Source organism: Pongo pygmaeus, chromosome 22 (genome assembly GCF_028885625.2).
Source record: "Pongo pygmaeus isolate AG05252 chromosome 22, NHGRI_mPonPyg2-v2.0_pri, whole genome shotgun sequence".
Classification (NCBI taxonomy): Eukaryota; Metazoa; Chordata; class Mammalia; order Primates; family Hominidae; genus Pongo; species Pongo pygmaeus.
The window spans coordinates 1,464,881-1,536,969 of NC_072395.2; the positions used below are offsets into that span (position 1 = coordinate 1,464,881).

At 39.0% G+C, this 72,089-nt stretch overlaps 2 protein-coding genes across 22 annotated transcripts; both read left to right on the forward strand.

Annotated features, from left to right (window-relative positions):
• The first annotated feature begins 9,987 nt into the window (after positions 1-9,987).
• Positions 9,988-46,248, forward strand: LOC129026130 (zinc finger protein 227-like). Of its 21 annotated transcripts, none has more exons than XR_010125320.1 (8): positions 9,992-10,044; positions 14,344-14,401; positions 17,946-18,072; positions 35,389-35,510; positions 35,831-36,862; positions 39,331-39,490; positions 40,055-42,493; positions 42,697-42,955. XR_010125320.1 is itself a non-coding variant. In XM_063659907.1 (5 exons), the coding sequence occupies exons 1-5, from the start codon at positions 10,037-10,039 to the stop codon at positions 35,954-35,956; spliced, it is 441 nt and encodes a 146-aa protein (XP_063515977.1). In that variant the 5' UTR covers positions 9,993-10,036; the 3' UTR covers positions 35,957-36,728. The 21 variants fall into 21 exon arrangements, 2 of the variants coding, with proteins under 2 accessions (XP_063515977.1, XP_063515978.1); XR_010125318.1 differs by having other exon boundaries at positions 9,993-10,044; positions 35,389-36,862; positions 37,138-39,490; positions 39,938-42,051; positions 42,335-42,493; XR_010125312.1 differs by having other exon boundaries at positions 9,993-10,044; positions 39,938-42,493.
• A 5,274-nt stretch (positions 46,249-51,522) lies between these two features.
• On the forward strand, positions 51,523-60,754 carry LOC134738987 (uncharacterized). The gene is made up of 4 exons (XM_063659930.1): positions 51,523-51,602; positions 56,448-56,525; positions 56,608-56,976; positions 60,505-60,754. Exons 1-4 carry the CDS (start codon positions 51,523-51,525, stop codon positions 60,743-60,745), a joined length of 768 nt encoding a protein of 255 aa, XP_063516000.1. The 3' UTR covers positions 60,746-60,754.
• Positions 60,755-72,089: the final 11,335 nt, after the last annotated feature.

Here is a 72,089-nt window from a genome sequence, read left to right on the forward strand (position 1 = left end):
TGTTTGAAAACTATATTAGTTTCCTCAGGCTGCTGTAAGAAAGTACCAGAAACTGGGTGGCTTCAAACAACAGAGATTAATTCTCTCACAGTTCTGGAGAATAGAAATCTGAAATCAAGGTGTCAGCAGGGCCATACTCTCCCTAAAAGCTCTAGAAAAGAATTCTTCCCTGCCTCTTCCTAGCCTCAGTTTCCAGCAATCTTTGGCATCCCCTGGCTTGTATCACTCCAGTTTTTGCCTCCATCTTAACATGGCAGTTTTCCCTCTGGGTGTGTCTGTGTCCAAAGTTTCCTCTGTTTTTTAGGACAGAAATCATTTCATTAATGTCCACCCTAAGCTAATGTGATCTCATCTTAACTTGATTATATCTGCAAAGATCCTGTTGGTCAATAAAGTCATGTTCATAGGTACTGGGTGTCAGGACTTGAACATATTTTTGGGATGGGAGGGCACACGATTTAACCCACAACAAAAGCCATGCATTTTTTTCTGGTCTTTGTGTTATAAAAATTACATATACATGAATATTTACAGCATTTTGTATTTCAAAACCTTTGTATCTTTTCATTTTATGTCAAAGTCTCTTTCACTTTTGGAAAGCAAATGATGTTCTTCTTCCTATCACATTCATCCTCCTCCAAGGCCATTCACTAGTCCTTATTTAAAAAAAAAATCAAAACCTCAGTTTCCATGATCAAGCTGCAACCCCGTTCCTGAAGTTTATGCATCCTTCCCTCTAGTATCCCAAATCCAGCAATACCTTGTCCTGAGGGAAACTTCAATTCATAAACCCATGAATTTCTATGACTTTATCACACACCTCATGTTCACGTTTTTTTCTCCATACCCAATCCATAGTGCATTATAACCACAACCTTTTATATATCCTGAGTTCTCATTCCATTATCTCTCTTGCTCTTGTGGCAAAACTCTTATCCTTATGAAATGCAAATTTTTATCACAAACTTGTTGGACATGGTGGCTCATGCCTTAATCCCAGCACTTCTGGAGGCTGAGGTGGGTGGATCTCCTGAGATCAGGAGTTCGAGAATAGCCTGGCCAACATGGTGAAATCCCATCTTTACCAAAAATACAAAAATTAGCGGGGCATGGTGGTGGGAACCTGTAACCCCAGCTCCTCAGGAGGCTGAGACAGGAGAATCGCTTGAACTCAGGAGGCAGAGCTTGCAGTGAGCCGAGATCGCATCATTGCACTCCAGCGTGGGCAACAAGAGCAAAACTCTGTCTCAAAAAATCAAAATAAACAACAACAGCAAGAAAATGTATCACAAACTTACCTGAGCAGTGGCCGGAGAAAAAAACACACAATTGTGCTACCTGGTCTTCCTCTAAATTTCAGGTCACAGACAATGAGCCAGTGCTCACTGCTTCCAGGCAATCTCCCTTCTAGCTCATGACCTTGCTTCTCCTTTCACTGAGAAAATAAAATCAATCAGGAAAAATATTCCACCTTCTACCATGAAATCTAGCAAATTTCTTGCACTGAATCCCCATATGCCTTCATGTCACCATGGCTGGGCTGTGCCTCCTTCTAACTGTAATCCCCTCAGCTTGTGCCCAAGATCCTATCTCTTCTTGCCTAGTCAGGTACTCTGTTTCTGCTGCTGCCCCTTCAATTCTCCAGCATCAAGAGCATCACTCTCTTTCAGTGCATTTCCATCAACTCAGGAACTTGGTTAACATCTCCAGTCTTGGTAGGCATGGAATGGTATTTGATTCCATTAGCCTTCCTAGCTACCCTCCCTCCTTTCACTGCTGTTCTTTACCACAAGTTGTCAAGAGACACTGCCTCAGTTTCTCTCCTCCAATTCTTTTAAAACTCACTCCATTCATGCTTCCCACAACCTCCACATCATCTTGTCTCACACACACATTTCCCCATAGCTGCTCTAGTTAAGATTACATCACCAAATCCAGCTGTCAGTTTTCAGCGTCTCTCATCTTACTTGACCTACCAATAGCATATGACACCACTTGTATCATTAGTGTGGATGATTGTCTTCATTAGTATAATGCAGCATTGTCTCAATTAGTATAATTATATTAATATGCATTAATATAAATTCTATTAATATTATTCACTATAAAGCCATGTGGGAGGTTATGATTCTACTACCACTCATACAGTTTTTGTTTTCCTGGTGTTTCTAAATGCTTTTTGTTAGATTATATTTAGTTATTATTTCTCCAAGTTTTCAGTGTTCCAAATATGCTCTATAATGTATGGAGTCTACTTTTTCCAGACTCACCCTTCCTGGATCCCCCCATCTTTATACTTCCTTGAGGGCTGATTACCATCTTGGCCTGATTACTGTCTGGTTCAGTCTCCTGGGACTTCCTTTCGCTGTGATCCAGCAAAAAATCCAGGGTTGAATTTCCTACTCCCTAGATGCTAAGTCTTCCTCTTTCTTAAATTATTACCTCATTTGCTCCAGCACATAATCAAGTAACAGCATGAGGGTTACTTCTTCTGCACTTAAGAGTACATAAAGAGGAGTACATGGGAAGTACATTTTCTGAATCCCAGTATTTTTCCATTTAGGCAATTTACAGTTTGTATAACTACTACTGGGTCTAAGTTGACAATGATTTTATTTCAGAGTTTCAAACAAAAATATGAATTGATGGGCACAATAATGGATGCATATTGCTGAAGGTGCAAATTAGTGAGCTGGAAGATTAGGCAAGGGATTATTCCAGAGAGTAATGCAAGAAGATGGCACATTAGGATATATGATGGGCATAAGATGGATATTAAGAGACATGAAAGAAGGAGCCAACATAAAGATAATAAGAGTATCAAAAAGGGAGGGAATATACAATAATGGGGAGGAAAACCTCAAAATAAAAAAATAAAATAAAATATCCCAGAGCTGGAGGAGAAATTTGAGATTCTTATTGAAAGGTCCTGCTGAGTGCTTAAAAGTAAGAAGCAAAAACCTCATCAAATTAATTTATGGTAAAATATCAGCTGATAAAGAAAAAAATCCTAAATGCCTGAAGAAAAAAAGTAAAACCCAAATATTACCTATTAGAGATTGAAGAATTAACTTGGTATCATAGTATTCATCAGTAATAAAAACTAAAAGAGAGAGAGATAATGTTTCAAAGTTATGAAGAACTGTAAATTGTGTCTAAGTTTTATATGCCCAGGGAAGCCAACATTTGCTGTGAGGGAAGAATGAAGACATAAGACAAAAGGACGCAAGGAACTTACCAATTTCAGACTCTCTGAAAAAACTTCTTTAGAATACAGTCCAGCAAGATAAATAAATTCAAGATAGAGGAAGATGTACAGTATGTACAACAAGCAAGAATATACAGTAAATCTTAAGGTTAAATCTAAATAATTGTTAATATATGAGGAAAAAAGAAAATTTAGTGTTAAGATTCTAGAAGACATAAATACGGGAGACGAGAGGGGAAGAAAGGAAGAAAACTTATTAAAAACATTTTTGTCGGCCGGGCCTGGTGGTTCACGCCTGTAATCGCAGGACTTTCGGAGGCCAAGGCAGGCGAATCACGAGGTCAGGAGATCGAAACCATCCTGGCTAACACGGTGAAACCCTGTCTCTACTAAAAATACAAAAAAATTAGCCAGGCATGGTGGCAGGCACCTGTAGTCCCAGCTACTCGGGAGGCTGAGACAGGAGAATGGCGTGATCCTGGGAGTCAGAGCTTGCAGTGAGCCAAGATCGTGCCATTGCACTCCAGCCTGGGCAAAAGGGCAAGAGACTCCTTCTCAAAAAAAAAAATAAATAATAAATAAAAATAAAAAAATAAGAAAAAAACATTTCTGGCCAGACATGATGGCTTGTGCCTGTAATCTCAACATATTTTCAGTCCAAGGTGGGAGGATTGTTTGAACACAGATGTTTCAGACCAGCCTAGGCAACACAGTGAGACTCTATAAGAAAATTTTTAAAAATCAATTAGGCATGGTGGTGCACACCTGTAGTTCCAGTTACCTGGGTCACTGAGGTGAGAGGATTACTCATGCCCAGGAAGCTGAGGCTGAAGTAAGCAAAAGAGCAAGACCATGCATCAAAACAAACAAACAAAAACCTAAACAACGAACAGAAAACATTTTTTTAATTTGGAACGATGATATCAACACTGATGAATTCTAATAAACTTTTAATAGAGGAATTTTATCACTTATATTTATAAAACATCATATTATGTTGCTATAAACATGTGTGTGCAACTATCTTTTTCATATAATGACTTCTTTTCCTCTGGGTAGATACCCAGTAGTGGGATTGTTAAATCAGATTGTAGTTCTACTTTTAGTTATTTAAGGAATTACCACACTGTTTTCCATAGAGGTTGAAGTAGTTTACATTCCCAGCAGAAATGTAAAAGTGTTCCCTTTTCAGCACATACCCACCAACATCTATTATTTTTTAAATTTTTTATTATGGCCATTCTTGCAGCTGTAAGGTGGTATTGCATTGTGTTTCTGTTTTGCATTTCCCTGATCATTCGTGATGTTGAGCATTTTTTCATGTTTGTTGGCTATTTGTATATCTTCTTTGTAGAATTATCTGTTTATGTCCTTAGCCCATTTTTTGATGGGATTCTTCATATTTTTCTTGCTAATTTGTGTGAGTTACTTCTAGATTCTGGATATTCATCCTTTTTCAGAAGTATGAATTGTGAAGATTTTCTCCCCCTTTGTGGGTTGTCAGTTTAATCTGCTCAGTGTTTCTTTTGCTGTGCAGAAACTTTTTACTTAAATTAAGTCTCACTTATTTATCATTTTTTCTATTGAATTTGCTTTTAGGTTCTTGGTCATCAAGCCTTTGCCTAAGCTAATGTTTTGAAGGGTTTTTCTGATGTTATTTTCTGGAATTTTTATGGTTTCAAGTTTTAAGTTTTTGATCCATCTTGAGTTGATTTTTCTATAATGTGAGAGATGAGGATCCATTCACATTCTTCTACATGTGGCTTGCCAATTACACCAGCAACATTTGTTTGAATAGGGGGTCTTTTTTTTTTTTTTTTTTTTTTTTGAGACGGAGTCTCGCTCTGTCACCCAGGCTGGAGTGCAGTGGCGGGATCTCGGCTCACTGCAGGCTCTGCCTCCTTGGTTCAATCCATTCTCCTGCCTCAGCCTCCCGAGTAGCTGGGACTACAGTCCCCCGCCACCACGCCAGTCTAATTTTTTGCATTTTTAGTAGAGACGGGGTTTCACCGTGTTAGCCAGGATGGTCTCCATATCCTGACCTTGTGATCCACCCACCTCGGCCTTCCAAAGTGCTGAGATTACAGGCCTGAGCTACTGCACACGGCCTGAATAGGGGGTCTTTTCCTTACTTTATGTTTTTGTTTGTTTTGTCAAATATCAGTTGGCGGTAAGTATTTGAATTTATTTCTTGGTTCCGTATTCTGTTCCATTGGTCTTTGGTCTATTTTTATGCCAGTACCATGCTGTTCATGTGACTATAGCCTTATGGTATAGTTTGAAGTCAGGTAATGGGATGCCTCCAGATTTGTTCTTTTTGCTTATTCTTGCTTTGGCTCCGTGGGCTTTTCTTTGGTTCCATACGAATTTTAGAATTGTCTTTTCTAGTTCTGGGAACAATGATGGTGTTATTTTGATGGAACTTGCATTGAATTTGTAAACAGCTTTTGGCAGTATGGTCATTTTTACAACGTTGATTTACCCATTCATGAACATGGGATGTGTTTCCATTTGTTTGTGTCATCTATGATTTCTTTCAACAGAGTTTTATGGTTTTCCTTGTAGAGGCCTTTCACCTCCTCGGTTAGAAATATTCCTAAGTATTTTTTTTTTTTTGCAGCTATTGTAAAAGGCATTGAGTTCTTGATTTCATTCTTAGCTTGGTTGCTGTTGGTGTACAGCAGAGGTATGATTTGTGTACATTAATTTTGTATCCTGAAACTTTGCTGAATTCATTTATGAGTTCTAGAAGCTTTTTGAAGGAGTCTTTAGGGTTTTCTAGGTATATGATCATATCATCAGCAAACAGCAGCAGTTTGACTTTCTCTTTACTGATTCGATCGTTTCTTTCCCTCCTTTTATTTGACTGAGGTTGTTGTTTTTCATTTTCTTTCCTTTAGAGCAATGATTTTCAAGGGGTTACTGTTGGGTGTTCTGAATGGATGACTTCTTTGTTGAGAGAATTAATTTACAGATGCAATATGTTTAGCATTCCTTACCTCTGCATACTAAACTCATATCCCAGTCACTGGAGCTAGCAAAGATCACTCACACAATTCAAAGGAGTCTTAGGGAGGCTATTTCCTTCCTCTTTGATAGTCACTGTCCTACTTTTTCATTTTCTTTTTCTTTTTTTAGACATAAAATCTCATGCTCTCACCCAAGCTGGAGTACAGTGGCACCATCATAGCCCACTGCACCCTGAACCTTCCAGGCTCAAGCCATCTGCCCACCTCAGCTGCTTGATCAACTAGGATTACAGGCCAGAGCGACTGTTCCATAGTTGGGAAATAGGAGAAGCTCCTAGATCAATTACACAAGCACTTTCTCCTTTGTTCCTAACACACCCATTTAAGTGTGTATTTTCAGACTAAAGACAAGCTCTTAGATTAGGTAAAAGTAACATTTAAAAATAACTATAATAATAAAGAGTATATAAATAACAAGGTAAAAAATGCTAATTTTCGGACAAAGTGAAAAATAAATACTAGATGAAATCTAATTAAAAGAAAGCACGTACAGTCGGCAATGAAAAGTAAACTCAAGGTGAAAATAAAAAGTACTTAAAATGTTAATGAAATTTTTGGTCCATCAAGAACATATGACAATTATGAAACTTACACAGGGTCAGCATCACTAAATTTAAAAACCCAAAATATTCCACAATCTGAAACTTTTGAAATGTGAACATGACACCAAAAGAGGAAATTTCCACACCTGAAATATTTGCTTTCTTCCTCTTCTTTTCATTAATTGATTTTTCTTTGATCATACGATGAAGGCAATCTTTGCTTCTGATGGTTCAATGCACACATAGATTGTATACAAACCTTGTGAACAAAATTAATCAAATAATTCTATAAAATTAATTTCAGGGAAAGTGTATAAGGTGTATAGGAAACACAAATGAATTTTGCTTTAGACTTGGGTCTCATCCTCAAGATATCTCATTGTGCATATGCAAATATTGCAAAATCTGAAATAAATAAAAAATCTGAAACTCTTCTGGTCCCAAGTGTTGCAGATAAGGAACAGGCCACTTCCATACCTAATAACACGACTTTTGAAAACTAAAGCCGCTCGTATACCTAATAACACGACTTTTGAAAAATGAAGTAGGCTGAGTGCGGTGGCTCACGCCTATAATCCCAGCACTTTGGGAGGCAGAGGCGGGCAGACCACAAGGAGATGGAGACCATCCTGACTAACACGGTGAAACCCTGCCTCTACTAAAAATACAAAAAAATTAGCCAGGCATGGTGGCGGGCGCCTGTAGTCCCAGCTACTCGGGAGGCTGAGGCAGGAGAATGGCGTGAACCTGGGAGGTGGAGCTTGCAGTGAGTTCAGATGGCGCCACTGCACTCCAACCTGGGTAACAGAGCGAGACTCAGTCTCAAAAAATAAATTAAATAAATAAATAAAGCAAATTCTATAGAGAGGAAAATGACAAATTTACCATTATAGACTTTTTTTCTTTTTCTTTTTCTTTATTCCTTTTTTTTTTTTTTTTTTGAGACAGAGTCTCGCTCTGTCGCCGAGGCTGGAGTGCAGTGGCATGATCTCGGCTCACTGAAACCTCCGCCTCCTGGGTTCACGCGATTCTCTTGTCTCAGCCTCCCAAGTAGCTGAGGCTACATGTGCTTGCCACCATGTCTGGCTAATTTTTGTACTTTGAGTAGAGACGGGGTTTCACCGTCCTGGCCAGGGTAGTCTTGAACTCCTCACCGCATGGTCTACCCACTTCGGCCTCCCAAAGTACTGGGATTACAGGCTTGAGCCACCACGCCCAGCCTGGGTGACTTTTTGACATGAACTTCTCAATCATTGACAGATGCATAATGAAAAAATCTAAGTAAGCACAAATAAGCACGTACGAAATTTAAATAGAAACAATTAACAAGTCTGGTGAAAATATAAATGTATGCATATCCCTCTGATAGAGAACACACATTGTTTTCCAATAGACACAGATGTCACAAAAATTAACCTTGTATTAGGTCAAAAATAAAAATGTTCCTGAACTCGTTTTTTAAAATTCAAGTATGTCAAATTAAATCAAGTAATCCTTCAACTTAGAGCAATATATAAGAACATCAAACATGTAAACATCAAAAGACAGAGATAAGACAAAAAATGGCACTGTCCCTTTATGTGCCCTAAGTTGCAATGTCAAGCTATAGTTGGATATTATTCAACCATTTCCTGCCCATTGCCTAGAGGTGGGGGTCTTCACTTCCCTGTCTATTCTAGGACTGGAACTGCCTCACGACCCCTACAGCTTAAGGATGAGTGGAAAACGGAATGCCATCCAGATATTTCAAGCAGAGCCTCTGCCAGCAGGACCAGGCGACCATTCCTAGGACAGAGATTGTTCTCACCCATTATCAAGGCTTTCCTCCAGGCTAAAACTGTGGGTCTCTAATGGAATTCTTATTCAATTTTCTTACCCCATTAGGGTACCCAAAATTTTCTTTAATAGAAATCTTAAATTTTTAAAATTTTATTACTATTATACTTTAAGTTGTAGGGTACATGTGCGCAACGTGCAGGTTTGTTACATATGTATACATGTGCCATGTTGGTGTGTTGCACGCATTTAGCATTAAGTATATCTCCTAATGCTATCCCTCCCCCTTCTCCCCACCCCACAATAGACCCCGCTGTGTTATGTTCTCCTTCCTGTGTCCATGTGTTCTCATTGTTCAATTCCCACCTATGAGTGAGAACATGTGGTGTTTGGTTTTTTGTCCTTGCTATAGTTTGCTGAGAATGATGGTTTACAGCTTCATCCGTGCCCCTAAAAAGGGACATGAACTCATCATTTATTATGGCTGCATAGTATTCCATGGTGCATATGTGCCACATTTTCTTAATCCAGTCTATCTTTATTGGACATTTGGGTTGGTTCCAAGTCTTTGCCATTGTGAATACTGCCGCAATGAACATACGTGTGCATGTGTCTTTATAGCAGCATGATTTATAATCCTTTGGGTATATACCCAGTAATGGAATAGCTGGGTCAAATGGTATTTCTACTTCTAGATCCCTGAGGAATCGCCACACTGACTTCCACAATGGTTGAACTAGTTTACAGTCCCACCAACAGTGTAAAAGTGTTCCTATTTCTCCATATCCTCTCCAGCACCTGTTGTTTCCTGACTTTTTAATGATCTTAAATCTTAAATGCAATAACATAAAGTAAAATAAAGCCTAAGTCCCAACAAGGGGAAATTTTCAGAAAGAATCTGAAAACTTCCCGCGTTTTCTTGTTATGTTGTAACGAGTGCTCCTGTAATTCTCCTATTAAGGATTCAGACAATGGTGGTTAATTCATTCTGCTTCTTCTGAGACTAGGAAACAAATTACAGGGTATGTTATATTGCAAGTGTAGATTATGCAGTCTTCATCAACAGAAACAAAACATGATGGGGGGCGGGGATGGAAATATTTAAGTGAATTTTAATTGAAAAGTTTCGTGGTTTTAACATTAAAAGACATGCCTATAAAATAAGAACCCATAAAAGTCTTCACTAAAATGGTAAAGTGCTCATTTCCAAGTGGTAAAATACTGAAACTTTTTCTTTTCATCGTTGATAGTGATTTATTTAACATTTCAATATTTTATCGTTATTACGATTGTCATTATTTTAGACGAATGCACGGAAGTCAAAGGACTTCCAAACGCACGGAAGTCAAAGGCTACCTTCACCCTGGTAGCCTTGCGAATGTCCACTGCTGCGCGTGGGGCTTTCTGGGGATTGTAGTCCATAGGCCTCCTTGCGCATGCGCCATGGTACCAGACGCTAGCTGCGGGCGACATTGTTCGGGATGCTGGGGTGAGTCCAGCGTGGACCGCGCCACTCTCGGAAGCGTAGCCAGGAGTAGGGCTGCAGGATGTGCAGCTGTGACCTGTCCCTGTGGACTGAAGTAGGAGGAGTGGAATAGGGGACTGGTGACCAATGATAAGGCCTCGTGGGTGGGGTAGGCTGGGGAAGTTCAGCGGCCCCTGCCTACCCGGGGTGGGATGGGAAGCGCGTGGGCTCGGTTTGGGGAGCAGCCCTGGGTTTGACAAAACGTGCATCTTCACGTTTCGTGACAGCGACTTGCGCTGTGACACCTTGGGTCGAGGCTTAGGGTCCAGTCTTGGAATGTGCATCTCTGGATGAGGGCAGAGGGGCGCTGGCTCAGAGTTTGGGAGTAATGGCTGGGGCTGTGCCTCCCTGAATGGGATGAGGGATTTGCTTAAGCAGCTTTTCTCTGGAGATAGAGGATGGCTTGGGCTATTCTCGCTCAGTTTGGCGCGGGCGATTCTGACTCAGCACCCCTAGGTTCTTGGATGGGGATTTGTCTTGGGTCTGAACTCTGGATTTTAGCAGCTCTGACTCCATTGGGGCATTTCTGACTTCAGGGCAGAAGTTCCGGCTTCTGGCAATAAAGAAACAACTCAGACTGTAATAACTCAGGAGTTTAATATCACCGCATACATTTTGAAAAGAACGGTCCCAGGCCTGGCGCGGTGCCTCCCTCCTGTAATCCCAGCACTTTGGGTGGATCACGAGGTCAGGAGATCGAGACCATCCTGGCTAATACGGTGAAACCCCGTATCTACTGAAAAAAAAAAAAAATTACAAAAAATTTGCCAGGCATGGTGGCGGGCGCCTGCAGTCCCAGCTACTCCGGAGGCTGAGGTTGGAGAATGGTGTGAACCCGGGAGGCGGAGCTTGCAGTGAGCTGAGATCGCGCCACTGCACTCCAGCCTGGGCAACAGAGCGAGACTCTGTCTCAAAAAAAAAAAAAAGAAAAGAAAAGAAAAGAAAAGAACTTCCCCAAATTATTAACTCCATTCTCACCTCACATGCTGTGAGCCAGGGAGTACGGAATTTGAGTATTATAAAGCACATGAGCAAATGTAAGTGTTAAATTACACTCAACAAATTTGAAATTTGAATGCTCTCTGTATATTTGATAAAGTTAGAGATTTAGTGTTAATTATTTTAGGTGTAATGGCAGCTTTTATTACATTTCTGATCGTGTTTCTGAACAATTGCAGTTCCAGATTCAGCTGCACTTTTCCTCTAGGTCTTCATTCGCTGAAGAGGTTGATATGGGCATCTGGTCTCATTCGTGATGTATTCCTCAGATCAGAGTAGTTATCAGGTTGAGGGATGAGAAAGGCATTTGTGTGAGAGAGCTGTGTGGACTTTGGCAGTTAGGGAAAAAACAAGAGTCCTGAGGTGCCACGTGTCCCTTGTCTTTGCCTCCCCACATTTTCCACCCTGCTGTCTGCCTTGAAAGGCCGCCATTGCCTTCTGGCATTGCTTGTCTTTGGCCAATGGGAAGTCTCAACAGGAAGGTTTGGAGAGAGGAAGAAGTGTGAGTTGGAGGATCTTGTCCCCGAGTTCTCTCTCTGCAGGATTGTCACAGATTAGCTGCCCTTCTAAACAACAGGTAATGGTTTTGGTGGTCCTGGCCACACAGTCCTGTCAGTTCCAGGCTCCAGGGACTGCTCCCTTCCCTTACCTCTTAAAGCCCAGGTAGTATAATGGCACCTCCCTGTCACTTCCCAGGATAGAGAATTATCCACTCTGATTTCCTTACCCCCAGCCAACACCATTGTAAGCCGTCTGTTTATTAAACTCACCTCAAATTTGAATGTGCCATCTGGTTACTGCCATGGCCCATAGTTGAAACAGGCAGGGAGTGTCTGAAGCCAGAAATTCAGGAAACCAAACCCTCAACCATATATGTGTGACTGCATGTGTGGAGATGTGTGCTTGAAAATAAACCTGTCCCATTATTGGCTCTTAAGAGAGAACAGGTACTGGAAGTACAGGGTGAGTTTATGTCTTTGCACGTGCATCTAATGTATAATATCCAAGACAAGTCTATTTGTGCATTTGTTAATATTAAGAAACACTGATTGAGTGCTTGTTAAATGATAAGATCCTTAGCAAGTACAGTGGATAAAAGACTACGGCTTGGTTTTTTTTTTTTGTTTGTTTGTTTGTTTGTTTTAGGATTTGTAGTTTTTTGACAGGGGAAAGGAGGAGTGTTTCCTTGGTAGGTTTTAACTATTTTAAAATGATGTAATTCATGCTGTATTAATGACTTGAACCTTCCTTATTTTGGCCTTTGTTGGAGCCCAAAATAAGAAGTGATTAATGATGTCTCTTAAAGGTAGTAAAAGAGAGAAAAAGAGTCCAAGGATTTACCCTAAAGACATTTCATATTCTATTAACCTGTTTCTATAACCCTGTGAGCTGCAATTCAAAGGGTAGCCAACAGACCAGTGCCAATAAATCATATTGGTCTGTGACCAGATAATTTGAGAACTTGAGTGAAGATGTTTAAAATTTTGTCTTATTGATTAACATAATAATAACAATTGGGCTTTAATTTGCATACCTTCTTAATTTCCTTTTTCCAGTAATTTCTTTTTACTGTATCTTACCAAAATATCAGTCTGTGACAGGCTGAAAGTAACAGTAATAATAATAAAAAAACTAGTCTTTTATCACAGATAGTGTGAGAAGCACTATCTTAGAAGGCAGAAACCTGGTTTTTGGCTTTTATTTTTTAATCTTTGGAGTTTCCACAGTGCTTAAAGTGGCAATTTTATTCAGTAAGTTTCTCCACAAAGGCGAGAGGCAATTGTGTTTACAGGGTTTATCTGATGGAATCCCAATAAAAAATAGACAGAACACTCAAATGGGGTAATTTGAGAAGAGCTTAATAAAGGGACAATCTATAAAGTTGTAGGCAGGCTGTGGTAATCAACAAAGGGTATGGCAATATTTAAGAGCTAGTGATAGCAGGGTAACTTACTGACTTTAGGACTGAAGGGCTAAGGGAGGAGGCAGTCGCTAAAACCTGAAGAAAGATTCATTGGATGACAGCTGCCTGATGGTGGCCATGAACTTTGGTCAATGGATATGGAACATAGCCATTCCACAGCAACCTTTAGGGAAAAACCTGGGGGAATAAATATTCTGACTTCACTCTTGTCCCTTCCCTGGATCTCTTGCTGACTTTCCCCATTGGCTGAACCCAACTGGAATCTAATCGGCAAGGGAATCCACTGATATAAGCAGTACAGGAAGGTGCTTTAGTTTATATGAAGTAGCAAGCTTAGAAGGTCTGTCTATCTACTTTGCTACTTGCTGTCTGAGAGCATGTATAGTTCAGTATACCATGAGCATTTCCAGAGCAGAGGATGTGTCTTATATGTCATAGGTGTGTCATCAATATTTGCAAAAGCAGTGGATAGAATGGCTGCTGGAGAGATAGTTTAGGAAGCCAAGAGTCAAGGTGTAGACGTTTAAAAATTTGCATTATTGATTAACATAATAATAAAAATTGGGATTTAATTTGTATATCTTGGCTAATTGCAAGTTCTTTAGACCACAGGCCTGGCCATAGAAGGTCAAGTCTTGCATGTAAAAGTGGAAATAGCAGAAGGCCCCTGTCATCCTGAGATTTCTCTCTTTTTTTTTCTTTTTTTTTTTTTGAGACAAAGCCTGTCTCTGTTGCACAGGCTGGAGTGCAGTGGTGCAAGCACAGCTCACTGCAGCCTCTGCCTCCCAGGTTCAAGTGATTATCCTGCCTCAGCCTCCTGAGTAGCTGGGACTACAGGTGCCCGCCACCAATCCCAGCTAATTTTGTATTTTTAGTAGAGACAGCATTTCACCATGTTGGCCAGGCTTGTCTCGAACTCCTGGCCTCAAGTGATCTACCTGTCTCAGGTTCCCAAATTGCTGGGGATTACAGGCGTGAGCCACAGTGCCCAGCCCTGAGATTGCTCCCTTATTCAGCAATTCTGGAGCCTTTTTTCCAGCATTATACAGATGTAGATTATGTCAGTTCATTCACAAATCTGAGAAAAGGAAAAGAATGTGCAGGTTTTGACCCAAAAGCTTGAGGAGAGAGATAGGAGTTACACAGTGGTCTCAGATTGAGGGACTGGGGACAAATCTAGGGAAGTCTTGAGGAGGTGGGAGTTCAGTCTGTTCAGAACGAGAAGAGACAATATCTAGGGAGAGAAGGAACTGAGAGAAATTTGTACAGATAAGGAAGGAACCAATGTTCATTTATAACTTGTTGAATCCATGATCTCATGGATTCTTTCTTCTTTGCAGTTCTGCTTTTCCAGAATCCTGCCCTTTCCAAAAGGAAGATGGTATGATTAAGTTCCAGGTAAGTTAAGGGGTTCTTTCTCTTTAAATATACTGTTCATTCTGAGGAACCAGACACTTCTGCTTTCTGAAAGGAGGTCAGCATTTTTTGAATGACTACTATGTATTAGGTACTTCATCTTGCTCATAATGACTTTGTGAGGCAGATGGTTTGACTCCCTTTATAGAAGTGAAGAAACAAACTCACAGATTTCAAGATGTCTACTTTGGTGCTACTCTAAGTGTGGTTCATGTAGCAGTACCAGTCCATGAACTACTTATCACTGCCCCATGAGGGAAAAAGAATCAAGAGTAAGTTCAGAAACTTTTATAGCAATTTGGTGTTGCCGCAGCATCCGAGTGCATGGGCAGCATATACATTGACTATACTCTAAATGTCACTGGTCTCGTTCGATAAGTAACAAGATTTGAATGGGTATCTATTGGTCAGAGTTCAACCAGCAAGGCAGAACCAGTAAGACATATATATTAAGAGATTTATCTTAAGGAATTGACTTATATGATTATGGAGGCTAACTAGGCAAGTCCAAAATCCACATGGCAGTCCCTCAGGAAGGATGGCCAGAACTCTTAGACACAGACTGAAGCCGCTGTCTATGGGTGGAATTTCTCCACCTCTCAGGGAAGCCTCAGCTCTGCTCATAAGACCTTTCAGTTTTTTGAGTCAGACATACTCAGATTAGTTAGAATAATCTCCCTTAAAGTAAACTGATTATGGACTTTAATCACATCTACAAATTATCTTCATAGCAATACCTAGATTAGTGTTTGATTCAATAACTGAGGACTGTAGCTTAGCCAAGTTGTCACATTAAAAACACCATGACAGTGTGGAGGAAGGATTTTCTTTTAATCATGAACAAAATTAATTATGAAAGTACACAAAAAAACAAATGGTATTATGAATCTCCACTTGCAGTACCCATCATGCAGTTTCAATGGTTAACTTTTTGCCAAAGAGATTTGCTTAATCTCTTTTTCATTTTTTTCTTTCCCAGAGTATTTTTAAGAGGCATGTTATTTTACACTGTATTGGTTTTTCTCTGAGCACATCACTTTTTATAGTACTATATTTTATATGCAACTAAAATGAATGAGCTCACACTTTTATCCTTCTGCCTGGAAACCATCTTGCCCAAGTCCAAGATTCATTAGGTAAATTTTCTATCTTCTAAATTACAACAACAGTTTACCAAATGTTCACCACTACATCCAGGTCACCATTTTTCCAACCTCCTATAACAGTGTCCTCAATGGTTACGGCCTGGACCTAAAGCCGATGCCATGAATATTTGGTAGCACTCTGCTGGTTTTGGTTAGCTTGGGTGTGCCCTCATAGTGAAGACAGAGGAACAAGACAGCAAGTGAACGCGTGAGATCTGTCAAGGCCCAGGTTAGAACTGGCACATTCTCACTTCTGCTTCATTTTGATAGCCAGAGTAAGTTACATTGCCAAGTAAAAACTAAAGGGGTAAGAAAACACACTCTGGTCCTTTAGTGGGATTAGTGAGTATAGAAGAGGATATTTCTAAACAGCAATCTAATTTACCACATTCTCTATGTATTTCAGTATATATTTCCTAAAATATTGACTAATGAGATAATCAATAATTATTTGGTATTATCTAATACCCAGACAATAACCAAATTTCCCTGATTATCTCAAAAATTTTTTAACCCTTGGTTTGTTCAAATGGGATCTTACCAAGGTCTATACTATCATATAGTTGGCTGTTGTGTCTCATAATCTCTTTTAATCTAGAGAAATTTGCCCCTCTACTTTATTCTCTCCTGCTATTGACTTGTTGTAGAAACCAAGTTTGGTGTCCTGTGTTCTTTCCTATGTTTGGAATGCATTTGTTTGCTTCCTTTTCTTATCTTTCAATGTGTTATCTATCCACAGTATTTCTTGTAAGTGGAAGCACCAGATGCTTGAATAGATTCAGGTTCAAGGTTTTACAAGAATACTTCATAGATGGTTATACAAGAATACTTAAGACAGGAAAAGATTTATAGATTTTTGCAAGTGTTTATTCGTTGATAAATTTGGTTTCTTAATATTTTGGGGCTCTCCTTGTATCTGCATCCTATGACAATAGCTGCCTAGGCTTCCTACAAGGCATCCATCCAGCTACAAGGGTGGTGGAGAAATGAGTGTTTTGTTTTCCCAGGCTCTATAGTTGAGGCAGAGAAGGGAGAATGGGGCGTAGGCTGGGTGAACCTCTATCCCTAACCCCTTCTCCCTACATTTGAACACCCCAAGTAGACTTCAGGGTATCTGTGTTTCCTGAATGATTAACTCAAATTCGATTTTATTGCCTCCCACAGAAGAAGGTATACAGTAGTGTTACTGAGAGAGTGATGCTATTAGGACAGCCGTGCTGACTCCCCTAGATTTTGATTTTAATCATTGTCAGATTTGGGTAATTGGACAATTGTTAGGAAAATATTCTTTGTGACGTCCTTTGTAACCGCTTACAACTTTCGTTTGAAAGCTCTGCATTATTTATAGATGCGGAGTCTATTGAGAGAACATATCTGTAAATACTTAACTCTGAGCTGTGTGATATATGCAGCAATAGAAATATTTTACGTAAAAATTGGTTTCTTGATTAGGAGATGGTTATTAATATCAGATTATTCCCCACATCCTTTTATTTTGAGAAATTTCAATTTATCAGGAAAATGAAAGAATAGCATAATGTGTAATATTCACCTAGATTCACCAATTGTTGACAATCACCCACAAACATATGCATAATATACGTATATGCACACATATCTATATTGTATTTTGATGACCCAGTTAGGGATAAATTTCAGGCATTATTATAATTCATCCCTAAATATTTCAGCTTGTATCTCCTAAGAGTAAGAGCATTTTCCTACATTTCCACATTACTGCTAACATACTCAAGAAATTTCACATTGATACCACTATTTTTTAATACCGAGTTGATATCCAAGTGTTCTTAATTATCCTAAAAATCTCCCTTTTCTCTATTGTGTTTTTTGAATCTAGGAGCCAGGCTTTTATTTACCCTGTCTTCTTAGTTCCTTTTAACATGATAAAAATAGATTAATTTGCCATGAAAAAGTGAAAATACCAAATCTTGGTGTGTGATGAGAAATGAAATCATGGAACAGTACTAGACTTGTGTATCGGCACAACACCTTAGTATAGATTTATCTGTGCCTATTTCCTGGGCTGTATTTTATAATTTGATTAATATTGTCCTTTGGGAATCCCTGGTCCAATAGGATTAATGTCCTTGTGAGAGAGCCTCAACAGAGCTTGCTCTCATTCTCTCTCTGCCATGTAAGGACACAGTGAGAGGACAGCTGTCTACAAGCCAAGAGAAGAAACCTGAATGAAACCTATCTTGGTGGTACTTGATCTTAGACTTTCCAAACTCCAGAACAGTAAGAAGTTAGTTTATTTTGTTTAACCTAATCAGACTGTGGTATTTTATTAAGGCAGCCCAAACAGACTAAGACCAGTCATTTGCGTGGATGATTGACGTGGCATGTGGTTGATGTTTTAGGAAAGGGTGACATTCAAGGACATGGCTGTTGTCTTCACCAAGGAAGAGCTTGCTCTATTGGATAAAACCCAGATAAACCTGTACCAAGGTGCGATGCTGGAAAACTTCAGGAACCTCATCTCAGTGGGTGAGTAACTGAGCATCAGACCACTGGACCTGTGTCCTGAAATCGTCATTTCATACCAGATAGAAAACTCCAGTTAGATCACAAAGAGAAACTTTGACCACTGGAAAGAAAACTCCTAAGAGATGCATGTGCAGGTTAGAACCCTGCAGTTAATGAGTTTTTACAGATCAGTGTGAGGATCTGGCCCCTTGTGATGGATTTGTGAGGGAGCTCTCCCCAAATCTCATACCCCTGGCCTGTGGGCATTCAAAGCAGTGAGTAATCACTCCCTCCCCTAATCACACATGTAGGCTCTCATTCTTTCCTCGTATTTCTCAGAATGAGACTTATAAAATTCACACATCACCAAGAGCCTTGATCTATGGGTTGCTTCTGCAGAAAAATCAATGTTTATCCAATGTTTTGGATAAACCAGTGTTAAAGGAACCAAGAGAGAACTTTGGTTTGGTTGGCAGTTACAATAGCCAACACTTACTTGTACGTAGTAAGTGTAATCTAAGTGTTGGCTTATTTGATTACTTTTTGATAAATATCTAACCTCATTTTCATTTCTCAGAGGTTCATATACAGTTATGTGTTACCTAAGTTTAGTTTATGAGATAGAGATATGGTTTGTCTATATCCCTACCCAAGTCTCATCTTGAATTGTAGCTCCCATAATTCCCACATGTTGTAGGAGGGGCCTGGTAGGAGGTAACTGAATCATGGGGCAGGGGTCTTTCTCGTGCTGTTCTTATGAGAGTGACTACGTCTCATGAGATTTGATGGTTTTATAAATTGGTGTTCCACTGCACAGGCTTTCTCTTTGCCTGCCGCCATGTAGGATGTCCCTTTGCTCTTCCTTCACCTTCTGCCATGATTGTGAGGCCTCCACAGCCACATGGAACTATGAGTCAATTAAACCTCTTTCCTTTATAAATTACCCAGTCTTGGGTATGTCTTTATTAGCAACATGAGAATGGACTAATACAGATAGTTACTGTTATTATCCCCCTTTTATGGACGTATTACTCTGTTTTCACACTGCTGATAAAGACATACACGGGACTGGGCAATTTACAAAAGATAGAGATGTATTGGACTTACAGTTCCACATTCCTGGGGAGGCCTCATAGTCATGGTGCAAGGTGAAAGGCACGTCTCATATGGTGGTAGACAAGAGAAGAGAGTTTGTGCAGGGAAACTACCCACCCCCCCTTTTTTGTGTGTGTCTGGCTCTGTAGCCAGGCTGCAGTACAGTGGTGCTACCTTGGCTCACTGCAACCTCCAACTACCAAGTTCAGCAATTCTCCTGCCTTAGCCAACCCAGTATCTGGGAATACAGGCATTCGCCACCATGCCCAGCTAATTTTTGTATGTTTTAGTAGAGACGGGGTTTCACCATGTTGGCCAGGATTGTCTCAATCTCTTGACCTCCTGATCAACCCACTTTGGCCTCCCAAAGTGCTGGGATTACAGGTGTGAGCCACTGCGCCCATTCAGAATCTCCCTTTTAAAAACCATCAGATCTCATGAGACTCATTCATTATCATGAGAATAACACAGGAAAGACCCGCCCCCATAATTCAATCGCCTCCTACCGGGTTCCTCCCATGACACATGGGAATTGTGGGAGTTACAATTCAAGATGAGATTTGAGTGGGGACACAGCCAAACCATATTATCCCACCCCAGCCCCTCCCAAATCTTATGTCCTTACATTTCAAACCAATCGTGCCTCCCAACAGTCCCACAAAGTCTTAACTCATTTCAGCATTAACTCAAAAGTCCACAGTCCAGTGTCTCATCTGAGACAAGCCAAGTCTCTTCCATCTATAAGCCTGTAAAATAAAAAAACAATGTATTTACTTCCTAGATACAGTGCAGGTACAGGCATTGTGTAAATGCAGCTGTTCCAAATGGGAGAACTTGGCCAAAACAAAGGGGCTACAGGCCCCATGCAAGTATGAAATCCAACGGGGCAGTCAAATCTTAAAGCTCGATAGTGATCTCCTTTGACTCCATGTCTTGCATCCTGGTCACGCTGATATAAGAGATAGGTTTCCATGGTCTTGGGCAGCTCCATCCCTGTGGCTCTGCAGAGTATAGTCTCCCTTCCGGCTGCTTTTGTGGGCTGGTGTTGAGTGTTTGTGGCTTTTCCAGGCACACGGTGCAAGCTGTCGGATCTAGCATTCTGTTGTCTGAAGGACAGTGGCCCTCTTCTCGCAGCTCCACTAGGTAGTGCCCTGGTAGGGACTCTGTGTGGGGGCTGTGACATGTGGGAATTATGGGACATGACACGTGGGAATTATGGGAGTTACAATTCAAGAAGAGATTTGGGTGGGGACACAGCCAAACCATATCAACGGATGAAACAACTGAGTCACAGAATTAATAACTTTCCCATGATCACACAGCTTATAAGAATAACTAGGATTTGAGCCCTCCTAATCTTGCCCTAGGTCCTGTGTTTTTAATAAATAACCTCGTGAAACCAAAGTGTAATCTGTAAACACAGGACCTTCTACATAAATCTGCATATCCCTGCAGTTGTTTCTCAAACTGCAGGATAAAACCCTCTTGGTGAGTCCTGAAATCAAATTACTGTGTCATAACTAGCAATTTTTAAAAAGGAAAATAGATTAATAGAACAGAAAACAAAAGAATTTATCAAAGTTCATTGCACATCGTATGTAAGTATCAGCTGATAAAACTTCTGTTTTAGTGAGCAGTCTGTGTTGATGTTCGTGCCTATTCCTACTGAATCACAGTGCTGATTTTATTGTGGGTTACAATCAGAACAATTGGGAAACCACTGCTTAAAGCCCATTTGGGGCTGCTCATGGTCTCCCTTTCCCTGACACTATCTTATAAACTAAAGTCACTTTCAATAAAACAACCCAGAAAGGACCTTAAACCAGAAGCAGTATCCAGTGGGACTTGACCATGATATTCATGCCATTTTGAAACCCATCATAGGGTCCCCAAAATATGATCGTCCTCTTCTGCCTCAGCCCCCGGTTTGTTATATACCACAATCTTGCTTCCCTGGGTGCCAGGCCATTGACAATCCACACTATCTGTTCCCCATTCTCATAGTCATGGCTGTTTGAGATTCTACAATAACTTAAAAGGTCAGAACTTAAGGAAATGGATTATAGGATCTGAATGGTCTCTATCTTTTCATGAAGACAAAGAACCTCGGGTAACATAAAAAGGCTGTCTCTTAAAGCTTGTCTCAGTGGTTTACATATGCATCCCCGCACAATGCCAGGACCATGTTTCACAGTGTTTATCCCTATTTCAATCCCCATTGCCTTTTTATCCCCATCCCCTTAAGGCTCACCATGTACAGTTGTGCAGTTTGTACACAAACATACATGATACTCCTCCATATGACAGTGATGTGAAGGAAGGGAAGCCATCAAGAGATAGAACCTGTTTGTTTCTGAAACCTCTTGTGACCCTTTGTGTCCCTTACTCTGCCCAACATATGAAAAACACTCCATCAATATGTATTATTTCTATACACACATATACTACATAAAATGGGAGCCTTTCGCATACCTTTTGTAGCAAGATTGTTAAAGTCTTTTTATTGACTACTCTTATAGCGGGGAGGTGAATTTCTTCCTTCATAAATTTTTCCTAAGATTTCCTTTTATTCTTTTTTGCTGTGTGGGGGTTGAAAGGTCTTGCCGTTTCGCCCAGGCTGGAATACAGTGGCACAATCTTGGATCACTGCAGCCTCTGCATCACAGGATTAAGCAATCTTCCAACCTCAGATTTCCAAGTAGCTGGGATCATAGGCAAAACCGAGACAATTTTTAATTTTTTTGTAGAGATGCGATCTCACCGTACTGCCCAGCCTGGTCTTAATCTCCTGAACTTGAGTGACCCTCCCACCTCAGCCTCTGAAAGTGTTGCTATGACAAGCATAAGCCACTGCACCTGGCCAAGATTTCTCTTAATTTCCCTACAATACTTGATTTCTAATTGGCAGCTCACAGGTTAGAATTATTGTTGCTCTAACTGTTTCACATGTCAATGGAAGCCAGGGACAACTTCCCACCCCATCATATTTCATTTTCTCAAAACCTCTGGATAGGTGATTCACAAATTCTCTTTCTTCTCATGGGACACGGGATTAAAAAAACATTTTGAATCTTCAGGAAAAGGGGTTAAATTACCTTTCTCAAGAAGTGCTTCATTGCTGGCAGATTTGGAAACAAAGGATCCGGGATTTAAGTGTGAGTCAGGATTATATCATGAACCTTCAAGAACAGTGTTCCCCTCATTTAGAAGATGTTTACCTCTGTGAAGAGTGGGCAGGCATGTCTCTTCAGATTTCTGAAAACAAAAACTATGTAGTAAATGCCATTATCAAAAATCGAGATATCACAGCATGTCAAAGCCTCACACAGGTTCTTACCCCAGAATCTTGGAAGAAAGCCAACATAATGACCGAGCCCCAGAAATCTCAGGGAAGATATAAGGGAATTTACGTGGAAAAGAAATTGTACAGACGTGCTTGGCATGATGACAGCCTCAATTGGACCTCACGTGATCATCATGAGTCCCAAGAATGTAAAGGAGAGGACCCTGGTAGACACCCCAACTGTGGGAAAAACTTGATTATGAAATCAACAGTTGAACAACATGATGCGGCCCATGCTTTGCCACAGCCTTTCACATGTAATAACTGTGGGGTGGCCTTTGCAAATGATACAGATCCTCGTGTCCATCACAGCACTCACCTAGGAGAAAAATCTTATAAATGTGACCAGTATGGAAAGAACTTAAGTCAGAGCCAATATCTTATCATTCATTGTAAAACCCACTCAGAAGAGACTCCCTATGAATTCCACGAATGGCCTACAGGCTGCTAACAGAGCTCAGACTTTCCCAGATGTCAGAAAGTCCCCTCAGGAGACAATCCCTAGAAATGTAAAAAATGTGGCAAGGGCTTCAGGTGCAACTCCTCCCTTCACAACCATCATCGAGTCCACAAAGGGGAGATGCCCTACAAATGCGACTTATGTGGGAAAGCGTTTGGATTTACGTCACTTCTTTTTATTCATCAGGGAGTACACACAGGGAAAAAGCCCAACAAATGGTGAAGAGTGTGGGAAGGGCTTTGAACAGTACTCCAACCTTCTTATCCATCAGAGAGTCCACACTGGAGAGAAGCGCTACATATCCAGTGAGTGTGGCAAGTGTTTTAGTTCAAGCTCCCTTCTTCAAGTCCACTGGAGGTTTCACACAGGGGAGAAACCTTATAGGTGTGATGAGTGTGGAAAGGGCTTCAGCCAAAGTACACAGCTTCACATTCACCAGAGAGTCCACACAGGGGAGAAACCATACAAATGCAATGTTTGTGGAAAGGATTTTGCTTATAGCTCTGTTCTTCACACTCATCAGAGAGTTCACACTGGAGAAAAACCATATAAATGTGAAGTGTGTGGCAAGTGCTTTAGTTACAGTTCATATTTTCACTTCCATCAGAGTGATCACACCAGAGAGAAATTATATAAATGTGATGAGTGTGTAAAGGCTTCAGCCGGAATTCAGATCTTTATGTTCATCTCTGAGTCCACACAGGACAGAGACCCTATAAGTGTAAGGCATGTGGTAAGGGCTTCAGTCGTAATTCACACCTCCTTGCCCAACAGAGAGTGCATATATATGAGATACAGCACACACATTGTGAGCATGGCAAAGACCTTCTGACTCATCAAAGACTACATGAGCAGAGAGAAACATTATAAACGTAGTAAGTCAGGGTTAAATTAGGAAAACAGAAGCCACACTGTATTCCAGATAATAGAAGCTTACTCAGCCTGTGGGAGGGCTGGGGGAGCAAAAGACAGGGACACTGCCATCGACAATGTCAGCCCGCAGCACTGGGGTGTGCCAGGCAAGTATTGTGGATTTCAAGAACTTCTGTATGCTACAATGGCAAAGTAGGTTACTCTTGACAAATGGGTGGTTTGTGGTAGTGTTTGTAGTTAGAGGTAAAATTTCCATTAAAGGGTGTATCCAGGAAAAAAATTCTAATTGGGATGATTATGGTAAGGTCTTCAGTTTAGCCAAAGTCCCTAGATTTTTTTTAGTCCCCAACGGAAAAATACTCTCTGTATGAAGAATATTCAAAAGTGTGCTCGGAAATGAAACCAATGCTCTTACTATGAAAGAATATTAGTACTCAGGTTTTCTATGAGATTCTCTGCACAGGCAAGAAGCTCTGCAGAAGTGACATTTGAAGGATGCGGCAAAGGCAGTGCTGTATTAATCACACTGGTTCCATTTCCTTGCAAATAAGAAGATTCTATTCCTCAGTAACTCTTGCAGTTAAGAGTGTGCCCATGTTTGAGTTCTAGCCAATGGAGTGTGAGCAAAAGTGATACAAGCCACTTTCAGGTCTAGCCTTTATAAACATCCTCAGGCTTCTCTATCCCTGCCAAGGTGACCTTGGAAGCTGCTTATTCCAGACTGGGTCGATAGAAGGTCGCTATCTGATCTGTGTTGGCTTTCTTTTTAGAGTAAGAAATAAAAATTCATTGTGTCTCACCACTGAGATTTTTAGTGATTTATTTGTTACTGCAGCATTGCCTAGGCCATCCTGACTAGCATGGAGGGATTTTATAGCAATATGTTTCATTGTCATTGGAGTCCACATACAGAAGCAACATTGTAATTCAGAGTTCAAAGCTTTTAAGTCTTTAAGGCTTGATGTGGCAGTACAACCATCTAAAATGGTATGGATGGGACTTCTCCAGTGATAACCTTCATTCTTTGGTGTGTACACCAAAAAGAAATGTTCAAGATGATATAGCTGTGGTAAAACTTTACTGAAAAGTACAACCCACAGACGTAAGAAATCTCATACAATAGAGAAACTCTGTAGGGTGGGAGCTGAATAAATTTGTCAGCTCACACATTAAGTGCGATTAAAAATTAACTAGAATAGGTGTTCTGTGGTTAGTCTTAATAAAATTAATTGAATAAAGCTAACATTTACTAAAGTGAGCAATAACATGTAAAAAACCAACAGTGTTCATTTCAGACTGATGCAGTCTTCTTCTCAGCAGACTTGTATAATAATGGGTTTTTAAAGGGTGCTCTTTCTGTCAGTTTCCTCCCAAAATTGTCATTTAATTGGGGATAACAGATGAATTCGAGAGGCGATCTCTTTGCTCTTTTTTTTTTTTTTTTGGAAACAGGGTATTGCTCTGTCACCCAGGTGGCTGGAGTGCAGTGGCCTGATCATGGCTCACTGCTGAAGCCTTGAACTCCTGGGCTCAAGTGATCCTCCTGCCTCAGCCTCCTGAGTAGCTGGGAGTACAGGCATATACCACCATGTTCAGCTAATGTTTTCTTTAAAAAATTTACTTGTAGAGATGGGGTCTTGCTTTATTTCCCAGGTTAGTCTCATTCTTGTTTCAAGTGATCTTCCTACCTCAGCTTCCCAAAGTGCAGGGATTACAAGTGTGGGCTACTGCACTCAGCCCACAATGTCTTTTATTTTTTCTTCAAAAACAATATCCTTTTTTGTTTTAATTGACTTATAGGTTTCTTCATTTGGATCATGGTTTATTCCTAGTTTTTCCTTCATTACATTTTCCTGCCAGTTATAGTTTGTAAATAGAATAGCCAGTCAAGTGCAAATAAAACCAACCCTGAAGTGTCATTTTCTTACTGATCAGGTGGATAAGAGTGAAGTATTTTAAAAATTCTATGTCAGTAGAAATGAGGAAATGAGTGTTCTTACATAAGTTGGTGGGGAAAAAAACAGGTACAAAGTTGCTGGAGAGGATCTTGTCTATATATATCAGATGTACAATTTGCATTGTCTTTGAGCCAATGATCCTCCTCAGAATGTATTTTTAGGATGTAATTACATGAGTGGAAAAATATGGTTTCAGAAAGAAATATATTCTAAGAATTTTGCAATGAGAAGACCGTAAACAACCTGAAGCTTCATGTGTAAGAATTAAGTAAATTAAGGCATCCCATATAATGGAATAACATGGCTCCATCAACAATGATCTAGATCTATAAACATGTCCACATATTATTGTCCATGTCCACTACATACTCCAGTCTTCCTACGCAGACAGTAGGTTAGAGAAAAAATCTGGGACACACATTATCCCAGGAAGCTTTTGGGGTTTACAATGGGTGCTACATTCCCTCATGACAGACTCAGCCCTCAGCCTTGGTGGAGGTGTCCCAGGCAATCCTCCAGTTTGGTCAGGAGCAGCCCTTGCATATCACATTAAGGTTTTTAAATATATGATGCTAACAGGATTGTCTCCCTACTTCATAACATTGTTTGCTTTTCCTCTTGTAACAAAGTAGCATGGAAAAAGCAGAAATTAGTCTAGCACCCAATCAGTGGGAGCCAATCTCATTTACAAATGTAGATGCAGAGATCCTAAATAAATATGAGCATGTCAAATCCAATGATTTGATAAAAGCATAACAGACTCTGCTCATGTATAATTTATCCTAAATATGCTTATCAGCTTCCGCCTCATAACACACACAAGAACTGAGTAGCTCTAAATACAAATTTATTTAGCTCATGATGTGTGAGCTGGCAAGTTCAGTTGGCCTTAGCTGGGCAGTTCTGGTGTGGGACATGCTAGATTATCTTAACTGGGCTTTGTGCATGTGTCTGCATTCAGCTGATGGCTCATCTGGGCCTGGCTGTTTTATGATGGTCATAGATGAGACAATGAAGTTCTCTCTGTCATCATGGTCTCTCATCCTCCAGAAGACCAATCTAGGGTTGGTCCCATAGTGTCAGGGTTTCAAGAGCAAAAACTGTGATCTCTTAAGGCCTCATCAGAGAACAGGCTCAATGATACTTCCACCGCATTCTAAAGATTAAAGCAAGTCACAACACTGGCCTAGATTCATGCGGTGGGATTAAGACAAGATAAAAAATGTTGAGACATAATCATTGGAAGGAAAACGAAGGTACTATTTTTATGTTAGAGAATAATGTTATTTACTTACAAAATTCAAATTCGCCTGTAAACTGTGACCAGTTTAAGTCTGTTTTAAAATTATCAGGTCAAAACATTGGTTTCACACAAAATTGGCACATGAAAATTCATAGCATCACTATGTAAGTGTCTTTTATAAAATGTAGCCAAAATGTTTCCTTCACAATAACAATTGTGTGCAAAGACCAGAATTGTCCAAAGGTAATTCTGGGAGTTCCCTTTGGGATGCCTAGGTGAGGAACTATCTGGAGCCTCAGACTCCCACATTCTTCAGTGGGAAGGGCTTTACATGAGCTCAACTTCCCAGCGGCTTTCTCTTTCTGATGGGAGGTGTTAGGACCTGGCTTTCTCATGCAAGTTCTGTGAAGCTCTGACAACTAAAGCCAGATTGTCTGTTTTAGTCAATATGTCAGATCAGTTAGTCATTTGATCTGACAACTAAAGCCAGATTGTCTGCTTTAATTAAGTAGTCCAGATTACCTTCATAGTCAATTAGTTCCCCCACCAACATGGATGCCTTCACAATTGCTCTTTAAGAAGGATAAAAGCATAGGGGTAAGGTGTGGTCTATCTCCTGCTTCACCCAGGCCCTGGTGCTTCTTCAAGTGGTGAGAGAAATTGTGGTCCTGTGCGTTCTCTTCCAGACCCTTAGCTTGTGTGTTTTCCCTATAAAACTTCGTCCTAATCCCAGCACTTTGGGAGGCCGAGGTGGGTGAATCACGAGATCAGGAGGATGAGACCAGCCTGGCCAACATAGTGAAACTCCGTCTCTACTAAAAATACAAAAAATTAGCTGGGCATAGTGGCAGGCACCTGTAATCCCAGATACTCAGGAGGCTGAGGCTTGAACTCAGGAGGTGGAGGTTGCAATGAGCTGAGATCGCACCACTGCACTCCAGCCCAGGCGACAGTGAGAGACTCTGTCTCAAAAAAAAAAGAAGTCCCTTATGTGTGATGATAAAATTTGATGAAGAGCAACATTTGTGGACTTACACTACCAGAGATCAGCATTTATTATAAATTTTCTATAATTAATACAGTGTAGTTTTAGCTCAGGAGAGAAAAAATAGATCAATGGAAAAGAATAGGGAGTCCAAAAAGAGATCCACATGTATAGAGTGAGTCAGTTTATAAGCCTTGAAATATGTTGGAGAAATAATAGTCATTTTAATAACTGATGCTGGGTTCACTGGCTATTTAACACTAGTTCTTCATAAAATTGCAGGTAATAAATAAAAATAACATGCAGCTGGAAGACTGGGATCAGTGGCTGTGCCTCCACTAGACTGCCCATAGAAGCACATAGTAACAGCTACCAAAGGTGTCTGATCTGTCTTGTCATTTTTTTAACTCATTTTGTTCAGGTGTAATTTACATAAAGTGCAGATTTTAACGACATTTGTTTTAAAAATGTACATATCCTTGTGAATAATGCCCATTCAACAGTTTAAACATTTTCTTTACCCCAAAAATTTCCCTTGTGCCCTTTTCCCTTCGTTTCTTTCCAAAAAAGGATATAATCACTGTTTTGGTTTCTATCACCATATGTTGGTTTTGCCTATTCTTGAACTCTATATAAATTAAGTCATACTGTAATATACTTTTGTATTTGGCTTTTTTTCATTCAACATGGTTTTCTAAATTAGTAATTTATAATAAAGCATATTGCATATTTTATTATTGTTTATGAATTGTGTTCTAAAAACATTCTATGTTAGTAAAATTTATAGTAAACTTGTATAATGTACATACTTTTCTTTCTGGAGAGCCATTTATTAAACATTTATTAGCATACCACTAACAGAGGAGATGTAACCCCAGAATTGGCCTTTTTCTTCTGAAGTCAACTGGCTTTGAATTAGAATGTAGCATTAGTTATTATTCCTCATTCTCCACTCATTCTCTGTATCTACTTCCCTTATTTTTTTCTTTTATTTTTCTGCAGACACTATGGTTACTTAAGTGTCTACTTCTCTTTTTCTGCATGTCTTTGAGTGGAGACACTGGTCACCTTTGTTCCCCACTGTCTTTTCAAAGATGCATTTTAGGGAACAAAAATATAGCGTCTCCCTCTAGAGCAGTAGATTTGTTTATTGCCCACTCTAGTGAAGACAGTGTCTCCCTCTAGGGTGAAGGGCAGTGGTTTTGTTCCCATGGGCTATCATAAAAGATTCAGGTTTCCTAAGCTTAGGGTTCTATTCCTACAACGCAGCCCGCTAGGCCTGCAGCACCTGGCCTTCCATGTCACTCTATGGGATTAGAATGCCAAAAATCATTGCAAAGAATGACACTCTGGCTACTGCTGTGGTTGTGACTAATAAAGTCCTTTGTCTCAGAGCCAGGAGTCTCTTGTCTTGTGCCAGCATCTGTGAGACTGTCAGGCTAACTTTTGAGCTCATAAATTGGTTACTTTCAGATCCTTGGTTTTTGATGGAAATAAATGTCTCTTAATCTTAGATGCAAACTAGAGCTACCTGGAATGCTTTCAGCTTTTTACAATTTTTTACTGGTGAAATATACATAACATGAAATTTACCATCTTCACCATTTTTAAGTGTGTAGCTTAGTAGTGTTGAGTACATTTACATTGTTGTAAGACCAGTCTCCAAAACTCATTTTATCTTGCAAAACTAAAACTCTATCCCATTCAAGAGCAACCCTCAATTTTCCCCTGCTCCCAGCCACTGGCAACCACTATACTTTGTGTCTCTATGCATTTGACTTCTCTGAGTCACATAAATGGAATCATACAGTATTTGACTTTTTTTTTTTTTGAAATGGAGTCTCGCTCTGTCGCCCAGGCTAGAGTGCAGTGGTTCCATCTTGGCTCACTACAAGCTCCGCCTCCAGGGTTCACGCACGCCATCTTCCTGCTTCAGCCTCCTGAGTATCTGGGACTACAGGCACATTCCACCACGCCCGGCTAATTTTTTGTATTTCTAGTAGAGATGGGGTTTCCCCATGTTAGTCAGGATGGTCTCGATCTCCTGACCTTGTGATCCACCCACCTCGGCCCCCAAAAGTGCTGGGATTTTACAGGCGTGAGACACCACACCCGGCCCAGTATTTGCCTTTTTGTTACTGGCTTATTTAACTTACCATAATGTCCTTAAGGTTAATTTGTGTTGTAGAATATGTCAGAATTTTCTTCCTTTGTACACTTGGGTTTCTTCCACTTTTTGGGTACTGTGAATAATGCTGTTATGAACATAGGAGTACAAATATCTCTTCAGGACCTTGCTTTCAATTCTTTTGAACACATACCTCAAAGTGGAATTACTGGATCATATGATAATTGTATTTTCAATTTTTTCAGGATCTGCCATTCTGTTTTCGATAGAAGCTGCCACCATTTAACATAAGGATTTTAACTTCATTTATATTATTATGCTTGTCATCTTCTTTTTATGTTCAGAGTAATCAGGAAATTACCAGTTTGCCCATTCTCACGTTGGTGAACATCTGTTTCCAGGTTTTGGAAATTTTGAATTAAGCTACTAAGAATATACTTGTATTCGCGTTTTTGCAGACATATGCTTTGATTTCTCTTGGATAAATACCTAAGAGTTGAATTGCTGTCACAGGCTAAGTGTAGGTTATTTTTATGAAGAATTGCCTGTCCTTGTCAATTAACATAAAGAATGAGGTACTTTACTGTTCACTTAAATTCTTTATGTGGTTGGGCTGTGTGGGGCGGCACATACCTGTAACATACCTGTAGTCCCAACTACTGGGGAGGCAGAAGGATGACTTGAGGGCAGGAGTTTGAGGCTATTGGGTGCTACAATCATGCCTGTGAATAGCCACTGCACTCTAGCCTGGGCAACTTAGTTAAAAAATTATGTGGTTAAAATTTCAATATGTTTGTAAAATTTTTGTATAATGATTTTGTAAAAGAAAACTTTCCCATACTCCCAGACACTAATTATTTTCAAAACATGAAGAATATGTTTTAAACGGTGTCAGGCACAAGTCTAATTTTAATTTTTTCCATTTGGATAGTCAAGGCTTTCAACATTTATTGACGAGTCCCTTTTTTATTTACTGATCTTAAAGGTCACATTTATACTACACTAGGTATATCCATTCCCAGAGTCTCCTATCTTCCATGTTTATTACTGAAATCTCTGACCTTTTTTTTCTTTTTTTTGAGATAGAGTCTTGCTCTGTCACCAGGCTGGAATGCAGTGGCACGATCTTGGCTCACTGCAACTTCCGCTTCCTGGGTTCAAGTGATTCTCCTTCCTCAGCTTCCTGAGTAGCTGGCATTACAGGCGCCCACCATCATGCCCAGCTAATTTTTGTATTTTTAGTAGAGAGGAGGTTTCATCATGTTGGCCAAGATGTTCTCCTGACCTCATGATCCACCCACCTCGGCATTCCAAAGTGTTGGTATTACAGGCATGAGCCACCATAACCAGCCCATTTTTGTTTATTCTCAAACCACTATCTCACATCTTTAAGAATTATACTTTTGGTACAAGGCAAGTAAGAGTGAATATGCTAAGTGTCTGTTTAACTTTACCATTTCTAAAAATGACTATACCACTTTATACTTCCATTAGCAATCAATGCAAGATCACTTGTTCTATATGCTAACCAACACTTGGGATTTTTAGCCATTGGGATTATTTGTAGTGTTATCTCACTGTTGTATAATTAGCATTTCTCTGATAAGTAATGATGTGGTTATCAGTCATTTTATCATGTGCTGATTGGTCATTTTATATCTTCTTTGGAAAAGAACTTTTGAAAGTTTTGCTGCTTTTTGTTGGTTTGTTTCCTTATTGTTGGGTTGTAAGATTTCTTAATATAGCCTAGATACCAATTCTTTCTCAGATATATACATTATGAATATTTTTCCTAGTCTTGGGTTGCCTCTTCATTTTGTTAATGATGTCTTTAAGAGAGGAAGTCAATTTGATGAAGTTCTGGTTTATCTTTTTAAATTAGATTTTGTGCTTTATTTTGCCTACCTATGAAATCTTTTTTTGCCTATCGCAAGGTTTTGAAAATTTTCTCTTATATTTTCTTGTATAATATTTGTAGTTTTAGCTTTTCATTTAGGTCTGTTACCTATTTTGAGTTCTTTTTGTGTATGATGTGAGGTAAGTGTTGAGGTTCATAATTTTCGAATAGATATCCAGGTGTTCTGTGCTATTGTTTGAAACAACTGTCCTCCATCGTATTATTTTTGTGGCTGCACCGAAAATAAACTGATCATATGTACTTGGCTCTATTTTCTGGAATCACTTCTGTTCCACTGATTTATGTAAATATTATTAAGCTATTGCTATGTTTTGACTACTGGAGCTTTAGAATAAGTTTTGAAATCTGATACTGTTATTCCTCTAATGATGTTCTTCCTTTTCAAAACAATTTTGACTATTCTAGTTTTTTTAGTTGGCTGTTTTTGGCATTTCTATGTAAATCTTAATATTAGTTTCTGCAAAAACCTGCTGTAAATTTGATTGATATTGTGTTGACTTTATAGATCAGTTTTGAATTCTGGTTCTGGGTAAGATGGAGTAAGCCAGTGGCTGGGAAATTCTGGCCTAATGGCTAAATATGGTGTACTGACTGTTTTTATATACCCCCATGAAGTAATAATGGCTTTTGCATTTTTTATTGAGACAGAGTCTCACTCCATCACCCAGGCTGGAGTGTAGTGGCATGATCTTGGCTCACTGCAGCATCAACCTCCTGGGATCAAAAAATCCTCTTATCTTAACTTCCTGAGTAGCTGGGACTATAAGCATGCACCACCATGTCCAGCTAATTTTTTGCATTTTTGTAGCGATGGGGTTTTACCATGTTGCTTAGGCTGGTCTCAAACTCCTGAGCTCAAGCATTCTGCCCTCCTCAGCCTGCCAAAGTGCTGGGATTCCAGGTGTGAGCTACCACACCCAGCCTACATTTTTAAATAGTCAAAAAAATCAAAAGAAGAATATTTTATGACATATGATAAGTATATAAAATTCAAATTTCAGCATTCATAAATTTTGGTTGAAACAGTCATGCTTATTTGTTTGCATATTGTCTGTGGCTATTTTCATGTTATATTGGTACAGTTGTGTACTTATGATATAGACAATATATAATGCTCTCATCACTTCATACTGCTACTCAGTGTAGCATAAATCACAGTAACACAGTTATTACAAATTATCAGATTTTTGAGTGCCATATGTATCACTCTACTATGATATTTTATTTATTTTGCATATCCATCATGTCAAAACAAGAAGAGAAAATCAAATTTTGAATGTTATGCTTTTAAGGTATAGTAAAGTGTAGATTATTTTGTTATAGAATCAGATGGCTGACTTTTGTGTTTGTTATGCAATGACAGCTGCACAAGAAGAAAAATTTTATAACATTAATACTGCCAGATTAAAACCTTATCCCAATATTTCCAAATCACAGATAATTATGACCATAAATAAAAAATTTAAAATGGAATATCTTATGAAAGCAGAATTACTTTTATAAAATAACAAATGAAAATGAGGCTATAACCAAAGTAAATTTTAGAGTGGCTAATCTGTTAAGCAAGAAAAGTTATTTACTGATGATGAGTTAGTTGAATCATATTTTGCAGCAGCTGAATAAATGTATCATATAAATTTGTCTAAGACTATAAGCCTTTTGACAAGGATAATTTCTGAAAAAGTTGAGAACATTGGGAGCAGCACTGATAGTCACTTTAAAAAGAAGATCATAAAAAATTCCCAATTATTGTTGCCAGTGGTGAAAATTTATCAGCCATAAGTGAACACAAAACAAAACAAAAATGAAAGACAAAATTAGAAGAAAATTAAAATGAGAAAAACAGAGGATCAACACATTTCTATTGCCACTTTGTATTTACCTCTGGGAGCCAAGAGAATGCAACTGGGCTTAAGACCATCACTGAGGTGTACTTTTCTGGTGACAAACATCACCTGGATTTGTTACATCAATCTATTTGGCATCTCTGTGGGACCCCCAAAACTGTTAACAAAATAATTTTCAAAAAATAAAATCATAACTCTTACACAGGTATGAAAAGACCACCTAGGGAGTGATAGACTATTTGCAAATCATATATGTGTAAAAGTCTTGTATAGAGAACATATAAAGAACTCTCAAAACTCAATAAGAAAACAATTCAATTTTTTAAGCTAAAAGATTTAAACAAACACTTCACTGAAAAAGATATACGTATGACAAAGGGGCACATGCAAAGATCATCAACATCATTAGTCATTAGGGAAATATAAATCAAGACCACAATGAAATATCACTACACATCTATTAGAACAGCTAAAATTAAAAATAGCAACAATGTCAAACTCTGGCAAGGATGTAAAGAGACTGGAAGTCTCATAAGTTTCTGTTGGGAATGCAAAGTAGTAGAGTCACTCCAGAAAACAGTTTAGAGTTCCTTAAAAAATTAAACATATCCTTACCATACCACCCCATAACTTCAATCCTGGACATGTACTCCAGAGAAATGAAAGTTTACATACACAAACAAATGTACACAAACCTGTACATGAATGTTCATAGTAGCTTTATTCATAATGGCAAAAAACTGGAAACAACCAAAATGTTCCCTAATAGGTAAATGTTAAACAAATCGTGGTACATCCGTACCGTGGAATACTACTCAGCAATAAAAATGAATGGACTACTGATACACACGCAACTTAGAGGGATCTTAAGATAATTATGCTAAGTGAAAAATGTGAATCTATTTTATGGTTCTAGTTGTATAACACTCTTGAAATGACCAAATTATAGAGATAGAAAGCAGATTAGTTGTTTCTAGATATCAGGAATGGTGGAAGGGTGGAGACTGGGTGTGACTATCAAGATGTAGCAAGAAGGAGGGCTTTGCAGTGATGAAATAGTTATTTATCTTGATTGTGGTAGTAGCTATATCAGTCTACAAGTGATAACATACAACTACACATATTCATGGTATCAATATAATTCCCTGGTTTTGATGTTGTATTTTAATTAAGGACAGTATAATCATTGGGTGAAACTGGGTGAAGGGTACGTGGGACCTCTTTCTACTATCTTTTCAATTTCATATGAATCTGTGATTATTTAAAAAAAAAGTTAAAAAAATAATTGGATGGTTAGGATCTCTATAGAGGATTTTATTTATTTATGCCAGATTTACAAGCAATACAGGGTCAGGGATTGAGTTGACTTGGATTTGGATTTGAATACCTGCCAGGTTGGACCTACTTCCCATTCAACTTTACTCCTAGGATGCAGCCCTTTGGTGTTCCATACACAAAACCCAAGTGTTTTTTTTTTTTTTTTTGAGACGGAGTCTCCCTCTGTAGCCCAGTCTGGAGTGCAGTAGTACGATCTCAGCTCACTGCAACCTCTGCTTCCCGGGTTCAAGTGATTCTCCTGCCTCAGTCTCCTGAGTTACTGGGAATACAGGTGTGTGCAAAGACAAACGGCTAATTTTTGTATTTTTAGTAGAGACAGGGTTTCACCGTGTTAGCCAGCATGGTCTCAATCTTCTGACCTCGTGATCTGCCCAACTTGGCCTCCCAAAGTTCTGGGATTACAGGCTTGAGCCACCGTGCCCCAAGTGATTTTTTAAACCATGGTTATCCACCCCATCTTTGGCAGGTCCTAGAATGCAACTATCAGCTTCTCAGGTTTCTACCTTAAGGAATTGGCAAATTCCACCTCAAACTTTTTTTGAGATAAAAGTGGTCTCAAATACCTAGCTTACCTTAATGGATTTTTTGCAGAGACATGGTCTCACAGTATTGCCCAGGCTGGTCTCAAACTCCTTGGCTCAAGCAATCCTCCCACCTCAGCCTCCCAAAGTGCTGGAGATTACGGGTATGAGCCATTGTACTCAGTCTAGAATCTGATTTGTTATGATGGTTTCCATATTTTAATCTGTCTCTTTTTGCATATTTGCTGTTATTTATTTTTGTCTTTCTCTTCAGAGGGAAACTTGCTGAGGATTTGTGTTGACTTTAGTTGAAGAGAATATGGTTTCTGTTTCCAATATTTCCAGTCCATTCTATGAAGTATTGCAAAAACCAATAACTTGTATTTAATGTAGACTTTACATCAAATTTCTACTTTACAGAACATTTAAAAGAGCAGAGGAGAAAATATGGGGATGCCTATAGACAAATCCAGAATTTAGACACCTAATTTGAAATTTTTGTTTCCCCAACAGTTCAAGGAAATAAAAAATGGTGGTGGTGGTGCTGTGTGTGGGAGGGTCGGGGTGGAGGCATAATTTTAGAGTAAATGAATTCCTGGTGAGATAAAAATCAAATACAATGGATCAAAATATTCGGATAATGACTGGAATAAACCAGCTGTAAAAGAATTTCTTCCCCAAAAAAACAGGATTCAAATTGGGATGCATATTAGATAATACTAAGAATTGCTAATTTTATTTCATAAGGTAACGATTTCATGGTTATGTTAAAACATCATTATTTTTAAGTGATACAGGTAGTATTGGGAAGGGACAAGGCCAGGGATCTGCTTTAAAATATTTCAGTAACAAAATTCAATAGTCATAGATATTGCCTGTTTGGCAAAATATTGGGAAGTGTTGAAATTAGGGTAGGCGCATTTGGTGTTTCATGTTATCATTATCTTTTTTTTCTTTTTCTTTTTTGTTTTTGAGATGGAGTCTCCTCTGTCGCCCAGGCTGAAGTGCAGTGGCGCAATCTCAGCTCACTGCAAGCTCTGCCTTTTTGTGTTAATATCGAAAGTTTCGTTAAAAAACTTTTTTCCTGCCCAGAAGGAAAGTGGTAAGTACATACTTCCTGTAGGTTGACTTGTTATAGTTATCTGGATTCCGTCTCCCATCTCAACCTACCCATCTCTTCCTGAATAACAATAAATTCACATGGCTTAAACAGATTTGTAGAAAAGATACGTTCATGTTAAATATATGAGGTCAACTGGCAACAGAGGAATAGCCAATTCCAAGCCTGATTTGAACGCGAAAAATTTCAAGACAGGAGCCATTTTCCATATCATATTTTCTAAATTTCCTGCCAGTACAGCTTCCTTCATTTTTCAGATACAACTTGCTCTTTCTGTGCTTGATTTCATGACTGATTTGTCCTCGGAAATTATTGTGGATTCTTGGCATCTTGAAATAAATTGTCCATGCCAGATAGCATAAGCAGAGGTCTAGATGACTACAGGCACATATAAAGAGGTAAGAGAGGTAAAACACGTCTGAGATTCCGTATTCCTTAAGGTTATGTCCAGTGGACAGCCCAACTCCCTTTTAGAATCTTGTTTTTTTCTCATACTCATCACTTTTCCGCTAAAGTGTGTTTCTTTTCATACTAAAACCTTCACTTTTATCCCCAAATAGTTATATTTTCTTTATATTTTAACATATTCATTTTTTCTTGAGGAAAAAAAATTACAAAAATAAAAAGCCCAAGACTTTTTAAAAGTGTCTGGAACTTTATTTATTTTTTTAAGTGGCAGGACCTCATTACAAGTAAGTTCAGAACTAAGTTAGGATTTACTATAATCCTACTAGCACCACCCTCATGTAAACTTTTTCATATTGGTTTATTTTATACTTATGTAGATATTTGCTTTTTATTAAATAATGTGTAAATTTTAAATTAGTATTTCAGTTAGTAATATACCATAAGTTAATTTTGCTGTTCCCCACATTCTTCATAAAATTCATCCTTAATGATTGTGTTGTATTCTATTGAGTGAATGTGCACTTGTTAAACCTGGGCATCTGGGATGTGTTTAAAAATTATTCTCATAGTTCTAAGTATATATGAAATGTTTTACAATTTAAGAGATATATGCTGACTTCCATGCCTCTGGTCATCTTTTTTGTCTATCCTACTTGGGGTACTCATTTCCATGGTCATAATATAGGCCTTAAGTTAGCAATAGCTGCAATCCCTCCATAGTCTCCATTTAAAGCATTACACTCTGGTCTACATATTCTCTTGCCAGACCTTCCTATGGTTTACTGTGATATTGACCTCATCAATTTCTACAATTCATTGATCCTATTGCATTTTCAATATCCCTTATTCATCTCATATCCTCAATACCAACCAAATCTTTTCTCTTCTTTCTAGTATAAACAGAAGACTTACACTTACATCTAATTGGTCAAAATATTGTCCCATGACAACCATAGACTTAAGGATCATTAAGAAAGTATTTTGATTTTCCCCCATGATTTTATAGAAGAGACATGCAGGGTCAAAGGGATTATGAATGGATGCTCTGTGAGCCAGTCAATCGCATATGTCCCAAAGGCTACAGGTTAAATATATTACCTGGCCCAGCAGCTTTAAAATCATCTTTTGGCCTCCTACTCTAGACAGCAAACTTCAGTTCAGGCGCCAGTGATGCTATTATGTGAGGAATATTGACTTGCCTCTGTTTTTGTTTTTAAATAACATCAGATTTGGTATCAGTTATCACTTAAAAGTTATTTGTGAGACACTTTCTCAGTGTATGTGACCTTGGCTGGGAAGCATTGCTTTATAGGTACAGAGATTAGAGATCAGATAACTTTGATAAGTCGGTATGTGCAATGGTAGAAGTATTTTAAACATGCCATGCAAGGGTATATTTCAATTCATAGCATCTATTTTTGGGGAAAAGATTCCCAAATACTATTGGCTCAGTCAATCATATCACTTGTTTGGGGATAAGGTTGGTAATATGACTCTATGCACTATGCATACTCTTAGTTTCAAGGGTCCCCATTCAAGGAATTTATATTATGGTAACACTCATTTAAAAATCAAGAACAAATGGACATGGGTGTTCACTAAAGCATACTTTTGTGAACCCTAAAGTATCTGAGACAGGTCTCAATCAATTTAGAACATTTAGTTTGCCAAGGTTAAGTACTCACCTGTGACACAACCTTAGGAGGTCCTGACGACATGTGCCAAAAGTGGTCAGGGCACAGCTTGATTTTATACATTTTAGGAGAAATCAGGCATCAAACAGTATGTGCAAGTTATACATTGCTGAAGTCCAGAAAGGCAGGACAATCTCGAATGGGAGTGGGAGCTTCTACATCATAGGTAGATAAGAGACAAACAGTGACATTATTTTGAGGCTCTGATTAGCCTTTTACTGAATACAAAACTCACACGTGAGAGGTGGGTAGACGAATAGTGACTTAGGTCTTAATGTTGCTTAGTGAATATGCATTATTACAGAAACAATAGGGAAGAGGAAGCAATCAGATATGCATTTGTTTCAGGTGAACAGAGGAATGACTTTGAGTTCTGTGTGTCCTTTATCCCACACCTGTGAATATAAGCTAACAATTTACATTACCAGCATGAAATTCAACAGAAATGCTTTTGGATAAAGATGTTCAGGCCCACAAGGAATTTCCTTGTCGAAAAATTGTGAAGGAGGTATGTAGCTTTTTCTTCTTTATAGCTTTCTTATTAAGTAATAAAATGGGAGGTTTGCCTGACACAGTTCCCAGCTTGACTTTTCCCTCTGGCTTAGTGATTTGGGAGTTTTGAGATTTATTTTTCTTTCACACTTTGCAAGACTATGGATGCTTGATAGGATGATATTAGCAATTGAAAGAGAAAAAATTTTGATTCTTAAAATCTTCACCATTTCCCTCAAAGTCTTTGAACCTTGTTCTTCTTGTAATGGACATTTGTGTGCATGATTGAGGTGTAGTATCTTAGGTGCTGTAGGAAACAGTAATATTGAAGAATGTGCTGTGATCTGCACTAAGGAGAAGGTGATGCCACTGAACAAGGCCAGAATAAACCTACCTATGGGGAAGTATTCTTGCCGAAAACGATGAACCTTAATCTCATCTTCTCTCTAAATCTAAATTGTAGTTTACCAGAGCCACAGGAGATATTCAAGAAAATGTTAACTGGCAGCATAATGAAACATTTTTAAAAATCCAGAATGTGGGACATCTTACTTGACAACTGACCTGATGTCTTCTATAGGCCAAAAGCATGAATTTAAAGAGGATCAAAGGGGAGATACTCTTCCAGATTGAAAGAGACTCAAGAGAGAAAACAATCACATGCAAAGAATGGGTATTTTTGAGATGACTGGAAATTTTTGAAGTTTTGTTTTGTACGGTATAAAATAAAACTAAGGAATTATTAACTTTCTTCAGTGTGATAGTTGTATTTTTGTTATATTAGAAAATGTAATTCTTTGAGGTATGCATGGAAGTGTTTAGGGGGAAAATAATACAGTGTCATGATTTTGTTTTAAAATTACAATAACAAAAAGGGCAGAAAGACAATATTGATAGATAAAGGAAGTGTGGCAGATGTTGAAAATTGCTGAATCTGGGTGATGAGGTGATGGAATACTTCACTCTTTACTTCTATCAATGTTTGAAATTTTTCATAATATAAAGGTATGAAAATGTTTAGTTCTGGTCCAGAAGAAAAGTGATAAGCGGAACCTTCGGGTATTTTTATTTGTTGGATTTTCTGGATTTGCGTCCAACTCTCAATCGACTCCCTTGAATGTAATACAGTTATTATTGTATTTATGATAATAAGAATAGGGTGGAAGTGGGTGATGTGATATTTGAACTTGAACAAAAAGAAATTTTAAATTTTTATATATTTATCTCTTTTCATATTATAATAATTCCTCCACATGAACACACCTCCTTTCATTCACTTCATGAGCCACTTTTTACAATGAACAATTAAACTCAAGGAACACCCAAAAGCTTTTGCTGCTTCTGCTTTATACTTTAATAAACTTTGCATGACCTTCTTGTGGGTCCTTTTATCATGGAATGAATAGCTGATATCAGATAACACCGCCAAGAGTTCTAGATGCATCCAACACACAAAGATTAAAGTAGAAAATCCAGTCAAAGTAGTTTTGAGATCTTGTGTTCCTTACATTCGTGCCCAGTTTCTAACTTCTGCATTTTTAGCTCACACATATCTTCCCTTTTATATTTTATGCCTCCTTTTCATTTCAAATTGTGTTCTCTACTAAAGGGAAATGGGTGGGGGACAGGGTGGGAGGGGCGTTCAAATACATTTGTTTTGTCACATGTGAAAGAAAAAAAATGAGAATAAGGGAAAAGAATGCTGAGCTTGACCAGTGAGATAGAATGATTCGGACTGAACCCGGTTATCCAAAATAAAAAGGGAAACGCTGGTGAGAAGCGCTACCTGAAGAGGATTCTGGAAACTGGTCCAAAGGATTCACGGCGTCAAAAATACTTCTGTTCCAGGAAAGGTAGCTTTAATGATTGGGCTTCTGGGGGAAATATTAAGTATAAATTAGAATCCTGTTTTTGGAGACATTTTGGTTCAAAGAAGACAGTGCTGACTTTGCATTCTGCTCTAGAATTGTGTAACATACATTCCAAATTCAAAGGGTAGTAGCCAGCCTTCCACCAGAGAAAGGCAACGACATTGCCAAGTCTTTGCGAGGATTCTGGGAGCAGTAACTTTGGATCTCTGTGTAGGCCGCCGGGCTTCCGCTACAGGAGGGCGTGGCTGTGACGATTATCTCATTGGGAATTCTGAGGTTATAATCCAGGAATTGTGGGTAACTACAGTCACTTCTGCTCCATTAAAGTGATGTCATCATTTCTTTCAGGAAGTTGAGTGAGGCCTGAGACAGCAATGTTTCATTTAGCCTGGAAGTGGCCCTCCTTGTCTTCAAGAAGAGCATCTGCGGCTACCAGTGGAAGATGGGGTTGGGCCCCAGGTGAGTGAGCCTTTGTCGAGTTTGCAGCATTTTGTCTTGGTGGGTTGAGGATCTATTGTATTTTGTGCGCTCTCTTCCTACTCCAGGACTGACCAGGAAGTTCTGCCACCTTCTAGGGTTGGGAAATTGGGAAGTAATTCAAACTGTATGTGCCTAGCATTCCTTTTATGTAACATGAGGGGAATAGAAGTATCAAACTGATGCAGTTCAGTGGAGAATTAAATGAGATAGTCACAAGTAAAAGGTGGTAAGTGTGGTTCATTTTATTAATTTTTTTAATTTCCCTGAGAAGCCTCAGTTACCTGAAAGCTTCTGTGAACCTGGGAAGGGATCGGAATTCCACCTGCAGTGCTATTTTGTCCCTTCTTTCTGATCCCTACAGGAAGCAGGACGATTCCTGGATTCCCTTTTTAAAAAAGTGGTGGTGGGGATGGGGGTGGGGGGCTGGGGTGGGAATCACTCCAGGCTATTGTATGGGGATGTCCTCTGTGATTCATGCAGGAGGGAGACACAGTTCTGATTTCTTGCAGATGGTCACATGAATGAGGAAAGAATGACTCTTCAGCTCCTAGCAGCAGAACCTTAACTGAGTATGACTTAGCATCCTTCTTCTTGCCGTGTCATCTCTCTTCTCAGGGCAGAAGATATTTACTAATTAGCACATTCTGCTACCACATTTGTGGGAAAAGGTAGGAAGGAAGGAGGGAGGGTGGGAAGGAGGAAAGAAGATCCACTCCTTATACTGGAAAAAAGGAGCAATATACTTTTCCTCAAAATGAGAAGTCAAGCCCAAAAGAATTCTGTACAGACAACCTTAAAATAACATCTTTCAAGCCTTTCCACAGGATTTAGTTGCTTCTTTAAAAAAAATTATGTTATTTTTATTTTGTAGAGATGCAGTCTTACTGTGTTGCCCAGGATGGTCTCAAACTCCTGGCTACAGGCTATCCTCCTGCCTCTGTCTCCCAAAGTGCTGGGATTACAAGTGTGAGCCACCAGGCCCGGCCTAATTGTTTCTTAACAACTTACTATTCTTTGTTAACTACAGTGTATACATAACTGATGTTTCTTTGGAGCTTCATTTTGTAATGAAGGCTCTGGTCACATGTAAAACTTGTATTAAATAAATTTGCCTCCTGTTCTCCTGTTAATCCATGTTATGTTAATTTAATTCTTGAGCCCAGCTGGGTCCTGGGTCCTGGAGAGGATAGAGTGAAGTTTTGTGGCAGCTACATAAGTCAATGAAATTGGAAAGAGAAAAACAACCTTTAAAAATCAACAAAATCATAACCTTATTCTTTGAGAAGTTCAATATAGGTTATAAACCTTTCAAGTGACTCACCCACAGGGAAAAAGAAGAAAACAAAAATCAGGAGGGAGGGAACGTTATTACAGATTTTGCAGATATTAAAAGGATTTAAGGGAACATTACAAACAACTCTTTGTCCATAAATTCATCAATTTACATGACATGGAATATTACTCAAAAGACATAAGTTACCAAAGTTCACTCAGAAAGAACGGATAACCTAGATAGTTGCATGTATGTATGTGTGTGTGTACATACAATTTTTACACACACATATATATATATGCGCAGTTAATTTTTTCTATCTTTTGTAGAGATGGGTTTTTACCATGTTGCCTGGGCTGTTCTTGAACTCCTGCGCTTAAGTGCTCTGCCCACCTTGGCCTCCCAAAGTGCTGGGATTAAAGGCTTGAGACACTGCACCTGCCTGGCCTGATATATATTTCAAAACTTATTTAATAGATAAAGCCTTCCAACAGCAGCATTAAAAAAACAAATATTGAGATTAATTCATTGGTGGATTCCAACATTTAAAGAGTAAAGATGTGAATTTTAAATAAACCCAGAAGAAAAAAGAGAAGGGAACACCCATCCACCCCCAGCTTGTCTTATGAGGCCAGCATTAATCTGATAATACCAAACAAGACAAAGAAATTATAAGGAAAGAAAACTACCGATGAATATCCTTCATGAACTAGGTGAAAAAATCCTGAATACAGTAGTCCCTTGGTATTGGTGGGGAATTGATTCAGGGACCCTTATAGAAATCAAAATCTGTGGAAGCTCAAGTCTGTTATGTAAAATGGCCTTAATATTCTCATGTAACCTTCTCATATAGTTGTCATACTGTATTGCATTTTTATTTGTGTTATTTTTATTGTTGTGTTGCTAATTTGTATTTTTTTCTGAATAGTTTTGATCCCTGTTTCATGGAATCTGTGGATGCTTCTGTAGTATCCACTGGCATGAAGATCTAGATGACAGAGATTGAGGTGACCACAGGACCTGGAAAATGAGGGAAGAAATCCTAGGAAAAAGATGTCAAGCAAAGAATTGCCCCTTATTCTACATTAAACTCTGCCCAAATTTCAGACTGACCGACACCCAGATATATAAAGACTTGTACAATACAATATTAAAGAGCCCAGCATCTCAATTATAGTGGGCAAAATTTGAACAGTTACTTTACAAAGGAAGACATACAAATTGTTAATATAGCCCGTGAAGAAGTGTCACATTATTGCTCGTCAGGAAAAACCAAATGAAAACTGCAGAGAGATATAACTACACAACCACCAGAATGGCAGATATTAAGAATACTGATAATAGGCCAGGCGCGGTGGCTCACAGTTATAATCCCAGTATTTTGGGAGGCCGAGGTGGGCGGATTATCCAAGGTCAGGAGTTCGAGACCAGCCTGGCCAACATGGAGAAACCCTATCTCTACTAAAAATACAAAAATTAGCCAGGCATGGTGTCAGGTGCCTGTAATCCCAGCTACTCAGGAGGCTGAGGCAGGAGGATCGTTTGAATCCAGGAGGCAGAGGTTGCAGTGAGTCAAGATCATGCCACTGCCCTCCAGCCTGCATGACAAGAGTGAAACTCCGTCTCAAAAAAGAAATACTAATAACAGCAAATGCTTATTAGGATTCAAAACAGTCAGAAATTGCATATATTTTGGAAGACAGTGTAAAATTAATCTTTTGGGAGATTATCTGGTGTATTTTTAAGCAGTTAAACACATAAAGCAATTCTAATCATAGATATTTATTCCCACAAAAAGACTTTTATAAGTATGCTGCAGGATCTTTATTCATAAAAATATTTAGACAATTAAAATGTAAGCAAGTTTCCAAAGACATATATTCATGCAATAGAACATCACTCAGTAATAAAAAGGATCAAATGACTGATATGTGCATCAACATGGATGGATCAGAAAAACACTCTATTCAAAGAATTGTAATGCAGAAGAGTTCTTACCATATGGTTCCATATATTTCATATTCTAAAATTAGTAAAATTTATGGTGAAAAAGTGGAACAGTGGTTGCCACTGGGGGAAGGGGTTAGAGACTGACTGGTAAGTGTCATGAGGGAATCTGTCGTGTAATGCTAATGTTCTGATGGATAAGTAATAAGTAAGATAGCTAGATGGAAGACTAAGACATAAATGTTGCTAATTATAGCATCTAAGCTGAGAATATATGAGTGACTACTGTATAATTCTTCCAACTCTTCTTTATGTCATAAAATTTCAGAGCTAAGTACAGTGGCTCCTGCCTATAATGCCAGCACATTTGGAGGCCAAGGTGGGAGGATCACTTGAGGCCAGGAGTTTGAGACCAGCGTGGGCAACATAGTGGGACCCCATCTTAGCAAAAAAAAAAAAAAAAAAAAAAAATAGCCAGGTGTGGTTGGGCACACCTATAGTCCCAGCTACTTTGGAGGCTGAGGTGGGAAGATGGCTTGAGCCCAGGTGGTCAAGGCTGCAGTGAACTGTGGTCATGCCATTGCACTCTAGCCTAGGTGACAAGGTAAGACCCTGTTTCAAAAAAATATTTTTTCGTAAAATATTGAGAAAAACATTGTTTTGAGTGACAAATTTTAACAGTTTTATGACACAAGACATATATATGCATCCGAAATTCCACACATTTTGCTAAAAAGACATACCAACAACAGGCACACATTAAACAGATCGACCTGGCTACTGATTCTACAGGAGAGGAAATGAGAGTGGGTAGTGGGGGATATAATGGAACAAATAAATAATAAATTTGTTTTTTTCTTTTTAATATGTATGCCCTCAAACATTCCCCTATTCAAATAAATATTTTTATGTTCACATTTTATTCAGTATTTCTATGTAAATAAACTAGGAAGATGGTCTGTGGAAGCTTTGTCTGTGTTGTTGCCAAAGGCCTGTAATATGTCTTGAAGAATATTTTCTAGAAAGAATTTAGAAGTGATTTGCAACTGAATCTTGTATGCCAAGAATAGTAGACATGAACAAAACATTCTCTGACCATAGAAGGATCAATCTTTTCATCTCAAAATCCTATAGATTATTTTTATATTTTATTACTGCTTTTAATGTTGCAGACAATAATTAAAATGAAAAGCTTATTTTTTCATTCCTTTGAAATTGACTCAATTCATTAGTCTTCGGCCTTACCATTAAAAAAAATTTCTCAATGTCTACAAGTGCATCTCTAGGAGTCTCTTCCTCCTTTTTCTCTTACTCTTCCTCCTCCTACTTCTCCTCCTACACACCCTGGCCTTCCACCCACGTCTCCTCCATCTTCTTCTCCTCCTTCCAATGTGCGATTTTGCCCATTTGGATGAATTGTTTATCCTCTCTTAATGATTTATTTATTACAATCTGCTTCTTTCTCTAATCCTTATTTTTTCTCATTAGCTTATAAGATACACCTGATCAATATGTTCATATTCATTTTAGAGTTCCTTATTATTTTTAGCCCTTCTCTCTAAGTTCTGAATAAAGTTTTATGCCATATATTCAGTTTCCTTTGAAATATATCATTGATTTTTTAAAATAGACTTTATTTTAAGAGCTCTTTTAGGGTTACAGAAAAAATTGCAGAGAAAGTATTAATATTTCCCGTATATTCTCCTTTCCCCTGCCCAGTTTCTCCTATTGTTTGCATCTTGCATGTGTGTGGCATATTTGTTACAACTATTGAACCAATATCGATACATTATTATTAACTAAAGTCTGTGGTTGACATTAGGGCTTACTCTTTGTGTTGTACATTCCATGGGTTTTGACAAAGCATAACGTCGTTTATCCACCATAGCATATCATACAGAATAGTGTCACTGCTTAAAAATACCCTGTGCTCTACCAATTAATCTCCCTGAACCTCTAACAACCACTGATCACTTTACTGACCTTTAGTTTTGCCTTTTCCAGATTATCATATAGTTGAATTACAGTATGTAGCTTTGACAGACTGGCTTCTTTCCATTAACAATATGAATTTAAGGTTATTGTGTGTGTTTTCATAACTTCATATCTCATTTCTTTTTATGGCTGAATAATACTCTATTGTATTGATGTGCCACAGTTTGTTGGTCATATATCATTGATTTTTACGGATTGAAATATCACTTACATTCAGAAAAATGTCCAAATCATAAATATACATGTGAAAGTATGAAGATAAAATGAACAGCTGTATAATCACCACCCACAACCAAAAATGGAGCATGGTAGAATTGCACACAACCCACTCTCACAGCATCATGATGCTTTCTTCCCCATGAAAAGAAACCACTACCCTAAGTTTTAAGGTTCCCTTGCTTTTCTTTATATTTTTACTATTTAAGTGTCCAAAATCATCCTACTGATGAATTTTGCATGTCTAATGAACTTCGTACAAGTGGAATCCCACTGCATCTACTGGGTTTGTCTAGTTATTTTGCTCAACATATTTATGGGAGTCATCATGGTATTGCATGTACAGCTAAAGTTTGTTCAATGTCCTTGCTCTTACCTTGTGTAAGTAACAAAAAATATTTATCCATACGATCATCGATAGACATCTGGAGTATTCTCAGCATGTCAGTGTGATGAATGATCCTGCTACGAACATTCTTATATGTGTATTTTGGTACACATTTCTTATGGGTTTATACACTGAGTAGATTTAAGTGTCATAAGAAATGCTTTTCAAATTGGGCTCTACAATCCACCAGCCTTAGATTGTTTCATATAGTGGGAGGTATAGGTCAATTTCAGTTTTATTTCACAATACTCAATTTAACAGCAACATGTATTGAATATTTGCCCTGTTCCCATGGTGCTGCAGTGCCACATTTGTTGCAGATCTGAAGTCAACATGAGCATGCATATAAAATTCAAAAGATCTACACATAAAATATTAAAATTAATTAGATTAGTTGGCAAGATTGCAGGATAAAGGAGCAAAAGTGGTATTTAGTAGAAATGGTTGGAGTAGACATCATTGTCTTGTTCCCCATCGTAGAGGAAATGTTTTCAATACTTCACTATTCCTTTTGATATTTTTTACCATTTTTGTAGATCTTTACTATTGCTTAGATGCCTAAATTTTCTTATGACAAATGGGTGATTAAGTAAACTTTCTTTTTCTGTTTCTGATACCTAGGTCATGATGTGTTACCCTTTTATATATCACTGGCAACATTTTGTTTATGATTTTTGAAAGTATATTTATGACGAGATAGACCTGTCATTTTCTTTTTCTTTCTTTTTTCTTTTCTTTTTTTTTCTTGAGATGGAGTCTCACTCTGTCACCCAGGCTGGAGAGCAGTGGCACGATCTCAGCTCACTGCAATCTCCACCTCCCAGGTTCAAGCGATTCTCCTGCCTCAGCCTCCTAAGTAGCTGGGAATACAGGCGCATGCCTCCACACCTGGCTTTTTTTTTTTTTTTTTTGTATTTTTAGTAGAAACGGGGTTTCGCTGTGTTAGCCAAAATGGTCTGGATGTTCTGATCTCATGATCTGCTCGCCTTAGCCCCCCAGAGTGCTGGGATTACAGGCATGAGCCACCGTGCCCAGCCAGACCTGTCATTTTCTATTCTAATGAAGCCTCTCACAAGTTTTGTCAGTGTTATTATAGTGGCCTCATAAAGTTAGTTGGAAAGTGCTTCCTATTTTGTTATTCTCAGGAATAATTTTGAGACTAACATGGTTTCTTCTTTAAATATTTGGTAGAATTCACTGATGACACCAGATTTCAATGCCATACTTTTTACCTATGGATTACTTAAAAGTGGTTTGATTAATTTCCAAACACGTTTATAATTTAGGATCCACTGAGAAGATAGAAACCTTATCAATTATTTGAAAAGAAAAATTAGCATATTGTAGAGTTGGTAGCTAGATTTCTGAAAGAGCAGAAAAAGAAGTCCAGGCCAGATGCAGTGGCTCACGCCTGTAATCCCAGCACTTTGGGAGGCTGAGGTGGGTGGATCACGAGGTCAGGAGTTCAAGACCAGCCTGGCCAGCATGGTGAAACCTCATCTCTACTGATAATACAAAAATTAGTTGGGCATGGTTGTGCATGTCTGTAATCCCAGATACACGGGAGGCTGAGGCAGGAGAATTGCTTGGAGCCGAGATGCAGGGGTTGCAGTGAGAGGAGATGTCACCACTGCACTTCAGCCCGGGGAACTGAGCGACCCCCTGTCAAAAAAAAAAAAACTCTAATATATGATGGAAGTAACAACTGCAGGAAGTAGCAACTGCAGCAAGCAGCAACCACCTGAGGTCTGAGGAAACAAAGTGAAGAAAAAGGAATTACTAAAATTTAGAAGCTTGGAGGAAGGTCATGCTCACCTGAAACTCAGACCTAAGGAGAGGCCATTGTTCAGCTGGGTCTGAGGTCTCTGAGCTCAGAAACAGGGCCCTGCAGTTTTAGGACTTAGACATCTAAGGGTCAGTCTTTGGGAAGTTGTTTAATAATGTTTATAAAAAGCCATGATGAAATAGGTATTCAAGTGTTAGAAAAACTGAAAATTAGGCAGTTGCTACAGGAAAAAGTACTGCTGGCTGGCAGGCACAGGATATAGTATATCTCCCTGCCCCCACCACCCCTATACTCTTCAGCTAATAGTTGCCAAACACAGAACCAGATTGGGGGTGTGGAGGTCGGGAAAGATTGGCTGCAGATTCCCCCATTCCAGCCCCATGAAGCAGAGTGAAGAATGGTGGGTTTGGAGATGAGACAATATTTATTAAATGCACACATGAATCATTTAGTTGTATTTTTATTGATTTCTAGCCAAATTTCACTGTATTCGAAAACATAGTATTTCAGTATTTTGAAATCCCATATCATTTTACTCATTTGTACAAATCTTATATGCGCTTGAAAAGATGTGCATTTTAGTTTTTGCTAGAATCTTTTGTTCCCCCAGCTTCATATACGTGTCAAAAGCGCTGCAGATCTTCTAGGCTTTTCAGATCCTAGACTAGACCAGCATCCCCAGGAGAAAAGTAGCCCCAAATGCATGACACTCCCAACCGTTTCTGAATTTTGGCCCAGCATTTCTCAATTATCTTGTCATTTGATGCCTTTTGACATTTAAAAAGTTTGCTCACCTTTCCTCTGCTAGATGTTTGTTCCAAATCACTCATTTTTTTATTACTGGAAGTGGAAGTATACAAAGTATTATTATTCTGTCACTTTGATTTTCAAATTTTCCTTTCATTTTATCAAAAAAATCACCTATTATCAGATTGATCCTCTTTAATATGTAAACCGTATGGATTTTCAAAAACATTTCCTTGGAAAGGAGTTAAATAAAGAATCAAATAGTCTCATCTCTTAATAGTGTCTTAAGCCACTGAGCATTTTCACAGATTGGTCGTTATGTCTTTTTATTTTCCTCTTCCTTTTCTGGATTGAGTCAACCCATTCACCGTCCTCCCTCAATCATCCTCCGTAAGACAACGTACAATATTTGCTATATCAAGAGCAAGGTGAAAATAGGTGATAGATTTTTCTCAAAGAAGAAAAAAATTTCAAGGTTTTACAAGGGACTTATCCCTTCCCATAATAATAACATTTTGTCTGTATCAGTACAGCCCTACTATTTTCCTTATTAAAGCAGAGAAATCGTGGGAACCACTTGCTGTTTCTGCTTATGGCCTCATCAATGGTTGCATCTGTTTTTTTGTGGATTCTTGGCATCCACGTTCTTGTGGGTCTTGCAACAAACACATTATGGTAGGTAGCAGCAGCACTATCAGTTTCAGACGCGTCCACACCAAAATGGAATAAAAAAGCAATCCAGTCAAAGAAAGGTTGAGATCCTGTATTCCTCAAATTTGGTGTCCAGTACAAATCAGCCCAATTTCCTCTAAGTGCCTGCGTTTTTAGCACACACATCGCTTCCATTCTGTAATTCTTTTTTTTTCTTCCTGTATTGCAAACTTCTCCGTTCTCTCCTTTATGGGATATTTTCTTGGTAGGTAGGAAGGTAGGTAAAGTCCGCTTTGGTTGAGTTTATTTGGGTTTGTGTAGCGTTTGAAGAAAAATAAATTCAAACTCTAAGGAGAAGGCAGTAGAGCTGGACTAGCAGTATAAAATTAGAGGGCTAACCAAAAGAGAGTAGTGACTATACAAATACTGACTATCCAAACGAGAAAGAGATGACTTAAGGGGAAGTGCTGCCCTGCAAGAAATTCTGGGAATTGTCCAGAAGATCCAGAGGGTCAGAGACACACGCGCCAGGAAAGGCGCCTTTCATGCACGGTCCTCTGGGGAAAACAGAGAAATATATATAGGAGCTCTCTGTCTTTGGAAGCATTTCGTTTCCAGGAAGGGGGAGTTAAGGAATTCCTTTGGGACCAGCACATGTGAAATATGATCCAGGCTCTCAGCTTGGAACCAGGAAATGCATCCTAGGCAGGCAGAGAAGTGGAGAGTTTTCGTAGGAATTCTGGGAAGTGTAGTTAGGGAGTCCCGTGTAGTCGGGTAACTTCCGCTCTAGGAGGCTGTGGCCGTCTCCCTGATCCCGTCGGGAATTCTGGGAAGCGTAGTCCAGGAGGTCTCCGTAGCCAGAGCCACTTCCGCCCAAGATACGCTAGGCCATGGCCTTCTTTCCTCCCAGAAAGATGACCCTGCCCGCTCTGCGTCCTGCTCCTTCCGTCCATACTTATGTTCACTTTGCTGGGGGCCAGTAGCAACTGGGAAGTAGCTCTAGGGGAGGAGAATCCACTTGCGGTGAAGGGTGGGATTTGTTTTCTTTGAATTAGCCTTCTCCAACGTGGGGCAGCTAGCGCATACCCACTTAGAGCCAGGGGTCCAGGATCCTACATCGCAGGGACTGGGGATCTCCTGGGTTCTGTACTCCCCCAACCCTTTCCCCTGACCATCAGCCAGCTCTGCGATTTCCTAGCAGTATAATAAAAGGCGAATATCTTAATCTCTCTGCCTATGTTTCTTTTTCTTTAAAATGGTGCTAGTATCTATCTAATGGAGTTCTTTTGAGAGTTAAATAAAAAGACTTGGAACAGAGCCTGACAGGTGGTAGAAGATGGACCTCTTGTTTTTAGCACTTTTTAATTTTCTGAGAAGGACTCAGTTCCCTGAAAGCTTCTGTGAACCCAGGATGGGGTCAGAGCTCCAGCTGGAGAGTATCCCTGGCCCTTTTCTGATCACTGAGAGATTTTTCTTTAGGAGAGGATCACTCCGGGCTGTCTGGGCAGTCCACTGTAATTTATGCAGGAGTTCTGATTTCTTCCATCTTCCTTTCCTTCTTTAGCCTTGACTTCTTGAAAAAGGCTGCAGGGAGAAGGAGGGAATGACCCTTTGGCACTTGGCAGCGGAGTCTCACCTGAGCAGTACTTATCATCCTTTCTTCCCAGGGGAGACGATATTTCCTTCATTCATTAGCAAATTCTGCTCGAAGATGCCCTGATATTTGTTCAATAAATGCAGAAATGGATGAGGGAGTACTTGGGCATGAGTAATAAAGATAGTATTTAAACATTGAGTGCTGTTCATTCTAAGCGTTTGATATGAATTAACATATTTAATCCTCACAAGAGCCCTTTGTGGCTGGGTTGGGTGCCACCATTCTCATCTTAAAGATAAGCAAAGAGTCACACAGCATAGGTGGTTTATCTTTAGGTCACCCAGGTGGTAAGAGCCTGAGCTGGGATTTGAATTCAGATAGTTTCCATCCATTGCCTTAGTTCTTGATGTGTTTAGTGTCAGCTTCAGAAGACATGTTTGGATTTTTCTAGAGGACCGTAAAAGCCAGGTTAATGAGCTTTGAATTTTTGATTTTTTTTTTAGTTATCTGTAATTTAATTTTATTTGAAATATTTACAGTTCATATTCTGATTATATAAATGATTGCATATTGTAAAAGATTAAGAAAGTATAGAAAGAGTAAAAGAAAAAATTTAATTATGCTAACCACAAGATATAACAATAACAATATTAATTCAATGTTTTCCTCTTCCAGTAGACTTCTTTTTGGATTTTTACCCATGTTTAACCAAATAGGCTTCATAGCTTTTATTTTACCCTTAAGTTTTTACTATGGAAATTTATAAGCATAGCCAAATGTAATATGACTAAAATAATTCTGTGGAAGCATCACCCAGCTTCAAGCTTTGTTAACATTTGCCAGTCTCTGATCAACTCCCTGCCCCTTTTTTTTTTGTTTGTTTCAGTATTTTAAACCACATCTCTAACATTGACTTAGAATAATATTGTTTGATTGATTGTCATAATTGTCAAACATTGGTGATCATAAATTGCTTATATCCAAGACCGTGAAAGGGAAATGCCAGCAGCTACTCTAAGGTTTTCATTCGTTGCAGCTTACAGAATGGTAATTACTTGAGGACGCTAGGGGACGCAAGAGAGTGGTACCTTGGAGAAGGATGGTGATGAATTTTTTGTTCCAGTGTGGAGTTTGCCTTGCCTAGGTTTTATAGCTCCTTGTTTCTTATTTCTCTTTATCTAAATCCATACACTGAAAGTTCTTCTATTTCTGGGACCATGTCATATTTTTCTCTATGTGTCCAGCACATCGTACAAAGTTGTTAAGTGTTTATGGTTAGAGTAGTTACTCAACAGACAGCTGGCATCAAGGATTTGCAGTGTAGAATTGTAACTAGGTATCAAAATAGAATATAAATAACCCTTGGATATATTCCTTAGTCTCACTTAATATTGGTAGGTTATATAATCCACTAACTATTTCAGAGTATTGAAGAGTTGAAGAGCAATGATTGGTTATGTTTTGATAATCTAAAAAAAATTCCTAAGAAACAAATTGTTAGAAATGATAGCAACATTGATAGACCATACCTTATAACTGAGATTGTGTTTCCAGGATTTTAAAACAGGTTTTTAAAAATTGTTTCTACAGTAAAATTGACTGTTTTGTTATTTTTGGGGTACAATTCTATTACAACACAGGCATAGTTTGTGTAATGACTATCGTAGTCAGAAAAATAACATTTCCATCACCCCAAAAACTCCGCTCATGTCTTCCCTCATAATTACCCCTCACCATACCTGTAACTACTGGCAACTACCATAAGCACTAAAACTCTATAGCTTTCTCTTTTTGAGAATGTCATATCAATGGACTGACGCTTTATGTCAGATTTGAGACCGGATTCTTTTACACAGCAAATTGCTCTTGACATTCATCCAAGTTGTTATACGTATCAATACTTCATTTCTGTTTACTTCTGGTTAACAGAAGTATCCAGTTTATGGATATATCATAGTTCATCTATTCACTGGTTAATAGACATTTTCCCCCACTTTTTGGCATTTCTGAATAGAGCTGATATAAACATTCATGTAACTTTTTTGTGCTTATTTCTGTAGGATACGAAGCCAGGAGTAGGGTTACTGGGTCATATGGGAAATGCATGTTTAACTTTATAAGAAACTGCCAAAGTGTAGTAACTGTACCATTTTGCATTCTCACCAATGATGTAGAAAATTCCAGTTTATTTACATCTTCATCAGCACTTAGTATTTTCCTTATTTTTTTATTTTAGCCATTCTAAGCATTGTGAGTTTAATTTACATTTCCCTAATGGCTAATGGTGGTCAGCAGATATTACTTTTTTGTTGTTGTTTCTTTGCCATCCTTATATCTTCTTTGCGGAAGTGTCTGTATGCATGCTTTGCCCAGTTTTACATTGGGTTATATTTTTCCTATTGTTGATTTTTGAGAGCTATTTATATATTCTGGCTATAAGTCCTTTTTTCGATGTGTGATTTGCAAATATTTCTTCTCAGCCTGCAGCTTGTCTTTTCATTCTCTTAATAGTGTCTTTTGCAGAACAAAATTTCTAATTTTAATGACATCTGATTTATCAATGTTATCTTTTTTGGATTGTGCTTTTGATGTCATATCTAAGAAGTCTGCCTAGCCCCTGGTCATGAAGATTTTCTCTTGTTCTAGCAGTTTTATGGTTTTACACTTAAATCTGTGATCCATTGTGAGTTAAAATTTTAACAATATGCGATGGTTAAGTTGGGGTTTATGTCTTTACATATGAATGACCAACCATCCCAACACTACTTATTTGGGTTTATTTTTGTACCATGTTCTGCTAAATTGATCTATGTGTGTCTCTCTTCACCAGTACCAAGATATCATATTTACTGTAGCTTGATAGTAAATCTTAAGACAGGATAGTTTGATTCCTCCAAATTTATTCTTTTTTTCCAAAATTGTTTTTAGCTATTCTGGTTCCTTTGCCTTTCCATATGAATTTTAGAATCGGCTTATTTATATCTACCAAAAATTCAGCTGGTATTTTCATTGACATTATGTTAAATCAGTAGATCTGTCTTTATCACATTGAGTTTTCCAGTTCATTAATATAACAAGTCCCTTCATTTAAGTGTTCTTTATTTTCTTGCATTAGTGTTTCACGATTTTCTGCATACAGATCTATACATGTTTTGTTTAGACATATGCCCAAGTATCATCAGCCAACTGATCTTCGACAAAGTAAACAAAAACATAAAGTGGGGAAAGGACACCATTTTCAACACATGATGTCGGGATAATTGGCGAGCCACATGTAGGGGCATAAAACTGGATTCTCATCTCTCACCTTATACAAAAATCTACTCAAGATAGATTAAGAACTTAAACCTAATTCCTGAACTATAAAAATTCTAGGAGATAACACGGGATAAACCCTTCTAGACATTGGCATAGGCAAGGATTTCAAGACCAAGAACCCAAATGCAAATGTAATAAAAGCAAAGATAAATAGCTGGGACTTAATAAAACTAAAGAGCTCTTGCATGGCAAAGGGAACAGTCAGCAGAGTAAAGAGCCAACCCACAGATTGGGACCCCTGACCCTGACCCCTGACCCTGACCCCTAACCATGACCCCGAATCCCTGACCCTAACCCTAACCCCTAACCCTAATCCTTAACCCTAACCCCTAACCACAACCCTTACCCTCACCCTAACCCAACCCTAACTCCTAATCCCTAACCCCTAACCTCTCTTAACGCTTAACTCTAAACGTTGACTCCTAACCCCTAACTCTGACCCCAACCCCTATCTCCAACCCCTAACCCTAAACTTAACCCCTAACCCCTAACCCTAGCACCAACCTTAACCCTAGGTTCTTTACTACGTTTGTATTGACTATGTCAATGTTGATTATTATGATTGCTGTCTTAGGACTGCACGGCAGCGAGGGGATTGCGGATCTTATATTAATATTTTTGTATTGAGGCAGTGCATTAGCATTACAGGTGCTTGTTACATGAGGAATAGGGGTGTCATATTTTGGGTGTCATGTCTGCATTAGGAATGCTGCATTTGTCTTCCGAGGCGGCGGTGTGGATCTCGCACTGCGGCCGCCTCGCCTTGGCTGGGGAGAATCTCGGTGGGCAGGATTCAGAGGGGCTTTTGGTTTCCCATTTTCCATACTGAACCCTTCTAACTGGTCTCTGACGCTGATTATTCAGGGCTACAAACAGGAAGGATTTTATTCACCGTCGATGCGTCCCCGAGTTGTCCCAAAGCGAGGCAGTGCCCCCAAGGTCTGTGCTGAGCAGAAAGCAGCTCCGCCCTCGCGGTGCCCCCGGCCCGCCTGTCCGGGTCTGTGCTGAGGAGAACACTGCTCCTCCTTCGCTGTATCTCCGAAGTCTGTGCAGAGAACTCCGCTCCGCCCTCACGATGCTCTTCAGGTCTGTGCTGAGCAGAAAGCAGCTCCGCCCTCGCGGTGCCCCACGCTCGCCCGCCCAGATCTGTGCTGAAGAGAACACTGCTCCTCCTTCGCTGTATCTCCGAAGTCTGTGCAGAGAACTCAGCTCCGCCCTCACGATGCTCTCCAGGTCTGTGCTGAGGAGAACGCAGCTCCGCCCCCGCAAAGGCCCAGCGCCGGCGCAGGCGCAGGGAGGCGCCCAGCAGCGGGGCAGGTGGCACCACCAGGGGGGTCCTCAGGCCTGGCGCGCACGCATTCCAGAGGCCACCCAGACCATTCCCCGCCGCCTGGGCGCCCAAGCTGCAGTCGCTCTCTGTGTGCAGGCAGCAGGCTGCCTGACAACCCCCGAGCCCCCTCGCGCTCCCAGCATCGCAGAACCAGGGCCAGGTGTCCCAGGGGCTGTGGCCAAACCAGGCATTTTGCCCGGCGGCAGCGACTGCACAGGAGCGAGTACTGAGAACCCGCCGCTCAACTCCGCATGGGGTGACTGCCGAGTGCCCGTGCCAGCGGCCCCGATCTCCCTCAGGTGGAGGAGTGGGCGGGAGGCACGGCGTGGGGGCCCTCAGGCTGGGCGCGCTGGCGATCAAAATTAGATTTTGATTAAATCTAATTTACATGTATTTTATTTTGTTATCTGTGCTTTTCTGTCATATTTCAAAATACACTTAAAACTCAGAGGTCATAAAGGTTTACCTTGTGTTTTCTTCTAAGAGTTACATATTTTTAGTCCTTAAATTTAAGTCTTTTATTAATTTAAAATTAATTTTTGTGTATACTGCAAGGTAGGGGTCTAACTTCTCTCTTGTGCACTGACATCCAGCTGTTGAAGAGACTGTTCTTTCCTCCCTTGACTAGACTTGGCCACCTTGTTGAACAGTCATTGACCGTATATGTGAGCACTAATTTGTAGGATCTCAAATCTGTTCTATTCTATTGGTCTAAAAGTTTATTGGTCTTATGCCAGTACCACACTCTCTTAACTACTGTAGATTTGTAGTAGGCTGTGAAACTGAAAAATGTGAGTTTTCCAATATTCTTTTTCAAGACTGTTTTGTCTGTCAGATCCTTTGAGTTTTTGCATGATTTTAGAATAAGTTTCTCTGTTTCTGCAAAAATGCCTTTGGAATTTTGATGGTACTGCATTGAATCTGTAGATTACTTTAGATGGTATTGTCATCTTAACAATATTGTCTTACAACCCATGAACGCAGAATGTCTTTCCAGTTATTTCCACTCTCTTTAGTTTTTTTCAGCAAAGTTTTGTGTATACCATCCTGGTTAGATTTATGCCTGAATAACTTATTCTTTGATGCTATTATAAATGGAATTTTTAAAAATGTTTTCATAGTTCTTTACAACTATACAGAAATATAGCTCCTTTGCCTATGTTTGTTTTGGATCCTGCCTCTTTTATTAGTTATAAATGGTTTTGTGTTTTGTTTGGAGCTTTATACACATATGATCATGTGTAGATATAATTTTACTCCTATTTTTTATTTCTAATTTAGATGCTTTTTATTTCTTTGTCTTGCCTAATTGCTCTGGCTAGAACTGCCAGTGCTGCGTTGAATACAAGTGGCAAATACAGCATCCTTGTCTTGTTCTAGATGTTAGGAAAACAGCTTTCAGTGTTTCATCATTGATCATGATATTAACTGTTGGTTTTTTATACATCCCATTGTCATGTTGCAGAAGTTCCCTTCTATGCCTAGTTTATTGAGTATTTTTATTATAGAAAGGTGTTGTATTTCATCAACATTTTCTCTGCATCAATTGAAATAATCACGTGCTTATTCATTTTATTGTGACAGTGTATTACACTGATTGATTTTTTTTTGTTGAGCTACCCTTGCATTTTGGGGATAAATCTCACAGGGTGATAGTTTACAATCCTTTGATTATACAATATTGCTGCTAGTATTTTGCTAGTATTGCTAGTATTTTGCTGAGATTTTTGCTTATATATTCATAAGGGATATAGTGTTGTAGTTCTCTCTTTTGTGCTCTCTTTGACTTTGGTATAAGGATAATGCTTTTATCAAAAAATGAATTAGCAAGTATTCCTTCTTCATATATTTTGTCAGAAGAGTTTGAGAAGAAATGGTATTAATTCTTCTTTAAATGTTAGGTTGACTCAGCAGTTAATGCAGCTATTTGGTCATAAATGTTTCTTTGTTAATCGCTTTCAAGTACGAATTCAATCTCCTAGGTTATAGGTCTATTCAGATTTTCTCTTTCTTCTTGAGCCACTTTGGTAGTTTGTGTCTTTCTAGCGATTCTTCCATTTCATCCAGGGCACCTAATTTGTTGTTAGAAAGTTGTTCACAGTATACTCCTGTAATCCTTTTGTATTTCTGTAAAGTTGGTAGTAATGGCTCAGCTTTCATTTATAATTTTAATAATTAGTCTTCCATATTTTGCTCAGTCAATATAGTAAAAGGCTTGATCTTTCAAAGAATCTTTTTTGGGTCAAATAAAAGTATACCTTCTGTGTATTGATTTATGTATTCCCCTCTAATTTCTCCCTCTCTAAAATGGAAAATCAACTGTAATTCAACTGCTTTGCATGCAGTTTGTCAGGACTCCTTAAACCTGCGATTCCCTGGGCCACAGTCATTCATATAAGCTCAAAATAATCCTCTTTAAAATCCCTCAAAGAGTTTGGTTTCTCTTCTAAAATTTTGTAATGTAAATTATATGTAAATCATGGTGGTTGGCATTTTTCCACGCATCAGTAAGTTGTCTCACAGTGACCAAATGCAACTTGCAGAAAATAATTTGATATTATCTTCAAAATCATAGCAATCTCACTTCAGATGTTCTTTATCCAACATAGATTTAATACCTAAGAGATAACCTACAACATAAAGATTCATTAATTATGTCATCTTCTCCACCATTATCCATGATGATCACATACTTTGGAACTTATTCTATGGAGAATAGCCTAAAGTGAAGCATAATAATGATCACATTGATATGCATTATCTGTCCTCTACTTTTTTTTTTTTTTTTTTTTGAGACGGAGTCTTGCTCTTGTTGCCCAGGCTGGAGTGCAATGGTGTGATCTCAGCTCACTGTAACCTCTGCCTCTGGTGTTCAAGTGATTCTACTGCCTCAGCCTCTCAAGCACCTGGGATTGCAGGTGCAAACCACCATACCTGGCTAATTTTTATATTTTTAGTAGAGACATGGTTCTGCATGTTGGCCAGGCTGGTCTCGAATGCATTATGTGTCTTCTGAGAGTGGTCAGGGGATTCACTCTAGCTTAATTGTCACTTCTTAAAGTGAGTGCTGACGTTTGTATTCAGATTTCACATTTCGAATGTATTTGTTAGGAGCTGATTACACTCTTTTACACTCTGACCAAACTATATGAATTCTATAAATTTTAATTCTATATGACTTCTCCAGGTACATATCATATTTTCCAAGACCCATGATTATTTTCATGGTGGAGCTACAAGATTCAGCAAATAGTCATATAGATATACTTAAGTTCAAGATTGTGAAAAAAGTAATAATTTTCTATTATGATATCTGCATACTTGCATGCAATATGTGTATGCAATACTTTAAATGTAAATACACTAAATTTTATCTATTATTTATCTGAAGCTCAAATTTAACTGTATCTTTTGTTATCTCTCAACTCCAGTCCATGGGAACCCTGGTGTTCTTCTGTCCAAGATTATCTCCAACTACCTCCAGGGATCCATTGGAGAAAGACACCAGTTTTTGAGCCAACTACTACAATTCTTATAATGTGGATACCATTGTGTCTTAAAGTCAATTTTTTTCTTACTATTCTTGTATCCAAAATGACAGTAAAACACAAACAATATGACTGTGCTGATACGTGTTGGTGGCATCTATTAATTATTTGGTTCTGGCACTGAAGATAAATGTGTGTATTTATGAGATTAATCTTTTAGCTCGAGAATAACAACCACTTAATAAAACATACAATTTTCCTTTTCTAAACTCAGATTAAATTTTTTTTTCAAGGTGATGGATTAGAGACTTTAAGCATGCTTCAGCCACATGGACATAGCACAATAGTGCATAAATGTCAACTCTCTGAGCTTTAATTTAAGAAGAAGAATAGGAATCCACCAGAATCATGTAGGAGACACCAGATCCAGGGAAGGAGAATGGAGACAAACTGCCCCCATGATGGCATCCAACTAATAAAAGTGAGTGAAGTACCAGTAAGTAAAATATATTTTAATATATTCTAAATATATATGCAATATATATATTCTAAATAGAAATGCAGCCAACATTGGAGCACACAGATTGGAACACACCCCAATGACAGTGTTAGAGTGATCATTGATGCACAAAACTAATAAAGAAATTCTGCATTTAAATTCAATGCTTGACCATTTGGAATTACAATACACTTCACTCATCAACCACAGAACATATACTGGAGTATCATCTGCTTGTAGATGGGTATACTGCTCAAAGCGATTTACAGATTCAATGCTTTTCCTATCCAACTACTAATGTCATTTTTCACAAAATAGAAAACATCTAAAATTTATATGGAACCTAAAAAGAGTCTGAATAGCCAAGCCAAAGCAATACTAAGGATAGAGACATCATATTACATTACTTCAAACTATCCTAGAAGACTATAGTAATCAAAACAACATGGTACTGGTAGAAAAACAGACACATAGACCAATGGAACAGACTAGAGTACTAGAAACTAAGTCCACATGCCTGCCACCATCACATCATTAACAAAGTTGATAAAAGCAAGCAATGGGAAAAAGACGTTTTGTTTAATAAATAATGTGGGGATAACTGGCTAGTCATATGCAGAAGAATAAAACTAGACCCCCACATTTCACCAAATACAAAAATTAACTTAAGATGGATTAAAGAGTTAAATGTAAAATCTCAAGCTATAAAACACCTAGGAAATACTTTTCTTGATAATGGCCTTGGCAAATAATTTATGGCTAAGTCCTCAAAAGCAATTGCAACTAAAACAAAAATTACAAGTGGGATTTAATTAAACTGAGAAACTGTTCCACAACAAGAGAAACTATCAAGGTAGTAAAGAGATAACCCATAGAATGAAAGAAAATATTCACAAACTACGCATCTAACAGAGGTTTATTATTCAGAACCTATAAGGAACTTAACAAATCAACAAGCAAGCAGCAAGTAACTCCATTAAAAAGTGGGCAACAGGACATGAACAGACACTTCTCAAAAGAAGACGTACACACAAGCAACCAACAAACATATGTAAAAGTGCTCATCATCATTATTTATTAAATAAATGCAAATCAAAACCGAAATGAAATACCATTTCACACCAGTCAGAATGGCTTTTTTTTTAAAAAGTCAAAAGAAAAACACATATCGGTGAAGATTTAGAGAATAGAGAACACTTATACACTTTCTGAAGGAATGTAAATTAGTTCAGCCACTGTGGAAAGCAGGTTGGGGATTTCTTAAAGAACTGAGAGTTGAACTACCATTCAACCCAGTAACCCCATTATTGGGTATATACCCGAAAGAAAATAAATATCCTACCAAAAAGACACATGTAGCCATATTTCTATCACAGCAGTATTCACAATCACAAAGACATAGACTTAACCCAGGCGTCCAGCAGTCGTGATCTGGATAAAGACTCATGGAATACTATACAGCCATAAAAAACTCAAAATTATGCCATTTGAAACAACATGGATGCATTGTTTCCAGCAAACTTATGCAAAAGCAAAAAAAACCCAAAATACCGCATGTTCTGTCTCATAAGTGGGAGCTAAATGCTAGGTACAGATGGTCATAATACAGAGGGGCGGGAGGGGCCGGGACTGGTGGCTCACGCCTGTAATCCCAACACTTTGGGAGGCCAAGGTGAGCGGATCACCCGAGGTCAGGGGTTTGAGACCAGGCTGGCCTACGTGGTGAAACCCCACCTCTAATGAAAACACAAAAATTAACTGGGCATGGTGGCTGGAGCCTGTAATCCCAGCTACTTGCGGGTCTGAGGCGGACAGTCACTTGAACCCGGGGGGCGGAGGTTGTTGTGAGCCAAGATTGCGTCACATCACTCCAGCCTGGGCGACGGAGCAAAACTCTGTCTCAAAAACAAACAAACAAACAAACAAATAAAAAACAAAGAGGGAGGAGGGAGGGAATACAGATTGATTAAAACTACCGATTGGTTAGTGTCCTCTCTACCTCGGTAATGAATTCATTCATTTAATTCATAATTCATTCATTCAATTCATAATTCAGTTCCCCCTGAGAAAAAAAATATTCACTTGTCATTAAAATCTCTCTGCATCTTACTGATTTCAGATAGAAGTTAAATTTCACCTTAATAATAGAAACATAAGAACTACTTAAACTGAAAAAACTAATAAACGTTTGCTCAAATTTACTGACAGAGTCATGGGTACTTCATAATGTAATATTCTACCAGTTTTAAGTAAAATAAAAAGGGAAACAATCTTATTTCCATCGCCTACCGGGAGGGACGTGGCCCCGCTCCCAGGTGAGTGGGACCCTGCACTCTGGGCGGGTTGCGCCGCGGAATCTGGCACCTCTTGTTGTCAGCGTCGCCTTTGCAGGCACAGCGCAGGCATTGGGGGTCGGGCAGCGGGCCAGGCCCAGGCGACTCCTTTGCCAGGAGCTGGGCAGGTGCGGAGAGGGGCGGAGCTGTGCTGCCCTGGGTGAGGGAGCTTCGCGGTCTGGATGGTTCGCCACCCTGCCCCAGGAGGGGGCTTCAGGAGCTGAGTGGGGAAGGGGAGGGATGAGGGGACGCAGGCCAGGCCAGGTGGCTCCTTAGACCTGGGTGATGCAGGAGGGGCTGTGGGAGACCAGAGAGAACCCGGAGCAGAAACCGGGAACTGATACCCCTGGCTGAATATTTGTCCTCTTGCTGAAGTTTGAAAGTCAGTTATTTCATTACAGTTTAATTTTATTATAAAAATAACAACTATTAAAAATTCCCTGTAGTCACTGGAATGATGAATTTTGGTGCAGTTTCAGCATAACAATCTTTAGAGTTTTTAGATATTCTAATTATTCAAATTGCGCTCATGTTTCAAAATATATGCCGTATATTTTTATGGCATCCACCCCTGTGTCGCTGTGTCCCGCATCTTCCTCTGGGTTCCTGCTGGCTCAGGACACGAGCTTCTTCCTCCTTCCGCAGACTCGGATCAGGCTGTCCTCCCTCCGGCGCCTGAGGCGGTCATGGGGACAGCCTGCCCTCCAATAGCCCGCGAACGCCCGGCCTGTGCCCTGTGCTCGGAGTGGTGTCCTGGCTCGTGCCCCTCAGAGCACAGGTGCGACAGGTGTGGAAGGACCCAGCACCAGGAAGCAGTGAGCGGATGGATGCTCCAGGGATGTCGGCCTGGTGGCATTCAAGAACCCATTGCCAAATTCCATGGCATAATTTTGAATATTTTTCCCTTATATTTTTGTGTAAGGCTTTCAGACTTACACATTTTGAGTTTTTTTAAAAATATAATATAAACTACAATTCTGACTTCTGTATTTTACATATTGATAGCAAGTCTTCATACCGTTTTTTGTTAAAGGGGGCTATTCCTCCCCATAAGTTGGCCTTTGCACCTTTGCTGAAGATCATTTTGACCATATATACAAGGCTTATATGGAGAGGGGTGTCTCTATTATTTACTATGTCTACATGTCTTGATTTAATACATTTCTTTTTAGATTTTCTCCTTTTTACTTTTTGAGACAGGTTCTCTGTCATCCAGGCTGGGGTGCACCGGTGCGACCATGGCTAACTGCAGCCTTGCTCTCCCAGGCTTAAGCAATCCTCTCACCTCAGCCTCTGGAATAGCTGAGACTACAGGTTCATGTCACATTGCCAGGTTAATTTTAATTTTCATTTTTTTTGTAGCAATGGGGGTTCTCACTATGATGCCCAGTGTGGTTTGATCTCCTGGGTTCAAGCAATCCTCCTACCTCGGCCTCAAAAAGTGCTGAGGTTACACGTATAAGCCATAGAACCTGGCCTCAAAATACCACATTTGAAAAGAGTTCAACAGCACTGCAATTAGTTTTTGATTTAAAAATTGTGAGGGCTCCACACTTGACATTCTTTTACAAGTTTAATTGGCTATTTTCAGTCTTGAGATTTCATATGTTTTAGAATTTTGTATTTCTGCAAGTAAATATTGTTATGATTTATATAGCTATTGCATTTAATCTGTTGTTGAATTCATTAGTATAGACAAGATCATTGTTTTATAATTTATGAATATGGGATATCTTTTCAATTGTCTAATCTATAAATATAGAATATCTTCCCCATTGTTTGTGACTTTTCTTCAGCAACATCTTGCAACTTCTAGTATACTAGTCTTACATCTCTTTGCTTGTTTATTCCAAAGTATATTCTTCTTAATGCTATTTTCAATGGAATTTAAAAAACTTGGATTTTACACTGTAATGAAGAGAAACTCACTTAGTTTTGTATTCTGCAATTTTGCTAAATGCAACTATTAGTTCCAACAGGTATTGTTTTCAGCATTTAGGATTTTTTGTAAATAACATTATATCATAAGTAACAGGAAATTTTACTTCTTCCTTTAGAATGTGGATCTTTTCTTTTTTTCATTGCCTAGTTGTTTTGCCAGGACCTTCACTGCTATTTTTGAATATATGTGGCAACAGTGAATATCTTGCCTTATTATTAATCTTAGAGGATAAACTTTCCACACTTCAGAATTCAGTATAATATTAGTGATGATTGTTTTTTTTGGGGGGGTTTTTTTTGTTTTGTTTTTTTGAGCTAGAATCTTGCTCCGTCACCCAGGCTGGAGTGCAGTGGCATAATCTGGGCTCACTGCAACCTCCACCTCCCGAGTTCAAGCTATTCTCATGCCTCAGCCTCCCTGATAGCTGGGACTGCAGGCACACACCACAACGTCCAGCTAATGTTAACATTTTTTGCAGAGACAGGGATTCACCATGTTGGTCAGGCTGGTCTGGAACTCCTGACCTAAAATCATCCACCCACCTGAGCCAACCAAACTGTTGGGACTATAGGCATGAGCTGTTGAACTCAGTTGGTGATGAGTTATTTACATATCTTTTGTTATGTTAGTTTCTTTTTATTTGTAGTTTATTGAGTGTTTTTTATCTTGAAAAAATGATTAATATTGTCAATTGACATTTCTCCATTATTTGAGATGATTGTGTTGTTTACATCTTTACTCTGTTAATATGATATATTAAATTGATTGATTTAAACTCTCATTCCAATATGGCCAAATAGAAAGAGCTCTGGTCTGCAGCTCCCAGTGCGATCAATACAAGATGGGTGATTTCTGCATTTCCAACTGAGGTACATGATTCATCTCATTGGGACTGGTTGGACAGTGAGTTCATCCCATGGAGGGTGAACTGAAGCAGGGCAGGGCATCAACTCACCCAGGAAGTGCAAGGGATTTGGGGGATATTCCTTTCCTAGCCAAGGGAAGGCATGACAGACAGCACCTGGAAAAACAGGACACTCTTACCCAAATACTGCACTTTTCACACAGTCTTAGCACCTGGCAGACCAGGAGATTCTCTCCTGTGCCTGGTTCATTGGGTCCCACACCCATAGAGCCTTGCTCACTGCTAGTACAGCAGTCTGAGATTAACCTTCACGCTGCAGCTGAGCATGTGGAGCTGAATCCGCAATTTTTGAGGCTTGAGTAGGTAAATAAAGTGGCCAGGAAGCTTGAACAGAGTAGAGCCACTCACAGCTCAGCAAGGCCTACTGCCTTTATAAATTCCACCTCTGTGGGCAGGGCATAGCTGAATAAAAGGCAGCAGAAACTTCTGCAGACTTAAGCATCCCATCTGACAGCACTGAAGAGAGCAGTGGTTCTCCTGGCATGGTGCTTGAGCTCTGAGAATGGACATACTGACTCCTCAAGTGGGTCCCTGAACCCCATGTAGCCTAGCTAGGAGACACCTCCTAGTAAGGGCCAACAGACACCTCATACAGGTGAGCGACCCTCTTCAACGAAGCCTCCAGGGAAGGATCAAGCAGCAATATTTGCTGTCCTGCAGCCTTCTCTGTTGATACTCAAGCAAACAGTGTATGGAGTGGACCTCCAGCAAAATCCAACAGACCTGCAGCTGAGGGACCTGACTGTTAGAAGGAAAACCAACAAACACAAAGGAATAGCAGCAGCATAAACAAAAAGGACATCCACACCAAAACCCCATCTATAGGTTACCAACATCAAAGACCAAAGCTAGATAAAACCACAAAGATGGGAAGAAACCAGAGCAGAAAAGCTGAAAATCCTAAAAACCAGACCACCTCTTTTCCTCCAAAGGATTGCAGCTCCTCACCAGCAATGGAACAAAGCTGGAGGGAGAATGACTTTGATGAGTTGACAGAAGGAGACTTCAGAAGGCTGGTAATAACAAACTTCTCTGAGCTAAAGAAGCATGTTCAAACACATCGTAAGGAAGCTAAAAACCTTGAAAAAAGTCAGACAATGGCTAATTAGAATAAGCAGTGTAGAGAATACCTTAAATGACTTTATGGAGCTGATAACCATGGCACAAGAACTTTGTGACACATGTACAACTTCAATAGCTGTTTCAATCCAGTGGAAGAAAAGATATCAGTGATTGAAGATCAAATTAATAAAATAATGTGAGAAGACAAGTTTAGAGTAAAAAGAGTGAAAAGAAACGAACAAAGCCTCCAGGAAAAATGGGACTATGTGAAAAGACCAAATCTATGTTTGCTCGATGTACCTAAATGTGACAGAGAGAATGGAAAACACTCCTTAGGATATTAGTCAGGAGAATTTTCCCAATGTAGCAAGGCAGGCCAACATTCAAATTCAGGAAATACAGAGAACACCACAAAGATACTTCTGGATAAGAGCAACCCCAAGACACTAATTGTCAGATTCACCAGGGTTGAAATGAAGGAAAAAATGTTAAGGGCAGCCAGAGAGAAAGTTCGGGTTACCCACAAGGGGAAACCCATCAGACTAACAGCAGATCTCTCAGCAGAAGCCCTAGAAGCCAGAAGAGAGTGGGGGTCAATATTCAACATTCTTAAAGAAAAGAATTTTCAGCCCAGAATTTCACATCCAGCTAAACTAAGCTTCATAAGTGGAGGAGAAATAAAATCCTTTACAGACAAGCAAGTTCTGAGAGATTTTGACACCACCTGGCCTGCTTTAAAAGAGCTCCTGAAGGAAGCACTAATCATGGAAAGGAACTACTGGTACCAGCCTCTGCAAAAAATATGCCAAATTGTAAATACCATCGATACAATGAAGAAGCTGCATCAATTAATGGGAAAAACAGTGAGCTAACATAAAAATTACAGGATCAAATTCACACATAACAATATTGACCTTAAATGTAAATGGGCTAAATGCCTTAATAAAAAGACATAGGCTGTCAAATTGGATAAAGGGTCAAGACCCATCAGTGTGCTGTATTCAGGAGACCCATCTCACATGCAGAGACACACATAGGCTCAAAATAAAGGGATGGAGGAAGATCGACCAAGCAAATGGAAAGCAAAACAAATTAAAAATTAAAGAAAAGGAGGGGTTGCAATCCTAGTCTCTGATAAAACAGAATTTAAACCAACAAAGATCAAAAGACACAAAGAAGGCTATTAAATAATGGTAAAAGGATCAATTCCGCAAGAAGAGCTAACTACCCTAAATATATATGCACTCAACACAGGAGCACCCAGATTCATAAAGTAAGTCCTTAGATACCTACACAGAGACTTAGACTCCCACACAATAATAATGGGAGACTTTAACACTCCACTGTCAATATTAGACAGATCAACAAGAGAGAAGGTTAAAAAGGATATCCAGGACTTGAACTCAGCTCTGCACCAAGCGGACCTAATAGAAATCTACAGAACTCTCCACCCAATATCAACAGAATAAACATTCTTCTCAGCACCACTTCGCACTTATTCGAAAACTGATCACATAATTGGAAGTAAGCCCTCCTCATCAAATGTAAAAGAACAGATATCACAACAAACTCTCTCTCAGATCACAGTGTAATCCAATTAGAACTTAGGATTAAGAAACTCACTCAAAACGGTACAAATACATGGAAACAGAACAACCTGCTCCTGAATGGCTACTGGGTAAATAACGAAATGAAGGCAAAAATAAAGATGTTCCTTGAAACCAGTGAGAACAATGACAAAAAACACCAGAATCCCTGGGACACATCTAAAGCAGTGTGTAGAGGGAAATTTATAGCACTAAATGCCCGCAGGAGAAAGGAGGAAAGACCTAAAATCGTCAGCTCCACATCACAATTAAAAGAACTAGAGAAACAAGGGCAAACAAACTCAAAAGCAAGCAAAAGTCAAGAAAGATAAGAGCAGAACTAAAGGAGATAGAGACTCAAAAAAACCCTTAAAAAATCATGAATTTAGGAGCTGATTTTTTGAGAAGATCAACAAAATTGGTAGACCACTAGAAAGACTAATAAAGAAGAAAAAAGACAAGAATCAAATAGACACAATAAAAAATGTTAAATGGTATATCATCACAGATCTCATAGAAATAGAAACTACCATCAGATAATACTATAAACTCGTGTATGCAAATAAACTAGAAAGTCTAGAAGAAATGAATAAATTCATGGACACATACACCCTCCCAAGATTAAACCAGGAAGAAGTTGAATCTCTGAATAGACCAATAACAGGCTCTGAAATTGAGGCAATAATTAATAGCATATCAACAAAAAATATCCAGGACCAGATGGATTCAAGACTGAATCCTACCAGAGGTACAAAAAGGAGCTGGTACCATACCATTCCTTCTGAAACTATTCCAGTCATTAGAAAAAGATGAAATTCTCCCTAATTCATTTTATGGGACCAGTATCATCCTGATACCAAACCCTTGCAGAGACAAAACAAAAAAAGAGAACTGTAGGCCAATATCTTTCATGAACATCGATGTGAAAATCCTCAATAAAATACTGGCAAATTGAATCCAGCAGCACATCAAAAAGCTTCTCCACCACGATCAAGTAGTCTTCATCCCTGGAATACAAGGCTGGTGCAACATACACTAATTAATAATGTAATCCATCACATAAACAGAATCAATGACAAAAACCACATGACTATCTCCATAGATATAGAAAAGGCCTTTGACAAAATTCACAGTCTTTCCTGATGAAAACTCTCAATAAACTACATATTCATGAAATGTATCTCAAAATAATAACAGCTATTTATGACAAACCCACAGCCAATATCATACTAAATCAGTAAAACTGGAACCATTCCCTTTCAAAACTGACACCAGGCAAGAATGCCTTCTCTTACCTCTCCTATTCAAAATAGTGTTGGAAATTCTGGCCAGAGCAATCAGGCAAGAGAAAGAAACAAATGTATTCAATTAGGAAGTCAAATAATCTCTATTTGCAGATGACATGATTGTATATTTAGAAAACCTCATCATCTCAGCCCAAAATCTCCTTAAGCCAATGAGAAACTTTAGCAAAGTCTCAGGATAAGAAATCAATATGCAAAACCCACAAGTATTTCTATACACCAATAACAGACAAACAGAGAGCCAAATCATGAGTGAACTCCCATTTACAATTGCTACAAAGAGAATAAAATACCCCGGAATACATCTTACAAGGGATGTGAAGGACCTCTTCAAGGAAAACTACAAATCACTGCTCAACGAAATAAAAGAGGACACAAAGAAACGGAAGGACATTCCATGTTCATGGATAGGAAGAAGCAATATAGTGAAAATGGTCATACAGCCCTAGGTAATTTACAGATTCAATGGCATCCCCATCAAGCTACCAATGACTTTCTTCACAGAATTAGAAAATACCACTTTAAAGTTCATATGGCATCAAAAAAGAGCCCATTTCACCAAGAAAATCTAAGCAAAAAGAACAAAGCTGGAGGCATCACACTACCTGACTTCAATCTATACTACAAGGCTACAGTAACCAAATAGCATGGTACTGATATCAAAACAGATCTATAGAAAAATGGAACAGAACAGAGGCCTCAGAAATAACACCACACATCTACAACCATCTGATCTTTGACAAACCTGACAAAAACAAGCAATGGAGAAAGGATTCCCTATTTAATAAATGGTGCTGGGAAAAGTGGCTGGCCATAGATAGAAAGCTGAAACTGCATCCCTTTCTTAAACCTTATACACAAATTAATTCAAGAAGGATTAAAGATTTAAATGTTAGTCCTAAAACCATAAAAACCGTAGAAGAAATTCTAAGCTACACCATTCAGGAAATAGGCATGGGCAAAGTTTTCATGACTAAAACACAAAAAGCAATGGCAACAAAAGCCAGAATAGACAAATCAGATCTAATTAAACTAAAGCGCTTCTGCACAGCAAGAGAAACTACCAACAGCGTGAACAGACAACCTACAGAATGGGAGAAAATTGTTGGCAATCTATCCATCTGACAAAGGGCTAATATCCAGAATCTACAAAAAACTTAAACAAATTTACAAGAAAAAAACACCATCAAAAAGCGGGCAAAGGATATGGACAGACATTTCTCAAAATAAGACATCTATGCAGCCAACAGACAGATGAGAAAATGCTCATCATCACTGGTCATCAGAGAAATGCAAAACAAAACCACAATGAGATATAATCTCACGCCAGTTAGAATGGCGATTATTTGAAAGTCAGGAAACAACAGATACTGGAGAGGATGTGGAAAAATAGGAAGGCTTTTACACTGTTGGTGTGATTGTAAATTAGTTCCACCATTGTGGAAGACAGTGTGGCCATTCCTCCAGGATCTAGAAATAGAAATACCATCTGACCCAGCGATCCCATTACTGGGTATATACTCAAAGGATTATAAATCATGCCACTATAAAGACACACGCACACGTATGTTTACTGCAGCACTATTCAGAATAGCAAAGACTTGGAACCAACCCAAATGTCCATCAATGATAGAACTGATTAAGAAAATGCAGCAAGTATATACCATGGACTAGTATGCGGCCATAAAAACGGATGAGTTTTTGTCCTTTGCGGGGACTTGGATGAAGCCGGAAACCATCATTTTCCGCAAACTATCACAAGGACACATAACCAAACACCACATGTTCTCACTCATAGCTGGGAATTTACCAATGAGAACACTTGGACACAAGGCAGGTAACATCACACAATGGGGCCTGTCAGGGGCTGGAGGGCT

Coding starts and splice junctions, on each gene's coding strand:
- LOC129026130 (XM_063659907.1), top strand. Junction 14,402..17,945: donor ATGGTATGATTAAGTTCCAG/GTAAGTTAAGGG, acceptor TTGATGTTTTAG/GAAAGGGTGACATTCAAGGA. Junction 35,511..35,830: donor CTGAGTTACTGGGAATACAG/GTGTGTGCAAAG, acceptor GATTTTTTGCAG/AGACATGGTCTCACAGTATT.
- LOC134738987 (XM_063659930.1), top strand. CDS start 51,523: ATGCATCCTAGGCAGGCAGAGAAGTGGAGAGTTTTCGTAGGAATTCTG. Junction 51,603..56,447: donor AGGGAGTCCCGTGTAGTCGG/GTAACTTCCGCT, acceptor TGTCTGCATTAG/GAATGCTGCATTTGTCTTCC. Junction 56,526..56,607: donor CTTGGCTGGGGAGAATCTCG/GTGGGCAGGATT, acceptor CTGATTATTCAG/GGCTACAAACAGGAAGGATT.